General features: G+C 43.9%; 1 protein-coding gene across 4 annotated transcripts; it reads right to left on the bottom strand.

The window, feature by feature from the left end:
- Positions 1–36046: 36046 nt before the first annotated feature.
- SFPQ (splicing factor proline and glutamine rich) lies at positions 36047–65537 on the bottom strand. Of its 4 annotated transcripts, none has more exons than XM_073666007.1 (11): positions 64501–65536; positions 64024–64212; positions 61318–61619; positions 61112–61207; positions 60805–61001; positions 60421–60505; positions 59764–59878; positions 59012–59057; positions 58805–58920; positions 38512–38556; positions 36047–36111 (listed from the first exon to the last, which is right to left on the bottom strand). In XM_073666007.1, exons 1-10 carry the CDS (start codon positions 65449–65451, stop codon positions 38533–38535), a joined length of 2121 nt encoding a protein of 706 aa, XP_073522108.1. In that variant the 5' UTR covers positions 65452–65536; the 3' UTR covers positions 36047–36111; positions 38512–38532. The 4 variants fall into 4 exon arrangements, with proteins under 4 accessions (XP_073522108.1, XP_073522105.1, XP_073522106.1 ...); XM_073666006.1 differs by lacking the exons at positions 36047–36111; positions 38512–38556 and adding exons at positions 53623–53814; positions 57965–58033; XM_073666004.1 differs by lacking the exons at positions 36047–36111; positions 38512–38556 and adding an exon at positions 53002–53814 and having other exon boundaries at positions 64501–65537.
- Positions 65538–72089: the final 6552 nt, after the last annotated feature.

Here is a 72089-nt window from a genome sequence, read left to right as displayed (position 1 = left end):
ATGTGCACAAACCATCCCTATTTCCAAAAGGACAATAAGTCCAAAATACGGTTAATTACCAAATCGGGTTTTAGGCAAGTTTGTTCATACAACAAAGTGACAAACACAGATCTTGTGTGCAGAAGGTGACGTATAAATATAAATAGTGTGAGGTCCATACTTAAATGATTCAATGAAAGATAATAATTGTTCATAAGTAAAGGGTGTATTAGATGTATGTGGGTGAGTATGAATGACAAGGGGAGAAATATTTTCAATAGATGAAGAGGGGGGCCGCCTAAATCATTGTCTATATATTATAATATAAGATGTTTTCTATAGATAAGAAGGGATGCACAATCTAAAGCAAGGTGTATATGTTATCTTATGGGGTAGGTATCCTAAGGAGGCCCTATTAAGACACTATCTATTTTGCTGACCCTGCCTAACCGTGGAGGTTGGCACCCTAGAGACCTATGCCAGTGGCACCCACACTCATCGTTGTCTCATCCTAAATACAGTGGGTACGGAAAGTATTCAGACCCCTTTAAATTTTTCACTCTTTGTTTCATTGCAGCCATTTGGTAAATTCTAAAAAGTTCATTTTTTTTCTCATTAAAGTAAACTCTGCACCCCATCTTGACTGAAAAAAAAACAGAAATGTAGACATTTTTGCAAATTTATTAAAAAAGAAAAACTTTTTAGAATTTACCAAATGGCTGCAATGAAACAAAGAGTGAAAAATTTAAAGGGGTCTGAATACTTTCCGTACCCACTGTAGATTACCCTATTAATCCCTACTTAGATAAAACTACTAAAAATGAGCTGTTCATTCAGACCCCAAAGAGACACTGTCTTCAGCTGGTAGATCCTTCTAGTTTCATACTGTAAAATGGATCTGTCCCAATCGCCCCCCTGGGTGACTGCTTCATTTTATCAATACCCATACATTTGAGCACTGAAATTTCTCCAGAATGTTTGAGGTTGACATGCCTTGAAATGGGGGTGTCTTTCTTCTTCATGATATCTTGGAGATGTTTTCCCACCCTTCTCCTAAACTCCCTTTTAGTTTTGCCTATATACTCCCGTCAACATACACATGTAGTATTGTATATTATACCCTCACGCTGGCAATTTATAAATGATCTAATCTTGTAGTGTTTTCCTGTTGTGTTTCTACAAAACACATTGCCAACTTCAATAGCCTTACATGCTATGCACCCACTACATTTAAAACAGCCTACTACATTCTCTGCTAACCATGTAGTCCGTTTTTGTGTGTTGTAATGGATGTGTACCAATCCGTATTTTAGAGATCTTCCTTTCTTGTATGTAATCACGGGGTTAGGTGTAATCAGATCTCCTATGTCATTTTCTAGTTTTAACACTCCTCAGTGTTTTTGTAAAATAGATCTCACTTTTTGGGCACCATTGTCAAAAGTTGTTATAAATCTCATCTCTTTTGAATAATTTTTCTTAATAGGAATGGAGGTAAGTAGTTTTCATCTGTCCCTTTTTAGGGCCTCTCTATATGTTTCAACCAAAATCTTTTTGGGGTAGCCCCTTTCTAGGATCCTCCCCCTGGGATCATGAGCTTGTTGTTTGAATGTGTTCAATCCAGAACAATTTCTCCGGATCCTCAAAAGTTGACCTTTCAAAATGCCTTTCTTTTGAGCAAATGGATAATTACTTTCTATTGATGAGCGAGTATGCTCTGTTAACCCTTTCGGCGAGCATGCTCGGGTGCACGCCGAGTATTTTCAGCATTCCTCACGTGTATTAAAGCTGTCAAACAGTCGCAAATCATGCACACAGCGCGACTAAAACATAACACCCGAGCACGCTGAAGATACTCGGGAAACACCTTAGCATGCTCGTAAATCTCGAATAATAAGCATGCTCACTCATCACTACTACTTTCTCATTTGAGAAGGGAATTTTTTGATATAGGTTTTCTATATGTACTCGTGATAATGAGAACTTCTGGTGTCTTATTGATAAGTATGACCAAAAAGGGTAATGTTTTATCGTTGGTTTAAAATGTGAATGACAATCCCACCTTATTTACATTAAGACCATGGACAAACTCAGAAAAACTTGTGTGGTCACCTCTCCAAACCACAAAAACATCATCGATATATTTTTGCCAAAGATTACATTTTCACTTCCCAAAGCCGGACTCTCCCCGAAAACTACAGTTTCCTCCAACCAGCCCAGGAGCAAATTTTCATAGGAGGGGCCACCGGGTTCTCCATCGCAGTGCCCCTGAACTGGTGGAAGTACTTTGCGTCAAAAGTGAACACATTCTTTGTCAAACAAAATTCCTGGGCCTCAAACACAAATTGATTATAAGAATAGTACTGTGCCCCTCTACTCCTGAGAAAGATATTCACCACCTTCAAACAAATCCAGTGTGGTATGGATGAAAAAAGTGCTTCTACATCTATACTCGCGAGGATCATACCCGATTCAAGAGTCAGACAGTCTATCTTGCGGAGAAGGTCTGTGGTTTCTCTGGTAAATGAGATAAGTGCTACAACAAATGCTTTAAGAATCCTATCCATATATATATATACCCAGATTTTGGGTTAAACTGTTCACACCTGATACAACTGGTCTGTCGTTCAAAGGCACCAGGCCCTTGTGGCGACAGTAAAAGGTGGACATTACTGGGTATTTTGGTAAAAGAAAATTAAACTTTTTTTTTTATATAAATAACCAATGAGCTAATGCCTTTTCTGAGAAGAGTCTCAAGCTCTCCCAGAAAACCTTTTAAGGGATTCTCAGACAATACATGATAGCTTTCCTTTTCTTTTAGTAAATTCAGACACATTTGTTGGTAGTCATCAGTATTTAATATTACCACATTTCCCCTTTTTTCTGAGGGTTTTATAGTTATTTCATGGTCATTCTCAAGATTTTGTAGACTGGTCTTTTCCGATTTAAATTATATAGAGTTTTTATGGTTGTGGTATCAAGATCCTCCAAATCTTTTGTCACTAAATGGACAAAAATATCAATGGGTGATGGATCACCGTGGGCTGGTGGCAGGGTGATGCCCTTCTTTTTTAAGTCAGTAAAGAGTTCTTCATCCATGATGTTGGGGTTGATGTCAGATAAATTGTACAGAAGTCTAATGTCTTGTAACATTGAATCTGGGACTCTCAAATCAGTGCTAATTTTCTTGTCCTCCCGAATATAATGTTTTTGCCATTTTAATTTCCAAGCAAAGAGATGGATGTCCTTAATGCTTTCAAATCTATCAAAGTCTGTAGTAGGGACTAATGACAGACCTTTACTCAGGACACACATCTCTTCGTTGCTTAAGGCCCGGGATGAAAAGTTTACGACCTGTGGGCTTCTGTTTGATTGTAAGTGGGATTGAGAAGGTTCCTTAATGGATACGGATCTAAAAAATGTCCACTCGTTTTTGGTTGTCTATCAAATGTCCTTTGATAGCCTCTCCCTCATCCTCTCTGTCTCACCTTATGGGGTCTCCTCGGATTTTCTATATATTCTGTATCCGTAGAAGAAAAATCAGTTTCTGTATGTTTAGGGGTCCTGCCGACTGGGTAGATATACGCTTTATTTTCTTTAAAATCGTGTAGGTCCCGAATAAACTGCTTATGTTTTTTATCTTTTAAATGAAATTGATATCTTTCTAGTTCCCTAGATGCAAAATCGACTTCCATTGAGAATTTTTTTTGTTATATCTACCGTATTTTTCGGACTATAAGACGCACCGGACCATAAGACGCACCTAGGTTTTAGAGGAGGAAAAAAATAAATAAATTTAAGCAAAAAATGTGTTCATGATGCACTTTTAAGGGGGAGGGGGTCTTCTGCTGACACTGGTATAGGGGTAATGTCCCCCAATTCTGACAATATCCCCCATCCTGGTATACAGTACAGACCAAAAGTTTGGACACACCTTCTCATTTAAAGATTTTTCTGTATTTTCATGACTATGAAAATTGTACATTCACACTGAAGGCATCAAAACTATGAATTAACACATGTGGAATTATATACTTAACAAAAAAGTGTGAAACAACTGAAAATATGTCTTATATTCTAGGTTCTTCAAAGTAGCCACTTTTTGCTTTGATGACTGCTTTGCACACTCTTGGTATTCTCTTGATGAGCTTCAAGAGGTAGTCACCCGAAATGGTCTTCCAACAATCGTGAAGGAGTTCCCAGAGATGCTTAGCACTTGTTGGCCCTTTTGCCTTCACTCAGCTGTCCAGCTCACCCCAAACCATCTCGATTGGGTTCAAGTCTGGTGACTGTGGAGGCCAGGTCATCTGGCGTAGCACCCCATCAATCTCCTTCTTGGTCAAATAGCCCTTACACAGCCTGAGGTGTGTTTGGGGTCATTGTCCTGTTGAAAAATAAATGATGGTCCAACTAAACGCAAACCGGATGGAATAGCATGCCGCTGCAAGATGCTGTGGTAGCCATGCTGGTTCAGTATGCCTTTCAATTTTGAATAAATCCCCAACAGTGTCACCAGCAAAGCACCCCCACACCATCACACCTCCTCCTCCATGCTTCACGGTGGGAGCCAGGCATGTAGAGTCCATCCGTTCACCTTTTCTGCGTCGCACAAAGACAAGGTGGTTGGAACCAAAGAACTCAAATTTGGACTCATCAGACCAAAGCACAGATTTCCACTGGTCTAATGTCCATTCCTTGTGTTCTTTAGCCCAAACAAGTCTCTTCTGCTTGTTGCCTGTCCTTAGCAGTGGTTTCCTAGCAGCTATTTTACCATGAAGGCCTGCTGCACAAAGTCTCCTCTTAACAGTTGTTGTAGAGATGTTTCTGCTGCTAGAACTCTGTGTGGCATTGACCTGGTCTCTAATCTGAGTTGCTGTTAACCTGCGATTTCTGAGGCTGGTGACTCGGATAAACTTATCCTCAGAAGCAGAGGTGACTCTTGGTCTTCCTTTCCTGGGGCGGTCCTCATTTGAGCCAGTTTCTTTGTAGCGATTGATGGGGTTTTTTTTAACTGCGGGCACAGGCGATTTCAGCAAAAGCAGGAGCCGCGCTGCTGATACACTGTGTGCCGCTATTAAGGAGCATGAATATTTAGTGCTCCCCACGCCCATGGGCGTGGGGAGCAGTGAATATTCATTTTCTTTAGCAGCGGGAACAGTGTAGGCTGCAGCTGGTGGCTGCTGCCTCTGGGGCATGCTCCTCCACCGCTACCACTCCCCCCACACCATATATATATATATATATATATACCCCCCCAATATTCACACTATAAGACGCACCCCCCATTTTCCTCCAAAATTTGAGGAAAAAAGTGCGTCTTATAGTTCGAAAAATACGGTATCTGTTTTTTTAATGCGTCATTAAGTTTGGACAGGGTTATGTGATCCTCATCCTTGGCTATGTGCACACGAATTGGATGCAGCGTATTTTCGCTGCGTCCAAAGCGCTGCGTCTGATCATGCAGGTAAATCCACATGTGTTAATTTAAGTTACCGCACCTTATACATTCTATTGTGGAAATTTATTTTGCTGAGACTAGCGCAGCGCAGGTGAGCTGCGTCCAAAACGCTGCTATTATGGTTCGTGGGCACATAGCCTAACAGTATTTTCATTAATTTCAATGAAGTATTAGGTACTTCCCTCTCCCACCCAGTAAGGAGATCAGGATTCTTAGTTTCATATTGTTTTATTTGAAAAGGAACAATAAATTTGGTGACAATTACCCCACGCAGGGGTAGTATAATACTATTCATGTCCATTTGTCCCTTCGCTTTTTACATTTTTACAGTAACACATCAAACAAATACAAATAAGACTCCAGACTCAACATGGGAAGGGGAGGGAATGGATATCCAGAGGTTACCATGTCAATCACATTTCCTAAATCTCATTGTCCACCTTTAATTTGTTACAGATGGATAGGCAAACTCAAAGTGACCCTAATGACACATAATATGATGTCCTTTAATTAGGCCTACCAAGCTAATATGATCCAATCATGCCCATCTTTATATACAAACTCCATATCAAGGGGAAATACGCAGGGCTGCAGCTAGCTGTGTGTCAGTGTGAAAATCTATCCAGGGGGTCCAGGTGTCGAAGTATGTTATCAGGCTGTCAGTTCTTGTGGCTTCTATTCTTTCGTGTAACATTATTGTATTAATTCTGTTTTTCACTTCCAAAAGGGATAATGTTGTTGTTTTCCATTTGGATGCTATATGGATCCTCGTCGCCATGGTGATATAATTAAGGAGTTTAAAAGAAGTGTTAGAGATTCCAGAAGGTTTATCTCCTAGTAGCAAAACTGTTGAAGATATCTGGACAGATGTCCCAAGCTGTCTCGTGATCAAATCTCCAATATCTTTCCACAAGGCTTGCACCTTGGAACACGTCCACCAGATATGTTTCATGTCTCCCTGGGCATCACATCCTCTGAAGCATTTTTCCGAGACCCCCGGGTAGATTCTGTGCAGTCTAGTTGGGACATAGTATGCTCTGTGTAGTAGTTTTATTGAGATTTCTGTCAATGAAGTTTGATTGCTACCCTTTGAAATTGTGTCACAACAGCATGGCCATCTTTGGGGGGTCATTGTTACATTGAGGTCTGTTTCCCAGTTTAGCATGAATTTTTGTTTTCTATTATGTGTTGGGGTGTTAAATATAGAATATAAGTGTGAGATGATTCCCCTACCGAACGGGTCGTAGATACATTTTTGTTCAAAACTCGTTGGATGTGAGAGAATTTTCTTTGGGACTTGTCTTCCTACAAAATGTAGTACCTGGCTGGTGTGCATTGCTTCTCTATATGGAGGGGTGTGTGTGTCTATGAATTCCTGTCTAGTGATCAGTTTATAGGATGGGCAAAATTCCTTCAAACTTATAAGCCTCTTTAGCTTCCACCATTGGAACGCTTGTGGTTCTAATCCAAGGGGGAACATTGGATTATTAAGTATCCTCAGCAACGGGGAGGGTTGAGATTGTAGATGGAACTTAAATCTTACTTTCCTCCAGATGCTCAGAGAGTGGAATGAAAGTGGGGAAAATATAGTCACATTTTTAGGTCATTTGCCCACTGACCACAGGAGCCCTGGGAGTGAGTATGGCTCCAATAGTGAAGACTCAATTCCTACCCATCTGGGCACATCAGATTGAGCAGACACATTTGACAGCTGTGCCACTTGAGCTGCTTTGTAGTATAAGGAAAAGTTTGGCAGCGACACTCCTCCCAGGCTCCTGTGTAAAAACAGTTTTCTGAGCGATTCTGGACCGCTTGTTGTTCCATATGAATTTATCTATCAGCGAATGTATCATGGAAAAGGTCCTATGAGGTATATTTATATGGATGGTTCTAAAGAGGTAAAGAAATTTCGGGAGTGTGACCATTTTGATTGCGTGTACTCTACCTAACCAAGAAAGTGACGGGGTGGACCATCAATTTAGGTCAGCTTTAAAACTTTGTATAAAAGTGGCGTAGTTCCATTTATAAAGTGTACCCTTTTCTTTCGTGAGGTTAATTCCCAAATATGTAATGTAGTGTTCTTTTTTAGTAAAGCCAAAGTTTGAGGTAATTTGTTCTTGCTGTGTTTGGGTCATATTGATGAATAGTGCTTCGGATTTCTCTATATTGATTTTGAGTCCTGAGATTTTTTCAAACAATTTGAGGAGGGAAAATAAATTGGGCAGGGATATTAAAGGCTGGGTAATGGATAGGAGAAGGTCATCTGCAAATAGACTCACCTTGTATTCATCGTTGGAGAGCTTAAAACCACTTATGTCAGGGTGGCCTCAGATTGCTTCAGCCAGGGGTTCCATCGCCAGTGCAAATAGCGCAGGAGAAAGTGGACAGCCTTGGCGTGTACCTCTGCATATATTTATAGGGGTCGGTTTGGTTGTTGGGAGTTTAAGATAAGCGGAGGGTTTATCATAAAGCAATGCAATGGAGTCGATGAACGAGTGGGGGAATCTATACTTACTCAAAATGTTGAAAAGATAGGGCCAGGATATCGAATCAAACGCTTTTTCAATATCTAAAGCAAGCATCATTAGTGGTGTCTTGTTCGTTGTTGCGGCATGTATAATATTTAGGTTACGCCTAATATTGTCTGGCGCTTGCCTAGTGGGGATAAAACCTACCTTATCTCTATGGATTAGAGATGGCAAAAGTTTGTTTAATCGTCTGGTGATGATAGATGTATAAATCTTAAGGTCAATGTTAAGTAGGGATATTGGTCTATAATTTTTGATCATGAGGGGGTCACGTTTGGGTATTACCGTAACTTGAGCAGTATAAAATTCTGTTGACATTTGTTCACCTAAAAGTAAGGCATTAGAGTATTTTTTGATGTGTGGGAGAAGGGTGTCAATATATTTTATATAGTACATGGCTGTCAGCCCATCGAGTCCTGGAGCCTTCCCTTTCTTAAGCTGTTTTATCACCATAGTGATTTCCTCTTCCGTTATCTCAGATTGCAAAACTTTACTTGTATTATTGTCAATTTTGGGGAAGTGTATTGTTTGTAGGAAGGACTCTATCTGGTTTTGAGGCAAGGGTTGGGGCTTTGAATATAGTTGTTGATAGAAAGACTGAAATGTGGCATAAATTTTGTCAGGGTGTGATGTTACGCTACCTGAGGTATCTTTTATGGAGAATACTGTGTTTAGTAGTTCTTTTTTACAGAGTTGTCTAGCTAATAGCTTACTGGGTTTGTTCGCTTGTTTATAGAAGTATGTTTTTGTCCATTTCATAGCCTTCTCCGTTTTTGTAGTTAAAAGGGCATTTAATTGTAGTTTCGTGTCTAGGATGCGTTTTATTAGATATTTCGATGTTTGCGATTGGTTCGCTATTTCATATCTAGCTAGTTGGGTTTCTAGATTCCTTTGTATTTGGGATCTTTCTTTTTTTCTATGAGCCGCCAATTTAATTAGTGTTCCTGTTATGTATTTTTTGTGAGCCAGCCAAATGGTTCCAGGGCTAATGTCTTCCGTACAATTTGTAGAAAAATAAGTATCCAGGTCTTCCTTAATTTGAGCTGCTATTATTGGGTCTGTAAGGATAGCCTCATTTAGTCTCCAAGAGAAAAGCCGTGTTGTTGGAGTATTAAGTTTGAAAACCGTTAAAACCGCATCATGATCTGACCAGGAGGAAGGGATATGTCTAGAGTATAACATTGTTGGTAACGTACATGAGTTTGTTAGGATCAGGTCAATCCTAGAGTAGGTTTTAAGCACTGGGGAGAAGAACATATACCCTCTGTTAGAGCTATTGGATTCTCTCCAGGTATCAGTTAGTTGGTTGGATTTAATAAGGTAATTGGTCTTTTTACGTTCTATTTTGGATAAATCCGCTCTGCCAATGGCGGAGCTGTCCAGGCTAGGGTTTAAGGTCAGATTAAAATCCCCACACCATATTAAATGTTTGAAGGTGAAGTTATTGAGCTTGGTAAGAATCATTCGGAATAATGAAAGCTGTTGACCAGCTGGGGTGTAGCTATTAATTAGACATAGGTCTAAACCCTGCAATGTTCCCATTAGGATAACAAAACGGCCCTCTGGGTCACCTAGGGTATCGCTCAGTTGGAAAGGTAAGCTATTTTTAAGGAATATTGCCACTCCTCTATTTTTTTGTCATTAGTTGCCAAATAAACCCTATTGTATGCAGAATTAAAATATGAAGGGAATGACGTGTTTGAGAAATGGGTTTCTTGGAGGCGGATAATATTAGGATTATGCTTAGCATAGTCAATGAATGCCTTTCTTCGTTTTCACGGGGAATTAAATCCCCGGACATTATGTGATAAGACCCTACACATTGTTATGGTGTGTGGGGGTGTAGAGTGGATTACCTATTACATATCGCCTTATATTCAATGTTCGTGTCGGTGGTTCTAAATTGGCATGGTATATCAGGAAAGGATCTGTGGACATGGTCGGAGAATCTGGATCATAGGAATAAAAATACATATATAGGGTGAATAAGACAAAAAATAACATAAATACAAGTTGGGAGATTAACCCAAACAGGTTGGTAACATAGAGGTTCCTAACACACTTGGAATTCCTCCTCATTACCATGGTGGGCAACCTACAGTATCCCGGGTCACCCAACACAGCTAAATATATGGAAATTCACTGTAAACAGGTGAAAAAAAAAGAAACAATCTAATATGCGCCTTATGATGTATCCGTCCTCCCAAATCATATACATGTGTTTTCACATGTATAAACCACATATGAACCTTTTTTCTTTTCTAACAATTTTTATTAATAAAGGTTTATGTGGTATAATTACTAGGGTCAGAGGGATATCATAAGAGTAAAACTGTGCCATTTCTGGGTTGTAGGTACACGTTACCGTTTAATCTCAATAAACAAAAAGAGCATAGGCAAACACCTTAAAAAGAGACCTATGTAACTTCTCAGGTTCCAAAACCCATCTCAAACTCGAGGGCATAAGAAACCATAGAAGGTCTCTGTAATTTAAGTTCAGGTCGTTGATACTATGGTCTGTTGTCTCCTTCTTATGTTGGCTTCGGTCCATTCTTTCACTGGACGGGATGAACGTTGGTTTGGAACGGAGTCATCTGGGAGCTGGATACCTGCTTTTCTGAGAGCGGCTCTCCCCTCTTCCAGGGACTGTATAACATAAGATGCACCTTTATAGAAAAATGATAGAGCAAATGGAAAGCCCCATCTGTATCTTATATTTGCATCCTGTAGGGCCAAGGTGATGGGTCGGACAGACCTTCTCCTGAAATGAGTGGCTGGGGAGATGTCAGCAAAAAGGTGGACGCTATCTGGGACTCCTGGAAGATCCGGGTATTCTCGTGCTGCAGTCAAGATGAGATCTCTTATATCCTCGTGATGTAATTTGAGAACTACGTCTCTTGGGATATCTTCTGACCTTGGTTTCCCTAGGGCTCTGTGTATCCTTGTTATACGTAGCAGAGCTGGGTCTGTGTCAGGCAGTAGTGCAGTAAATAGGTCCATAACAGTTTCTTTCAAGGAAGTAAATCTTTCTGGCAATCCTTTTATTCTTAGGTTTCCTCTCCTGGACCTATTCTCCAGATCCTCATATTTAAGATCTAATAAAGCAAGGTGATCTGCATGGCTTTTAATGTGAGCCTGATCTTCCTCTAGAGCCCCAGCTGTATCCTCCATTTTTTTTTCCAAGTCACATGTCCTCTGCTCTATCTCTTGTAATTGAGCAGAAAAGTTATCTACAGCAGTTTTTAATTCAGTTCTGAGGGTCTCTTGCAGCTGCTTCAGTAAATACTCAGTTGATATCACTGAGCCTGCTGGGACTTGCTGGGAGGAAGGGTGTCAGAGTCCTGCTGTGAGGCTGAGGACACCTCGGCCATTGTTGGTTTCCTGCGCGTCTGCTGTGCTGATAAGAGATCAGTGATAGAACGGGACCTTGCTGGTGTGCTGACTCCTTTCTTAAGGCCCCGTCACACTGAGCGACGCTGCAACGATCCCGACAATAATACGACCTGTCAGGGATCGTTGCTGTGTCGATATGTGTTCGCTGGTGAGCTGTCAAACAGGCAGGCTCACCAACGATCAGGGGAGCAGCGACATCGTGGAAAGAATCTTTCCACGATGTCCTGCTCCTGGTTACGAGCCTGCTGAAGCAGGAGCAGGCTGGTAACTATGGTAAACATCGGGTTACTAGGGGCACACGCGCACCTAGTAACCCGCTGTTTATCATGGTTACCACTCTGCTACAGTGAGCGGGAGGTTACCGCTCACTTTAGCAGGCTCGTAACCATGATAAACAACGGGTTACTAGGTGCGCGTTCTCGCTATGTGAGACGGGGGCTTTAGGCATTCTGCCCTCCCCACAATTAGCTGTTATCTTTCAAGGCTTTGGTAACTTGAATACCTGCTGAGACCCTGTAAAGTGCTGTGTTCAACGATGCCAGGACAGGAGCTCAGGCAGACATGTCCTCTCACTCCGAGGTCCACGCATGCGCCCCCGGAGATCAGGATTCTTGTATCTGAAACCAGGTGTCAAATAAATTCTCAAGTGGCAGGGAATGATACCAGCCTTGATATAATTTTCCAACTCTTGTACCTCCCCCACCATGAGGTTATTAGAATCTTATAAATTGTCATAAGTTCTTTAAAGGAGGAGTTGAAAGACAGTGTATATTTTTTCTGTGTAAACTCAGTCTGAAAAAATGTCCTTTACCTTCGTAATCCAGTGATTTGTGTCTATGCCGTGTCAAGAAACCAGCCATACCCTGTATATATATCAATGTCAGCACGAAAACCCTATGTAGGGAATGATTAGGTTATCCCAATCTAATATATATAATCGTCTTATCCCGTTGGTCTGTCTGTCTGTCCAGGAAATCCCGCGTCGCTGACTGGTCCGGCCGCGGCCAATCAGCGACGCAGGATTTCAGAAAAAGATGGCGGCCGTTAGCGGCTCATCTGCCGGACGGAGGTCAGCGGCGATGCAGCCAGGAGATAAGCGGCGCCAGACGCTCATCTCCCAGCTGCTGGCTGCACAAGTACCCAAACGGGCGGCACCGCTGGCCTCCATGCGGCTACCGTCGGGAGATCAGCGGCTTGGCCCGCTGATCTCCCGACTGCAAGTGTGAAGAGAGGACCGGGGAGCGGCGCCGCCGGTCGGGATACTTCTGCTGCGAGTAGCCGCTCATCTCCCAGCTGCTCGCAGCAGAAGTACCGGCAGAGGCAGCGCCGCTCCCCGGTCCTCACTAATAAGATTCGCTGATTGGTCGCGGTTGCCGGCCGCGACCAATCAGCAGTATTGGCGCCAAATTTAAACCTTGCTCTGCTGATTGGTCGCGGCCGGCGTTCACGACTAATCAGCAGAGCAAGGTTTAAATTTGGCGCCAATAGTGCTGATTGGTCGCGGCCGGCGTTCGCGACTAATCAGCGATTTTGGTGCCAAATTTAAACACCGCTCTGCTGATTGGTCGCCAATGCCGGCCGCGACCAATCAGCGATTTTGGTGCCAAATTTAAACACCGCTCTGCTGATTGGTCGCGAATGCCGGCCGCGACCAATCAGCGATTTTGGTGCCAAATTTAAACACCGCTCTGCTGATTGGTCGCGAACGCCGGCCGTGACCAATCAGCAGTATTGGCGCCAAATTTAAACACCGCTCTGCTGATTGGTTGCGGCCGGCGTTCGCGACCAATCAGCGATTTTGGCGCCAAATTTAAACACCGCTCTGCTGATTAGTCACCGGCCAATCAGCAGTATTAGCGCCAAATTTAAACGTCGCTCTGCCCAGCTGCGACCAATCAGCGATATTGCCGCCAAATTTAAACACCGCTTTGCCGATTGGTCGCCGGTCGGGCAAAGCGGTGTTTAAATTTGGCGCCAAAATCACTGATTGGTCGCGACCGCCGGCCGCGACCAATCAGCAGAGCAAGGTTTAAATTTGGCGCCAATAGTGCTGGTTGGTCGCGGCCGTAGTTCGCGACCAATCAGCAGAGCGGTGTTTAAATTTGGCACCAAAATCGCTGATTGGTCGCGAACGCCGGCCGCGACCAATCAGCACTATTGGCGCCAAATTTAAACACCGCTTTGCCCGGCCGGCGACCAATCGGCAAAGCGGTGTTTAAATTTGGCGGCAATATCGCTGATTGGTCGCGGCTGGGCAGAGCGACGTTTAAATTTGGCGCTAATACTGCTGATTGGCCGGTGACTAATCAGCAGAGCGGTGTTTAAATTTGGCGCCAAAATCGCTGATTGGTTGCGGCCGGCGTTCGCGACCAATCAGCGATTTTGGCGCCAAATTTAAACACCGCTCTGCTGATTAGTCACCGGCCAATCAGCAGTATTAGCGCCAAATTTAAACGTCGCTCTGCCCAGCCGCGACCAATCAGCGATATTGCCGCCAAATTTAAACACCGCTTTGCCGATTGGTCGCCGGCCGGGCAAAGCGGTGTTTAAATTTGGCGCCAATAGTGCTGATTGGTCGCGGCCGGCGTTCGCGACCAATCAGCGATTTTGGTGCCAAATTTAAACACCGCTCTGCTGATTGGTCGCGAACTACGGCCGCGACCAACCAGCACTATTGGCGCCAAATTTAAACCTTGCTCTGCTGATTGAACGCGACCGCCGGCCGCGACCAATCAGCGATTTTGGCGCCAAATTTAAACACCGCTCTGCCCGGCCGCGACCAATCAGCGATATTGGCGCCAAATTTAAACACTGCTCTGCTGATTGTTCGCAGCCGGCGGTCGCAACCAATCAGGACCAATCAGCAATATTGGCGCCAAATTTAAACCCCGCTCTGCTGATTGGTCGCGACCGCCGGCCGTGACCAATCAACGATATTGTCGCCAAATTTAAACACCACTTTGCTGATTGGTCGCGGTTGCGACTAATCAGCGATTTTGGCACCAAATTTAAACACGCTCTCCAGTCCTCACTAACACGGTACGCTGATTGGTCGCAGCCACTGCCCACGAACAATCACCGATATTGCCGCCAAATTTAAACACCGCTCTGCTAATTGCGCCCGGTCGGCCGCATACATATTCTAGAATACCCATCAAAAACACATAAAATAACAACAAAAACACCCTCTGCGGGTGCTGCCATGTACTATTTGTCATACACAAATCTTGATACAAGTCTATAAGTGAATATTTTGTGGAAAGTACTTGGTTTACACTTTGTGTTATAACACCCTATTATCCTACCCACTTATCATATATCACTTTTTTGTACGATAATAAATAAGAAATAACGTGGTTACTCTGGCAAGTAAACAGTAGAGTGAAGCTTTCAGAAAACATGTGCGAAGATGCTGTCTGCAAGGTGTTCTCCCAGTGCTTTCCTCCTATAACGGGATTCATCAGGGGAGTTTCCAATACATTCCTCAGTGGTACATCACACAAATCATAGAGGGTCCCGCCGCTGCTCACGATACATCAGGACCAAAAAGCATCACTTCTGGCTTTGGCAGCAGTGGCTCAGCTATCACGTAAGCCCAGCTTCTGGTGGCGATTGCGCATGCACAGCTCCTCTGCCATGCACAATCACCATGACGTAACTGTATGTCATGGATCGGGAACCCCTTCCAGGTCGTGAAGGGGTTAAATAACACACCAAATTTCATGTCATGCTGTAATAGACCCCAATACTTCGTAATGGAATTTCTTAACAATTAAGAATGTTCAAAGGCAGAAATAAATGCACATCTGTTGTCCTGACTTTTCATCTTTTTTCTTCTTACTACCTCCCTGGATTTCATCACAATTTTATTACTAATTTCCACAATACTCTTTTTATCATACTCCTTTATTGTAAATTTCTTTATCATAATATCTTTTTTTCTGGATATTGTCGTTATCTGAAAAATCCTTGTAAATTGTCAATTTGGACAATTAATAGGTGCCACCCACTTATCACATTTACACAGGATAAACATGAATACAAACTTATTTTTTTGGATACAGATAGAAGGGGTAATCCTTAAAACAACTGCAAACTACAAAAAAGACAGAACCAACTTGCTAGATAGATGAAGCCGTCATGCCCCACAGGTATTCTCAAGATACCAAAATGACAATTTACAAGGATTAGTTCAGATGATAATGATGATAACCAGAAAAAAAAAGAAATTATAACATGAGAAGGTGTATTGGATATTTTCCCTAGATACAATAAGCCCAAAAGGGATGAATGAAAAATGCAATTTTCTAGATGCGTTTTTTTTTTTTATACTGCAACATACAGTCATGGCTGAAAGTGTTGACACCCTTGAAATTGTTCCAGAAAATATTTTTCCAGAAGTATTTCTCACAGAAAATTATTGCAGTTACACATGTTTTGTCTGGCCCATTTTGGGGTTTTGTTTAAAATTATGTTCAATTTGCCTTTTTTTCTTTTTTCTGTGTTGTTCCAATACACAAAAAGGAAATAAACATGTGTATAACAAATCATGTGTAATTGCAATAATTTTGTCTGAGACATACTTCATTTTCTGGAACAATTTCAAGGGTGCCAACTCTTTCGGCCTTGACTATATGTATATACACTGCTCATAAAAATAAAGGGAACACTCAAATAACAAATCCTAGATCTGAATGAATGAAATATTCTCATTGAATACTTTGTTCTGTACAAAGTTGAATGTGATGACAACAAAATCACACAAAAATCATCAATGGAAATCAAATTTATTAACCAATGGAGGCCTGGATTTGGAGTCACCCCCAAAATTAAAGTGGAAAAACACGCAACAGGCTGATCCAACTTTGATGTAATGTCCCTAAAACAAGTCAAAATGAGGCTCAGTATTGTGTGTGGCCTCCACGTGCCTGTATGACCTCCCTACAACGCCTGGGCATGCTCCTGATGAGGTTGCGGATGGTCTCCTGTGGGATCTCCTCCCAGACCTGGACTAAAGCATCCGCCAACTACTGGACAGTCTGTGGTGCAACGTGACGTTGGTGGATGGAGCGAGACATGATGTCCCAGATCAGCTCATTTTGATTCCGGTCCGGGGCACGGGCAGGCCAGTCCATAGCTTCAATGCCTTCATCTTGCAGGAACTGCTGACACACTCCAGCCACATGAGGTCTGGCATTATCCTGCATTAGGAGGAACCCAGGGCCAACCGCACCAGCATATGGTCTCACAAGGGGTCTGAGAATCTCATCTCGGTACCTAATGGCAGTCAGGCTACCTATGGCGAGCACATGGAGGGCTGTGCGGCCTCCAAAGAAATGCCACCCCACACCATTACTGACCCACTGCTAAACCTGTCATGCTGAAGAATGTTGCAGGCAGCAGATCGCTCTCCACGGCATCTCCAGACTCTGTCACATGTGCTCAGTGTGAACCTACTTTCATCTGTGAAGAGCACAGGGCGCCAATGGCGACTTTGCCAATCCTGGTGTTCTGTGGCAAATGCCAATAGCGTCCTGCACGGTGTTGCGCTGTGAGCACAACCCCCATCTGTGGACGTCGGGCCCTCATACCACCCTCATGGAGTCGGTTTCTAACCGTTTGTGCAAACATATGCACATTTGTGGCCTGCTGGAGGTCATTTTGCAGGGCTCTGACAGTGCTCCTCCTGTTCCTCCTTGCACAAAGGCGGAGGTAGTGGTCCTGCTGGGTTGTTGCCCTCCTACGGCTCCCTCCACGTCTCCTGGTGTACTGGCCTGTCTCCTGGTAGCGCCTCCAGCCTCTGGACACTACGCTGACAGATACAGCAAACCTTCTTGCCACAGCTCGCATTGATGTGCCATCCTGGATGAGCTGCACTACCTGAGCAACTTCTGTGGGTTGTAGAGTCCGTCTCATGCTACCACGAGTGTGAAAGCACAATCAACCTTCAAAAGTGACCAAAACATCAGCCAGAAAGCATTGGTACCGAGATGTGGTCTGTGGTCCCTACCTGCAGAACCACTCCTTTATTGAGTGGGTTTTGATAATTGCCAATAATTTCCATCTATTGTCTACTCCATTTGCACAACAGCATGTGAAATTGATTGTCAATCAGTGTTGCTTCCTAAGTGGACAGTTTGATTTAATAGAAGTTTGATTTACTTGGATTTATATTCTGTTGTTTAAGTGTTCCCTTTATTTTTTTGAGCTGTGTATATTATATTTTTTTTTTTAAAGTGTGATTACTACTGTCTGGTTGTTATGATGCCATTTTCCTGGTGATTTTAGTAAACCGGAAGCAAATGGTTGTCAGCTGAAAGGATGAAAATTGTGTTTGACATTGTTTTATCCCTTTATGTGTTAGGTTTCAGCATTTACTGGGCCAAATGTTTTGCATATTTTGTCATGAGAAGTCGAATTTTTCCTAAAATTTTGTTTTGTGTTTTTAGGTTAAACATGCAAAAGACAAATACAAATTTATCACCAGATGTCAGGAAGGTTATTATTCTGAGAGAGAAGTCAGGTAAAATCCAAAAAGAGGTAGCTATGGAATTCAACTGTTCTCAGAGTCAAGTGTCACGTATATTAAAGAAAGAAAAAGAAGGTTATGGAACAGCGGACAAACCTAGAAGTGGACGACCATGGAAAACTTCCTCCAGAGCTGATCACATAAAAAAAAGTCAGTTTCTGATGTGCATAAAAGTGCTGTATAGATTTCGCACGTATTGAACAAAGAATATGAGGTCAAAGCCAGTCGGTAAACTGTGGTGCGACGGCCAAGAGCAGAAGGGTAATGTCATGATGTAAGGTAAAAACACCTACAGTGAAACATGGTGGTGGCAATGTCATGGTTTGAGGCTGCTTTTCTGTATCTGCCATTGGCCCTCTGCATAGAATTGATGGGAATATGAATGCTACCATGTACAAGGATATACTGCAGAATATAATGCTGCCACATGGTAAAACCAAAGTAGGCAGGGGATGGAAATTCCAGCAAGACAATGATCCAAAGAACACATCCAATTTAGTCAAAAATTTGTTAGCAAAGAAAAATGTTCGGCTGTTGCAAAGGCCAAGCCAATCACCTGATTTAAACCCTATAGAGCACCTTTGGGATGAGTTAGGGCGACGAGTTGGAACCTGTACCCACAGCAATAAAGATGAATTGTTAGCAGATTTGCAAATGGAATGGAGCAAGATTACTCAAGAATCTTGAATACTCTAGTGGCTTCAATGCCCCGTCAGTGTGGTGCAGTAATTAAAACAAGGGGTTAAGCTACAAAATACTAAGTTATGGCATTGTAAACAATGAATTACTCTCTATGTTGTGATCAATAAATAGAATATGCAAAACTTTTGGCAGTCAGTTTTCTTTAATTAAATGACCATACCTATATTCAAAAGCATTTTGGTTAAAATTAAGGTCTTGCATGATGACAACTTCATGCACTTTCAATTCAACACCAGGGAAATGACATCACAAAAAAAGCAAAACTTTTGGTTGGCACTGTATATATGTATATTGTAACAGGGTCACTGGTACTATACTGGACAGGAGATATGTTTCACTGAAGTTATTAGCTTCAGTGATATGAACCTGGAAGTTTTCTCCAGCATGTTATGTGCTGAGAGGGGTTAATCGGTCATGACAGGGCCAAGTTTTTGTGAACAGCTAAAGAGCTGTTTGCCATATCTCCACCCTAGGGTGTGGTCCAGGAGGTAAAAGCTTAGCCTCTGGACTCATTCAGAGGTCTGTGTGCTCTGAAGGTGAGCTGACCCCCAGAGCTGTGCTCTTGCTAAAAAGAGCTGAACCCTGTGTTCTGAGCAGGCGGACCTCGCAGTTATATGGAGTTATAATGAGTGCTGGTTGATTATGCCAACAAGACTGAATATGTCTATTTTGTTTTGGACTGGTTTATGAAGCATGTACCAGTATTAGCCAATTAAAGATTTAAACTAAAAGCATTTTTATGACTACCTGGTTAAGCAGCCAAGTGAGTCAATATGCCACAATTTTTGCTAGAAATGCGGGCAAGATCCACAAGGAGGCAGCTATAAGGATAGAAGAGCGGTCGGAAAAAATGGAGGAGCTTACCAGGCACCTGGTCGTATTACGCTTATCTGGCCTGCAGTGTGGAGTGTCAACCCTGGAAGGGGCCGCAGACATGTCTGTGATGGAAAATTGTGTACTGGTGTTTAGACTTTTGTACACAGGGTGTTTGGTGACCCTGGTAAGGGCCACACTACCCCACCAGTTTATACCCGGAAGAATTGTGGGCATCCGCTGTATTCACAGGGATGTTAAGGACTACCCTGTTGCCAGAGTGACCATAGAAGCAAACTGTGGCACTGAGTCCCATGAGGTCAGAGTGGTTAAGGACCTGATACACCCGGTTATAATAGAGCGGGACTTTACCTTATTCTGGGACTTATGGTGAAAAGGAGTTCCAAGTTACTCAAATAGGAGCATATTCACCCAAAAAACATCACAGTCAGAGGTGGGTGAGTTCCCCTTGTGTATGTTGCGGGCTATGGGGAAGGACCTTACGCTAAAAGGGGCGCTTGAAAATGTCACTGTTTTAAATGGGGTTGCTTAAGAGCCGGGGGCCAACACCAGGTTTCCATACTTTGCAGTAAATGGGGATTTGCTATATCGGGTGGGGGGTGTATTGGAACAACTGGTGGTACTAGGGCCTTAAAGGCGTAGGGTGTTAGACATAGCCCATTCTCATGTCTTGGGCGGACATCTGGGTGTAGACAAGACCCAAGAGCAAATCCTTTAAAGGTTCTACTGGCCCAGATATCACCTAGAGATTTCTAACTATTGTAGGTCCTGTCCCACTTGCCAGCTAACCGCTCCAGTCAATCACTTCCGGAGTCCCCTAGTGCCGTTACCCATTATAGAGCTCCCATTTGACCGAATTGCTATGGATCTAGTCGGTCACTTGGTAAAGTGCGCCCGGATTACATGACACGGTACCCCTAAGAAACTCCTCTGCCAGAAGTATAGCCCAAGAACCTGTCTATATTTATTCCCAGACCGGACTGCCAAAGGAGATCCTGATGGACCAAGGAACTCCATTCATTTCGAAAGTGATGAGAGAGTTGTGTAGGGCCCTCCAGATTACGCAACTCAGGACATCTGTGTACCATCCGCAAATCGACGGCCTGATGGAGAGGTTTAATAAAACCCTGGAAGCCATGCTAAAGAAAGTCATGGAGAAGGATGGCCGAGACTGGAACTGCCTACTCCTGTATCTGCTGTTCTCCATCAGGAAAGTTCCACAGGCCTTTATTGGATTCTCTCAATTTGAGCTGTTGTATGGCCGGTAGCCTCAGGGTCTCCTGAATGTTGCAAAGGAGACCTGGGAAGAAGTTACACCCCACTGGAGCATCATCGAGCATGTGGTCCGGATGCAGGAGAGAATTGCAGAGGTAATACTGATTGTGAGAGACCCTCCTCCAGTCACAAGAGGCCCAATCAAGTGTCTACAATTGGTCAGCAATGCTGAGACAGAGCGGCTTTCCAGGAATGGAAACTAGCCCTGTGTAAACAGCCGATCTTGGTCACACCGCACTTCCAGAAGGAGTTCATGGTCCAGATGTCGGGTTGGGAGCCATGTAAATGGGGCGGAACATCCAATCCTAGGCTTATGTAGGAAACTCTCCTCGTGTGAAAAGAAATATGCCATAGTGGAAAAAGAATGTTTGGCCATCAAATGGGTGATTGATACTTTGAAGTACTACCTGCTAGATTGAAAGTTCAGGTTAGTGTTAGACCATGTGTAAAGTGCTCGAGCTGCTGGTCAGTTGCGCTCTGGCACTTTACAGACAATGGGTGTCCCAGTCCCAGTGTGCTGTAGGGTGTGGGGTGCAACACACTAACTTGTAGGCCGCAGACCTTCACTGTCTCCAGGCTTCCATCCTTAAAAACCGCCGCACACTATGCATGGGATACCATGGTCATTGAAGCAGTCAAGCTTTTACTAAATAATCCAAGTTCATCAAGTGGATACAGGTGGGATAGGCAACAGCAATTATGACTTCCTTCCTCCTTAGTATAACTCCTCTTCTGTTCTGCCACATGTTCATTCTGGACTACCCCAAGCCCACTGACCCCATCAGCCACCTGCCTCCCATGTAACTCCATGTCCATCGACCTCATAATGTCAGAACAGGCCCGCTCCATGGTACCTGGCCCGAGCCCTAGGCTCCAGACATTGTTGGAATGTCCATCAGGGATCTCTATTTGGCCACCCACTGCCCTGAACATTTGGCTCATATGGCCTCTAGCAACCCACCCCACCTGAACCTGAACTCTCCTCCACACTTCACCAGTTGACACTGAATGCCCTCTATCCAGGAAGTGCCTCCCTTCTTATCAACAATAGTGCCAACCCACTGGGCTAATCCTAACCTTGACCATTTACTATCTTGCATGCTAACCTATTATCCTTATTCTATGCTGTCCTAAGCTTATTTGTATGCCATATCCACATTATGTATTAACACCTTATATTGTATATCAGCATACTACATTATATTACATTAGACTCACATTACATTTACATATAAAACCGCACAATGGTATTCATATAGTGCATCTGTTGTCTTCAGGGACTGGAACAGGGTAAGACAGTCCACATCCCTACATTCCTCCCCTCTTTAAATATGGTCATCCTTGACCATTCTGGGACCTGGAAGACAACACACAGCATGCAACAATCACATAAAAACATTCAAACTGTTAGTCTTCTCTCTTCTGGGGTATAGAGTGTTTATTGCTGGTGAGTGCACTATCCCCAAAATAAAGGAGCACAAGTTCTGGGGCTCGTAGGTCAACTTAACAACAGCCCAACAGTCCTTGGGCGGATACCATGTCCCTCTCCTGAATGAAACCTTAAGTGGACGATTCTCTCAGTCAGAACTGCAAATCAATGTTCATCCAAGTCCATGTTGCAGAAAACAATGGCTCATAGGCCCACACATTAAGAGTTTCCCGACCGTCCATGGGCATAGTCCAGTTCCTTTATGGGTCCGCATGACCCTGGTCTCACCAACTTGGAGACCCTGATGGAGCGTGTCTAAGTTTTTTGTACTCACAAGCCTGTTGGCCAACACATTAATAGCTCCAGTAGCTCTGGAGCACAGTCCATATAGTCCCTCATCAGTCTTTTAAGACAAGGGTGTAATTAAACAGTCCTGACCCGGCTCGATCCTCGGACCATTCGTTTTCATTTTTCCCCTCCCCATTTTGTGAACAACGGTCTCTTTAAGTTACACGGTCCATGGGAATAGAAAAGGGTTCCTGGCCCTTTAAGAGTTCACAGTCCCGCAATCCAGCAGGGATGTTCGCAACATGGGTAAAACAAACTCGTAGAGGGGGGAAAAGCACAAAACTCTTCTGCCGTCCTGGCCAACTTCCTGGGCTCCCGTACACTTTAGGGCCTCCTTCCCTCTCGAACGTGGAACAGTTACTTTTGGTATCTCTTCTCCTGTGCAACGGGCGCATCTAAGCCGTCAGGGCCGCCATTTTACTTATGGCCACCCCTCTGTACTTTGCGGCTAGTGGGCCCACTAGCATGTCTCCGGTCCTCGCCCCGGCTCGCCTCCTCCACTCTTACCAGCCCAGGCCCCGCAGATTACTCACTAGTTGCTAGATCCTGGCTCTTGTCCGCAGTTTTCAGGAATACCAGTGGTGAAGGCAGTTCCCTCGCCGATTCACTATCCATGAATAGCGTCATCTCTTCTGGCTTCTGGGGCCTGTCATGGTTCTGCCATCTCCTGGGTGGAGCCACTTCCGGATCCCCTGCCCGTTTCCCATCAGTCTCCACTTGATCTCCATTGGCTGGCTGCAACGGGCGTAATTTTTTTTCTTTTGTCGTGTCCATTGGGGGCGGGTCCACCTAGCTATTTCACGCCACTCACCGTCATGTTATCGCCGGTGTTCAGCGCCATCTTTTTTTTTTAGCTGGATCCTTCCCCGCATCTGTCAAGTTTTCTTGATGTATGGATCAATCCTGCCAACTATGCCAAATATAAAGTACTCGAGAGCGGTAGTCACAACAGAGTTGCTGGCCGGTTGCGCTTGGGCACTTTACAGACAAGGGGTGTCCCAGTGTGCTGTAGGGTGTGGGGTGCATCACACTCACTTGTCTCCAGGCCTCCATCCTCGGGATTGCAGCACACAATGCATGGGACACCAGGTTCTTTGCAACAGTCAAACTTTTACTAAACAGTCCAACAGGTTTTACTAAACAGTTCATCAGGTGGATACAGGTGGGATAGGGCACAGCAATTCAGACTTCCTTCCTCCTTAGTATAACTCCTCTTCTGTTCTGAATCCATCAGCCTCAGGGATTCATTGTCCACTCCAGCACTGCACCTGGGACCAGCCACCTGCACCCCATGTAGCTCCATGTCCACCGACCTTGTGATGTCGGAAGAGCAGGCCCTCTCCATGGTACCTGGACCGAGGCCTAGGCTCCAGTCATTGATGGAATGTCCATCAGGGATCTCCATTTGGCCGCCCACTGCCCTGAACAATTGGCCCTTGCTGACCCTAGCAACACATCCCACCTGAACCTGAACTCTCCTCCACATTTCACTGGTTGACACTGAACGCCTTCTAACCAGGAAGTGCTCCCCTTCTTAACCATTTCCTATCTTGCATGCTAACCTATTATCATTATACTATATTCTATGCGGTCCTAAGCTTATCTTTATGCTATATTCACTTTATGCATTAACACCTTATATTTTACATCACCATAATACAATATAATACATTAGACACACATTACTTTCACATATAAAACCGCACAACGGTAGGCACAGGTAAGACAGTCCACATCCCTACATATGCACCCCTGAGATGGATGAAGGAAAGGAATGGGAAGAATGCCCGAGTGACTAGGTGGTTTCTGGCGCACCAGAACTTCAACTTCCATGTGGAGCATAGGCCAGGAAAACTACACGCTGCCCTGTCAAGGCTTCCCTGTCTAGTGACTGAGAGTGCCAAACCCCCTGGCTTTGGATAGAGGGGGGAATATGGAACAGGGTCACTTAATATATTGGAGGGGATATATGTTTCACTGATGTTATTAGCTTCAGTGATATGAACCTGGAAGTTTGCTCCAGCATGTTCTTTGCTGAGAGGGGTTAATCGGCCATGACAGGGCCAGGTGTTTGTGAACAGCTAAAGAGCAGGGTGAAACAGTTGTTCACCATATCTTCACCTTAAGTTTAGGTCCAGGAGGTAAAAGCTTATTCTCTAGACTCATTCATAGATCTGTGGGCTCTGAGGGTGAGCTGACCTCCAGAGCTGTGCTCTTGCTAAAAAGAGCAGAACCCTGTTTCCTGAACGGGCCACAGTGAGACAGACTGTAATGAGTGCTGTTTGTTTATGCCAACAAGACTGAATACCGTATTTTTCAGACTATAAGACACACTTTTTTTCCCCCCCAGAAATTCTTGCAGCTTCTTTAATGTTGCCATAGGCATCTTGGCAGCCTCTCCAATTTCCTTCTAGTCTTTTCATCAATTCTAGTTCTAAGTAGTGTCATTGTCATGCTAAACTTAAGCCACTTTTTAATGATCATCTTCACAGTGTTCCACAGTAAGTCTAATGCCTTGGAAGTTTTTTTTTATACCCATCTCCTAACTTTCCACAATGAGATCAGTAGTCAGGAGCAGAAAAAACAACAAAAACAGCTAGTCAGTGGGTGCGCTGTGTGTCAAACCCATTATCCTGCTTTAGATTACCTATCCTGTAAATAGATCATCAAATATCAATGCCTTTACAATCCTAACTTTTTTTTTAGTAATATATATCTAAAATATAAAATTTATAAGTTTAAATTTCTACTAGTATCATACATAATCAAACTAAACACTAATTTGAGCTCCATGGCCCTATAAAAGGACATCTAGCTCTCCTATCATGTATTTATTTGTAAGTTGCACGAACGACAGAAGTTTGTGTAACTGTTAGGACTAAGGGTCCATTTATACTGGAAGATAATAGTGAATAAGCGTTCCTAGGAATGCTCATTCACGATAATCTTGCAGTCTAAACAGGCTGCCAATCACCCAACAAAACACTCATTCATCAGGTGAAAAGATTTTTTGTGCTGCACAAAAGATTGTTCTCTGCAACGCATTGCCTTGTGTAAACAGGACTTCCGTAACTGTGAACAATGGCAACTTATGTACAGCTGATCAGCGGTCATTTAGTGCCCCAGTTTGGCCTGTCAAACAGCCTGTCAATGAAAAATTATTATTAGGTTTCAAGGAGTTTGACACTGATGGCATATGCTTAAAGGCGGTGTCCAGTCTAAAGCTACCTTCCCATGATGAGCTTTTACACTGCATTTTTGATGCTGCGTGTATTCCCTGGGTCAAAAAAGCAACATCTTACAGTTCCAACAAAGTGGATGGGATTTCTAGTTATCTCATGCCCCTGTGCTTCTTGTTTATGGACTATAAACTGACCTGTGGTGCGTTTTTCAAATCCAAAGCATGTCAATTTCTCTTGTGGGTGCACTGAATTTTCTGAGCAGATTTTCCCCATAGACTTAAATTAGATGTGGAAATCCATAGGTAAAAAAACTCGACGGAAACGCATCAAAAACGTATGTTGTCCGCACCTAGGTATGTCAATAACATTCAGTGAAATCAAAATACCAGGAAGTTTTAAAAACAAGGCAGCTTTATTAATCCCCTCACAACCTTGGGTGTATTGATACCAACCTGGACGTAAGTACTTACCGACCTAGCACATATGGATTTTGCACGCAAAACAGCTGTGTGCCCGATAGCCGCTGGGTGTTCAGCTGACATGACAGTTGACACCTGCCACTCACTGCCAGGAGAGGTGCCAGCAGCGCATTTAGAAGGCAGGCAGAGGGAGGAAGCTCCCTCTGCTCTCCGATCGGAGCCCGATGTCAATATGACGACATCCACGTCACCAGAGCGAGCAAGCTTGTTACAACATTTTACATTAGTAAAAAAAAAAAAAAGTAAAAAACTATGCTTTATCCCGCAAGAAACAAGCCGCCATCAGCTGAAAAATAAAAAAAAAGTTATAGCCCTCAGAGTAAAGTGTTACAAAAATAATTATTTTTTCTATAAAATAGTTTTTATTGCGTAAAATCGCCAAAACATATAAAAACTACATAAATGTGGTATAGCTGTAATTTTACTGACCCTAAAAATAAAGCTGCCTTATCAATTTTACCACACAGGGAACGGCATAAAAAAAAAAACGAAAACAAAAAGTCATGAAGTGCTGTTTTTTTGTCTATTCTGACTCACAAAAATTGGAGTAGAAAGCGATCAAAATGTAATTTGACTGAAAATAGTACTAATAAAAATGTCAACTCGTCCCGCAAACAAACCCTCACATGACTGTCAGCCAAAATATGGAAAACTTATACCTATCGAAATATGGGGATGCGCAATAAAAAGCATCTTTTAGTGACAGCAGTCAAACAGAAAAACACGATATAAATCTGATATTGCTGTAATCACATCGGTCCGAAGAATAAAGTCATCTATTCATTTATACTGCACCCATGGTCCTGTGTCCCCCAATGAGGCAACAGAGTAATGGATGTTTTACCCCCTTTTCCTGTACTTATTTCAGACTTGTCCCCCATAATACTCTCCTCCCTTTTCTTCTCCAAACATCAAAAATTGGCCTCTCTCAAATTAGTTTGGAAGGGTTGTAGACATTGAATTAGCTTTAGCACCTTACATAGAAAAATATTTGGCAGGGGCTGGCCTCCCTAATTTTAGACCATCACAGAGAAGTCCTTTTGACATGTGTTTGACTGGCAGTATCATAGATCTTCTAAACAATGGCTTAGCTTGGAACAAGTTAGCTCTAGCACACCACTTTATAACCTCCCATGGATCAGTCCAAAGAACAGAGGTCAAATTAGCCTTGATGCCGAATCATTAAAGGCAGTATTGAGGTCTTGGGATCATGCAACTAATAGGAGGTTCTCTGGACAGTGGACCACTCACACCCCTTTTCTTCAATCCAGAGTTTCCTCCAGTAGTGATTGCAGAACATTTTCTCTACTGGAAGGCAACTGAGGATACTCAACATTACAAACTTTGAATTTTTATTCTGCTAAACCAGAGAGTTATGCGACACAAAATAGTTAATAAATAACATTTCCCACATGTCTACTTTACATCAGCACAATTTTGGAAAAAAAAAATTTGGGGGGTAGGAAGTTTGAAGGGTTCAAAGTTCATCAGCAACTTCTTTTTTCCAGCAAAATTTACAAAACCATTTTTTTTAGTGACCACATCACATTTGAAGTCCCTTTGAGGGGTGTACATGACAGAAAACACCCAAAAGTGACACCATTCCAAAAACTGTACCCCTCAAGCTACTCAAAACTACATTCAAGAAGATTATTAACCTTTCAGGTGCATCACAGCAACTAAAGCAACGTGGAAAGAAAAATTAAAATGTTCATTTTTCAACAAAAATTTTCTTTTAACCTCAATTCTTTCATTTTCACATGGGCAACAGGATAAAATGGATCCTAAAATTTGTTGGGCAATTTCTCCTGAGTACATCGATACCTCATATGTGGTCATAAACCACTGTTTGGGCGCATGGCAGGGTTCAGAAGGGAAGGAGCACAATTTGACTTTTGGATCTAATTTTCCATTCAAAAAGTGAAATGGCGCTCCTTCCCTTCTGAGCCCTGCCGTGCGCCCAAACAGTGGTTTATGACCACATATGAGGTATCTGTGTACTCAGCAGAAATTGCCCAACAAATTTTAGGATGCATTTTATCCTGTTACCCATGTGAAAATTAAAAAAATTTAGGCTAAAAGAAAGTTTGTGTGAAAAAAATAAATTATTTTCCGTTTTCACAGATCAATTTGTGAAGCACCTGGGGGTTTAAAGTGCTGACTATGCATCTAGATAAGTTCCCTGGGGGGTCTAGTTTCCAAAATGGTGTCACTTATGGGGGAGCTCCACTGTTTAGGCACACGGGGCTCTCCAAACTCGATATGGTGTCCACTAACAAATTGGAACCATGTCGCGTTTGGAGAGCCCCTGTGAACATTGGAGCTCTCCCACAAGTGACCCCATTTTGGAAACAAGACCCCCCAGGTATCTAGATGCATAGTGAGCACCCCCAGGTGCTTCAAAAATTGTGTAGTGTATGTCAGGTTGGTGTGCGGCATGATATAGTGTAGTGCATACACCACACACACACACACAACCTCACATACACTACAATACACCAACCTGACATAGGTAGGTGTGTGTGTTCTGTAGGGAAGGTCAGGATGTGTTTAGTCCAGGGACGTGTGATGAATTTTGAAGCATTCATTCAAACAGTCCCGGTTTGTCAGGACACGTTTCACATTGGAAACGGGTGACCTTTCTTGTCCCCCTTGAATGGCAGACCCAGCACCTTTTTCTTAGTGACCTCACCGGGAAAATGTTGCCCTGGTACCACACGGGAGACTCGAGCTCCAGGGGTGCTGGGGCCCGCTTCTTCTTCACCTCTAAAAATCAAGGCATTTATCACTGCCTCCTGGAAGTGGAGGAAGGTGTTGGTGGTCTTGCCTGCACATCGTGATAGCACGTATGCGTTATACAGTGCCATTTGAACAATGTGCACGGCCAGTTTTTTGTACCAAACCTTCGCCTTCCGCATGGCACTGTAGGGCTGGAGGACTTGATCATAAAGATCAACTCCCCCCATGTGCTTGTAGTACCCCAGGGCACAGTCCGGTTTGTGGACCAGTGCTGGGGTACCTCTAACGGTGGTGGCCATGGTGCCGGGACCATGGATTGTGGTCAAGAAAAAGACGTCCCTTTTGTCTTTGAACTTCACCACAACCATGTTGCCGCTACATTGAGCTCGGCTCTCACCCTTTGGGAGAGGCTGCTCAATTAGCATCAAAGGGAGACCCCTCTGGGTTCTGCGCACAGTACCACAAGCGGCAGTAGTTCTGGCAGAGAGGGACTGAAATAGTGGAATGTGTAACATACCTGGCGGCGTCCTTGCATGGTGGTCCATCTCCCACTGTGCAAGAGCGCGCACTTGATCTCCAGTCCAGAATGTCTCTCTGGCTTCCCTCCATGCTGTTTGTGTCTGTTTCTGCTGCTTAAGGGCGGCACCCGATCACTTCCTGCTTTTTGTACCTGCTGTGGGTCACACCCCTTGTGCATCCTCAGCCTATTGCTGTCTGTCACCTGGTATATAGCTCAGCTGCTCCCATCTATCCCTGCCTGAGCATAGTGTTTCATTCAGTGTGTGCTTGCATTCTGAAGGTGCCAGGTCCCGTTCTTTGTCTCCTGTCTTGTGGTATCAGTTCCCGTGTCTGAACTGAGTCCTGTCTATGTCTCCTGCCTTGTGGTATCAGTTCCCATGTCTGAGCTGAGTTCTGTCTTTGTCTCCTGCCTTGCGGTATCAGTTCCCGTGTCTGAACTGAGTCCTGTCTGTGTACTCTTGCCTGCTGCCTTTCCTGGAGGCTGTATTTCCAGGCCTGTCTGAACACGCTCCTTGCCTGTTCCTCCCGCCTTCTAGGGGCCGATTACCTAGATCCGTTCCTGTATCTTGTCTATCCTCTCTGAACACGCTCCTTGCCTGTTCGTCCCGCCTCTCTGGGGGCCGATTACCCAGACCTGCTCCTGTATCTTGTCTGTCCTGTCTGAACACGCTCCTTGCCTGTTCGTCCCGCCTCTCTGGGGGCCGTATTCCCAGACCCGCTCCTGTGTCCCGCTGCAGTGTTGGTCTCGTCCGTACACTCAGTTCCAGTCTGTACTCTCTCCTATCTTTCATCTGTCTTTTCTCTATGTCCGTTCCTTTCCTTTTTCTGCAGAGTCTGAACTCGTACCTAATTCCTGCCTGTTGTCTCTGTACTCCCGTTTGTGAGTTTGTGGTCCACTCGCTACTTCACTGCAAGTACCCTGTGGGTGTCTGGCTCTGCCTTTCCCTTCCTGTCTGTTCCGTGTGAACAGAGCCCTGTCCCCCCTACTCAGCCTTGCCTGCTCTGACTCCTTTGCTCACCGCTCCGGCGGTTCTAGCCTGCTCTGACTCCTTTGCCCACCGCTCCGGCGGTTCTAGTCTGCTCTGACTCCTTTGCTCACCGCTCTGGCGGTTCTAGTCTGCTCTGACTCCTTTGCTTACCGCTCCGGCGGTTCTAGCCTGCTCTGACTCCTTTGCTCGCTGCTCCGGCAGCCTTGCTCCGCTCTGACCCTTTTGCTCGCTGCTCCAGAAGTCTCGCTCCACTCTTGCTCACCGCTCCAGGCGGCCTCGTCCTGCTTTACTCTTGCTTACTGCTCCGGCAGTCTCGCTCAGCTCTGATCCTTTGTTCACCGCTCCTGGCGGCCTTGTCCTGCTCTACTCTTGCTCACCGCTCCAGGCGGTCTTGTCCTGCCCTGTTCTCGCTCACCTCTCTGGGCGGCCTCACTCTGCTGTGTTTGTCTGCCACATCTGTGGTTCTGTTCCTGAGTCCCAGTGTGTACTGGGTCCTATCCCGCCTGTGTTCCTACCTGCTAGTGCCTCCCTTTCTGCACTCTAGCTGTGCTTGCCTGTACCCCCCTGCCTGCATACCAGTCGTGCCTGCCTATACCCACCAGTCTGTGTGCCAGCCTACCAGTCTGTTCCTGTATTCCCCTGTGTGGGTCAACAGCTGTGTCCGGGGTCTGTCCTGGAGTAGCACCTGGTCCCTCTGCTCTGTTCCTCCTTGGTGCACTGGCGTCGTATGCCGTCGTGCGACCCTGGTCGGATCGGGTGAATACCTAGTTAAGCCCCTCCAGGCATTCACTCTCCGGCACGGTCCAGTGGAATCACTACAATCAAACGCACACGCCACTCAGCCCGGGCGTGTGCATTACAGAATGCTTGTGTAAAAGTTATCAACGTATAGATGGTAACCTTTATCAAGCAGTGGATGGATCAAATCCCACACTATTGTCCCACTCACCTTCAGAGCAGGTGGACATTCTGGGGGCTAGATCCTCGAATCCTTTTCTTCATACACTCTAAAGCTGTGAGTGTACCCTGAGGCACTCTCGCACAGCTTGTAGTTTTATTCCGTACCTGGCCCTCTTACTGGGCAGGTAGTTGAAATTGAAGCCTCCCTTTGAAGTGGATGAGGGATTCATCCACAGAAATTTCCCTTTGGGGAACGTACACTTCAGCAAACTTGTTGCTGAAGTGTTTCGATGACCGGACGAATTTTGAACAGTGTCAAAATTCAGGTCAGCGCGGGGAAGGCTGTCTGCGTTATTCCAGAAATGTAGGAACTTGTGAATGACCTCAAATCTTTTGGGGGTCATCACCATTCCGAACACTGGAGTTTGATATAAAATATCGGTACTCCAGTATTGGCGGATTTCTGGTTTCTTCACAATCCCCATGTGACGTTCCAGTCCCCAATATTTCAACATTTCTACTGAGTCAACGGGACTCCAAGTAGAAAACATTGAACTTGGGTTTGCAGCCAAAAACTGTTGTGCGTAGATGTTGGTCTGCTCCACCATGAGACTCACAATGGCCTCAGAGAACTAGACTTTGAAAAAGTCTATTTCCCTGAGGTTTGCGGTCTCGAACTGGATTCCTGATTGGGGAAGGAAATCAGGAATCCGTGGAGTGTAATTTTCAGGGATGGGGGGTCCACACGGGGGCCCTGGTGCTAGGTTGGGCGTGACTAGCACAAAGTTGAGGGTTACTCACAGATGGCTGTGGGTCTTCTTCCACGGCCTCCGGACGATTTCTTGACCTGCTATATAGTCTTGGGGCCGAGTCTGTCACTGGAGGAAGAATGGGAGGAATAGAGGAACGTGGGGTCCTCTCCCTCACTATCAGCTTCGGAGGCAATAATGGAATACGTCTCCTCAGCTGAATACGCCCTAGATTGGGATGAGCGGGACATTTTGTGTGCTGTGTGTATGTATTGCTAATAAAAAAATATGGATATCTTATAGCCTACATATTGTAACATTGTTTATATGCTTTGATAAAGTGTGGTCATTAGACCAAGTGTGGAATGTATTGCAAATATGGTTATCTGAATCCTAGCACTATAATATTGCAATATACTGCAGTGTAACACTGATATACTCTGATACTGAGAAACTAGTTCTTTCACATGAACTGTCCTTGATGCATGCTATCCACAAAGTGTTTGCTATTTGTCAATTCAGTAAGACAATGTTAATTGTTCTATGGTCCATGAAGTTGTGTGTTTCAAAGATTCATTATCCTGATTTGTACACAAGTGACCACTGATATTTGCTTTGACAAATAGTGTTATTGTAACCAAAATACTGATTCAAATAATGTGTTACACTTACCATTATGTTCCATGAGAAATACACCGATCTATTGTCTAAAACAATGTTTATAGGTAAATTTCTCGAGATTACAGAACCTGGCCAATTCTGTATTATCGAAGAATCATACTTCTAAACATTAACCAGTTTTATGCTTCCATTGTCTAAAACTTATAAAAATCCGCTGGAATCATGATACAGACAGAAGCTTTCTTGTGTAGACTTCTCAGGGGTTCTCTGTCAATTAGACAGATGATGCTCAAACTCCTAGATAAAGAAGCCATAAGTTGTACCTGCACTGATGTGTAGTGTTGTATGTACCTGCCCATGCAGTGTTGTGAAGACTTCCAGGGGTTTCTCTGTCTTGGTGAAATTGCTTCTCTGATCTTCCAGACAGATGATGTTTAAAACCATACACCACCTTTGTATTATAACATATACAAAAATGCTCGCAATATCATATACTATTCCTTTAATTATGTATTTTACATTTTAAATCAACTATTATAAATAAAATTGCGTTCTATCGCAAAGGGTTGCCTTCTTTAAAGTCATATCCGAACCTTAGTGTTAAAAACTTGCAAAACAGTGTATATATAAAAAAAAAAAAAATATCGAAACTTTATTATAGTGTGAGTGCACATGTGTGTATGTGTGAGTGCTTGGTGTAACCTTCTGCAGTGCGTAGTGGGCACGCTCAGGCACACGGGGCGCAGGAGGGGGCGGTCAGGCGTAGGAGGCGGCTGAGGAGATGGAGGAGTCAGCAGCAGCAAGGGGGGTGATCACTGGGGCAGAAAGAGGGGCAGGAGCCAGCAGTAACAGCAGCAGGGGGGTGGGGTGATCACTGGGGCAGATGCCGGCAGCAGCAAGGTGGGTAGGAGCCGGCAGTAGCAGGGGGAGTGATCGCAGGCAGAAAGGGAGCAGGAGCCAGCAGTAGAAGCAAGGGGGGGGGGGGGGGGGTGATCATTGGAAGGGATGGTGGGTGATCACAGGCGCAGGGGATTTACAGTGAGCCTGTTGCCTGTGATCATCGTACACCGGCTGGCAGGAGAGCACCAGCCGGTGGATGCAGAGCGGAGGTCAGGGTGGAGGTATGAAATTGGACTGGGGTGGAGGGGGGGGGTCGGGGGCTGGAATCAGACAAAGGGGGAATTATTACAGGCGGTGGATCGGTAGCAGCAGATCAGCAGGGTGACCAAGCTCCTCAGCTTCCACGGACAGGACGGAGCTAGGGAGCTTGGTTAGCCATTGTAAATAACTCCCTCCACATCTGATTGGGGCTAGTGTCCATGTGACGCTAGCCCTCCAATCAGATCGGGGGGGGTGGACAGAGCTGACACTCCCCCCAGCCAATGGCTGATTCTATATGCATCAGGCCATGCCCAGATCGCAAATATTTCATCAATTTCCATTGACAGTTTCTTTAAAGTGAAACTGCCAATCGTAGGGCTCCTAGGCCCAGGGGGTTAATTCACCCCCCCGTGGGGTTAACTACAGGTTGTCCAGTTGCAGCAGCAACTGACACCCGAGTGACCCCGCTCGCACACGCTGCGATCCCGCCATGTCAGACGCTGTGACATGGGTCAGGAAGGGGTTAAGCAAAGTACAAGATCTTGCACCAACACCTGCTTTCACCGAGTGGGAAGATGCAGAGGGTTGAGAGATTTCCAAACCCCAACTTTGCTAGAAAGTTTGTTTCATTAACCAGCCACTAAAGCACTTCGTAAAATCAGTCTTGAAAATGTATTCATATACCGTGAACTTTTTCATGAGAGAGAGATATATAGATATATCTTTAAATTGGATAAATTTAAGTCTGAAAATTGTGAGGTGCATTAGTACTCTGCTCCAGTAAGTTAATGCTTTCTTGGACCACCGTTAGCTGCAAATACTGTTACATTCTTTGCAAACTGGCTATAGCTCAGTAAGATTGGATGGAGTGTGTCTGAACAGCAATTTAAGTCTTGCAACAGATTCTCAATGGTATTTAGGTTTGGACAGTTCACATACATGAAAATGCTTTGATCTAAAACATTCCATTGTAGCTCTGGCAGTATGTTTAGGAGTTCCTTGTCCTGCTGGAAGGTGAACCTACACCCCAGTCTCAAGTCTTTAGCAGCCTCTAACAGATGTTCCTCCAGGATTGCCCTGTATTTAGCTTAATGCATCTTCCTGTCAACTGACAGCTTTCCTATCCTTGCTTAAGAAAAGCATTCCCACAGTATGATGCTGAAACCACTTACTGTGGGGATGGTGTTTTCAGACAGATGTGCAGTTAATTTTCTGCACCACAGTGTTTTGCATTTAGCCCAAGAAAGTTCTACATTGGTATCATCTGACCATAGCACCTTCTTCCAAATACTAGCAGAGTCTACCTACATGGCTTTTTGAAAATGGGCCTTCTTATGGCTTGCTTTCAAAAAAGGTCTTCTTACCACTCTTCCATAAAGGCCAGATTTATGAAGTATATGACTAGTTGTCCTGTGGACAGACTCACACCTGAGCTGTGGATCACTGCAGCTCCTCCAGAGTGACCATAGGTCTCTGTTTCTGCTTTAAACAGAGCTTTCCTTTGATTAGGATGTTAGTTTAGGTGGATGGCCATGTCTTCGTAGGTTTGCCATACTTTTATTTTGGATGATGGCTTGAACAGTGTTCTTTGAGATGTTGAGAATGTGGGCCATTTTTACCCATTCCTGCTTTACTTTTCTCCACAACTTTATCCCTGACCAGTCTGGAGTGTAATTAGAGTTTGACTTAATTTACTAATTATGTGACTTCTTGAGGCAATTGGTATTTTATTTAGGGATAATTGGACTACATGGGGAAGCTGAATACAAATTGTCACTTCTGATTTTTAAAAATGTTACTGTCTTTCAACCGCACTATACTGGGTTTCATATCAAAATCTCCAAGATTGATGCATATTTTTGACAGAGGACCTATTGCTGGATTTTTTCCTCTTCCATCACTGCTCTTATCCACTTTGAAGGCCCCTGGCTCCTAGTACGTTGTCACTTTAGCTTTCCCCTGGACAATATCCTGGATCTTGACCAGATGAACACCTTCTGCATTTCCCCAGAACCATGTAGACCTAACTATACTATTCTAAAAATGAATTCACTTTTTTGGCTAATCAAAGTTAAATATCCATTTATGTTACATCTGATCCACCATTTTAGATTTGTAATTTGAAAGAAAAGTCATTAGCGATTAAGATAAATTACTTTTTTTTATTAAAAAGAAAATCCATTTGAAAGTCAATAGCAGTCCTGCAAATGAAAAACAAGACATTAAAATACAGCATTGCAAGTGGTGGTTAAACATATCAAGTTGTGATAATTTGCAATATGGACTGAAGTCTACCTTTCTCCCCTTTAAGTCAACTTCATGGATACCATGCAGACTGGGTGATGACACTTTCATATTGCCTGTAAAATACAAGTGCAGAAATTACATTTGCAATAAAAGTAAATAAAATGCAGGGACTGAATTAGTGTTCTAATAGTCTTGGATAACAAGTTAGTTATAATCCACAGTTTAATTGTTTGATAAGGTTTTAAAACATAGTTGCAGCAAAACATGCAACACTGAATCGATTAGGATTTGCAAACTGTCAAAACTGACAATTTTTACTATAAAGTATCTAGAAACTTATAGGCTTATTCATCAAAAACACAATTGTTGACACTACCAACAAATCAAATGCCCTTTGAGCTATTTAAAAAAAGAAGAGTCTTCATTTCTAGCATGTTAAAATTGAGCGGCTGCAGAGCTGATTAATACTCATTTTATTTGCACCAAAATCTCTGTAACAGATATGAGAAATTAAGATGTACGTCAAGACTATTAGCATTATCAGAAATTCTTTCCTGGGTGGCGGGGGGGCAGATCTATTTCCTTTGTGTGATGCTGACCTGACCAACCATATGCACAATGCAAGAAGGGGGTGGGGGAGACAGTCCTAGCTTTCTAAAGTGCATAACATTTAATGACACATTAGCTCTGTTCTTCACTGATCTCACTGCTCACAACTACTGAGATACCAGTGGGGGGAGGAGAGTAGATCAGATCGCAAAATTCTTGCAGATCCCCTCATGGCACCATCAACTCTGCTCTATTCCCCTTCACTAGTAATCAAAGTAGATGCCAAAAGTGAGGTCAGTGAAAAGAAAAGGGCTGCATGTCCTTACATGTGTCTTACACAGCCCAATCTAAAGCTGTGTGCTCAAGTTTTGTTGCATTTTTCTGCAGTCACAAAACCTGAAGGGTTTCCAGATGGCAGCAGTTAATGAGAATCCTGAAGCCTCATGCACATGTTGCTTGAGACTTGCAGATTTAAAGGGGTTCTCCCACAAATAAGTTTTTTTTTTTAAATCAATAGATCTTTGAATGATAACTTACACAATTGGATGCGTTTATATAGAATGTTCCTGTGCTGAGATAATCTTATAAATGTGCCGCTGCTGTGTACTGTGTAATGGCTGTGTCTGACCGTGCAGGGACATGGCATGATCATACCACATCTCCTGAGCAGGGAAGGAAGCAACAGAGGTTACAGACTGGGCAGCACTGGATCACAGCCGATTCTTTGAAGTAAAACATTGTTTAAAAACAGGTAGTGAAATGTTTTACCCAATAAAAAGAATCAGCTGCGATCCCCTGCTGTAAGGTCTGTATACACTTTTGCTTCCCCTGCCCCAGAGATGTGGTATGACCAGACCATGTTCCTGCACAGTCAGACACAGCCATTACACAGTACACAGCAGGGGCACATTTATAAGATTATCTCAGCACAGGAACATTTTATTTAAACATCCAGTTGTGGAACTTATTCTTATTCCAAGATCTATTGATTAAAATTAACTTTCGTTTGTGGGAAGACCCCTTTAAAGCTGCAGCATGTTGATTATTCCAGCATTGCTGCAGATTTAACCCCAAACTAATGAGTGGGTAAAAATCTGCACCAAAATTGCATGTAAAATATCCACATCTTTTACGTGGAGTTTTTTTCCTTCCAAGAGATGCAGAAATATCTGCATCAAAATACTTCACGTGTGCACATATCCCAAGCTTCTCTGGGAGATTTTAGCAATCCATTCACCCAATGACAACTCCTGTTTATAATCATCAAACAACCACCACCACAAAAATGAAACACTAATAATTCCCCCCCACTGGTCTCAACATGTGTTACCTGTCAGTTTCAGCATGTTAGACAAGTAGTTATGATTAGCTATGGACAACCAGGCCAGTGTAAAGGGGAATCTGTCAGCAGATTTTTGCTACCTCATCTGAGAGAAGCATGATATAGGGAAATAGAAGTTGAATCAACGATTTATGACAGCTTTTAGATTTAGAATGAAGCAGAGCTGAGAAGGCCAACTCTGCCCCCACCAGGCTCTCCATGTACTAAGTCCATAGACCAGGAGGTGCTCATCACAGGAGGGGGTTGCCAACTAGTCCAGCAATGTTAATCTTAAGTGATAAATCCTTCAGTTAGTAAACACTGACAATTGACATCCCTGAATTGTGTTTCAGACTCTATTTTCTGCTATATTCAGATTACATAGCAAAAACCTGCTGACAGATTCCCTTTAAAAAAGATAGTCAAATCTCTTTGGGATGGCACAGAACAGTTGGCCCTGGAAATGTTTAATACACAAAATTGACAACAGTCTTTAAAGTGTGCACTTAGTTTAGGACTCCAATATCCTTGAAAGGTTTGTATACACAAAACAAAGTGGTACAAGTTTTATGAATTTGCATTCTACCATCAACACAATTTTACATGGGCCATCAGCTGTGGTCTCCCAGAGTACCCAACATACCTTCAACAAGACAGTAGTTTGTCAGCCAGTGTCTAGATTCCATACCTACAGATAAGAGTAAGCATTGAATAAGTAACACTTTAAAGTAAAAGAAAAACCTGAAAAAGTAATTTGAAGTGTCAAGTGAATCTTGGGGGGGCAATAACTGGAAAATCTACCAGATGACTTTGGATTTAAACAGGCAGCTGAACTAAATACTGAATTTGTGAGTGCAAAGGACTGATTGAAAGTGTTTACTCAGAAAGAAATGTGTATTTTTTTTTTTATAAAAGTCAGTTATATATTAGCAGTATAGACTGAGCTGGTGCTGCAATTTAAGCCTGTTATATTGTGTACAGTATTATATAGGGCCGCCCTGGGCAAAGTGCAGCCTGCGGGCCACATCTGGACCTCTGGCTGTTCCAGTCCAGCCAACGAGCTGAAAAGGGGCCCACGTTTCACACAATGCTGCTTCCATACCGCTCAGCGTCCCAAATTCACAGCTACCTGCAAGGATGCAGGTAGTGGTGAATATAATGAGGGAGCCACAGGCTCCTTCCATGATTCAGTGTATGCTTCAGAGACAGCAGATGCAATGAAGTCACTACATCACATCTGCTGTGCGGAGTGTCAGTGCACATAGCAAAGACAGTATCAGCGCGTCAGGTGAACAGGAATAAGGAGAGCGAATGCGTGGTGCCCCATGCTACTGTATATGGGCAGAAGGGGGGCCCCATGCCGCTGTATATGGGCAGGGAAGAGCTGTGTGGGGCCCCATGCCGCTGTATATAGGCAGGGAAGAGCTGTGTGGGGCCCCATGCCACTGTATATGGGCAGGGAAGAGCTGTGTGGGGCCCCATGCCACTGTATATGGGCAGGGAAGAGCTGTGTGGGGCCCCATGCCACTGTATATGGGCAGGGAAGAGCTGTGTGGGGCCCCATGCCACTGTACATAGGCAGGGAAGAGCTGTGTGGGGCCCCATGCCACTGTATATAGGCAGGGAAGAGCTGTGTGGGGCCCCATGCCGCTGTATATAGGCAGGGAAGAGCTGTGTGGGGCCCCATGCCACTGTATATAGGCAGGGAAGAGCTGTGTGGGGCCCCATGCCGCTGTATATAGGCAGGGAAGAGCTGTGTGGGGCCCCATGCCGCTGTATATAGGCAGGGAAGAGCTGTGTGGGGCCCCATGCCGCTGTATATAGGCAGGGAAGAGCTGTGTGGGGCCCCATGCTACTGTATATGGGCAGGGAAGAGCTGTGTGGGGCCCCATGCTACTGTATATGGGCAGGGAAGAGCTGTGTGGGGCCCCATGCTACTGTATATCGGCAGGGAAGAGCTGTGTGGGGTCCCATGCCGCTGTACATAGGCAGGGAAGAGCTGTGTGGGGCCCCATGCTACTGTATATGGGCAGGGAAGAGCTGTGTGGGGCCCCATGCTACTGTATATGGGCAGGGAAGAGCTGTGTGGGGCCCCATGCCGCTGTATATAGGCAGGGAAGAGCTGTGTGGGGCCCCATGCCGCTGTATATAGGCAGGGAAGAGCTGTGTGGGGCCCCATGCCGCTGTATATGGGGGTTGGGTCTGTGTGGTGCCCCATGCTGCAGTATATGGGCAGGGGTCTGTGCTGCTGTATATGGGCAGGGGGGCTGTGCGGGGCCCCATGCTGCTGTATATGGGCAGGGGAGGGCTATGCACATACTTAAGTCTGCTCAATATTAATTATAACTATCATTTATTAATTATAACTATCATTTATTGTTAATATTGTAATATTAAGCAGAATTAATTTCAGCCTATTGTTTCAAACTTATTGCCCACCCCTGATGTTAGGCAACAAATGCATCTTGTATTTGAATGGTAGATTATGGGCTACAGAAGCTAATAAGTGAAAAACAACTATTCCCATTAGTGCACAAGACTTCCTGCCTTAGTTTACTTTGACACACAAACACCCAAAAACCCCATTACATTCCCAGTTTTTTGCAGTTTAAAGGTACAGTTTACTTAGCAAATATTTACTGAATTTTAATTCCAGTCAGCATCTCTGCACCTTTAAGCAGCATCTGGATTCTGACATAACACTTCTGATTTGTTTTCAAATGTGACATTACTAATGCTTAAAAACACAGTGCAGCACTTCATCAAGATATTGATCCCACTGCCGAATTTATCACTGCATATAAAGTGAAGCTTCACACCCATACAATTATGTACCAGGAAATACAGGAGCAGCCTTACAGACACTGCTGAAGTCTAAGCATAATCTCAAATAAGACTTCTATATGCACCAATTAAAAAAAATACTCAATACAAGATCATAGCATTTAACAAGACTACAGTCTGATGACGAACTAAAAAAGTTGTATACACCGGTAGTTCATCACAAAATAAGGTCAACATATCCAAGTGCATCAAGTCTGTCACAGGTTGAGAACACTGGCCATTGCCAATCACAAAAAAGACCTTTAATAAATCGAGGTTTACTACACGCAAGGTTTAACCTTTGAAAATTCTGTCCAAATTCAGTCCAAGCCTTAATCTGCAAGACTGGCTAGAGCCATTGATTTTTATAAACACGGTATTGTTCATATGGAACACGTCTGATCTGCAGATATGCATATCTTGTCAGTTCCATCAGGAAAACCATTGTATGCTTTAAATGGTGTCCAGCCCTAAAGCGGCCCATCAGCAGGATTTTGCCAAGTGAACTACAGGCAGTGTCAGGTTGGGGTTGCTGCACTGATTAAAATGATACATGGAGGTGAAGAAATCAATCTTGTGTAATCAGTGTTTGCAGTTTTGAGTTAATGAAATGCCCGTGCTCTGGGGCGTGGCTGTAGGCGGGGTCTTATCCTGGTGCTCTAGGCCAGATCAGCAAGAAAAGACCTGCCCACAGGCCGCCCCGAAGCACAACCATGTTCCCCATCATAAGATGGGGAAGGTCTTGCTGATCTGGCATATAGCACCAAGGAAAGACCCAGCCTACAGTCCTGCCCTGGAGCACAGGCATATCTAACTCAAAACTGCAAACACTGATTACACAAGATTTCTTCACCTCAGGTATCACATCAATCAGTGCAGAAACCTCAACATGACACCACCTGTAGTTTACTTAACAAAATCCTGTTGACAGGTTCACTTTAAATAAGAACATTTCTGATCTCTGGAATAACATTGGATTGCAGATGTCAAGGTATTTTAGTCAACTTTCAATGACCTGCATGCCCATGTAGACTTAAATTGAATCTGTCTGTAGAAACAACCCCCCTAAGCCATTGCATTTGGATTTGTTGTAGATTTTAATTTTACAGACCAATTTTAAAGTATCTCTGGAGAATATTGTAAACCCCCCCCCTCACCCTCCCCAAAAAAAGAATCAATGCAAAATTTTTGTAAACAATGGTTTAAAAAACAACATTTAAAGCAGTGTTATGAAGTCAGTCTGTATCAAATGGATAGACTTCTAAAATATAAATTGGGTACAGTAGTTCAATGCAGTTATTTGCTGAAAATTTTTCAGAAGAATTTGGGAATGTTACAAAATGTCCTATAAATGTCTGCTCTGTTCCTGATCCAAGGATCTCAACTTTTAGTTGGGATGAATCTGTGCTGCACTTTATGTAGTGAGGCAGTGCTGTGGAGTCAGAAAAATTGAGGAGTTTGAGGTTTGGCTTACAGACTCCACAGCCCTGCTTTAAAGAGTGTCCAGCACCTCATGCATCAGGAGACAGAAGCCTGCACAGCCAGCATGGATCATGGGAGAAAACAGTTTAAAAAAAACTCTTGCCAGAAGTGAAGTGCCAAGAAGCAGTTTAAAGTTTTAGCTGCAATTTGCCTTTAGAGTACAGCATTTGTTGGAAAGCTTGATACATTAATATCAAAATCCATCATTGACATACTGAAGTCAGTCCACAGCCCCTCTGAATAGACAGCCATTAACAAGGAATTTAAGGGAGTCATTAAAATCCACCTTTTGAATAGCCTGCCTAGTGTTACCTGCTTTGAAACGCTCAAAATCAATGTTTTAGAAGAACTTTGGACAAGGATTCTCCTTGACTAGGATTATTGACATTTTGAACTCTAACATACAAAATTAAGCTTGTACACAACCGTCATTGTCTTTGGCAAGGCCACCAATTCTCATCTGTCACTTGTCTCAGAAACAAGCTTATTTATCCGAACGTTAACGTAGCAATCAGCTGACTGCTATAAATCAGGGAGTTGGGATTAGATCCACAACCGATTTGAGTCTGCAGCACATTATTCATGAATAGCACAAGTCCAGAAGCTGTGTGCTCATAAAAGGTGTCATGGTTGAAGCCATAAAGTGTACTTATGATTGTAGATGCAAGCCTGGCAGGCCACACTTTTTACACAGAAAAACATGCATTGCTAGTGTGACATTAACCCTTTCACAACCTTACAATTTTCAGTTAGTTTCTTCCTCCTTGTTCCAAGAGTCATAACATTTTTCTGTCAATATGGCCATGTGAGGCTTGGATTATGAGGGACGAGTTGTAATTTTGAACGACAATTGATTTTACCATATAGTGTACTGGAAAATGGGGAAATAAATTCCAAGTGTGGTGAAACTGCAACAAAAACGTGCAATTCCACGATTAGTTTTTTCTATGTACCATGTTTACTAAACGCTAAAACTGACTTGCTGTTTTGAGTTCGCAGTTACCAAACATGGATAGTTTTTTTATTTAAGTGGTGAGAAAAAAAAAAAGTTTATAAGAGAAAAAAAGCTGCCATTTTCAGAGACCCAGGAGCTGAGATCATTGGACATGAATGAGCTCACCTCATGCACGTCACTGACAGCGTGGGAAAATTCTCCTGCACTCAGCGCTTCAGCGTGAGAATTTTCCCACGCTGTCAGTGACGTGCATGAGGTGAGCTCATTCATGTCCAATGAACTCGGCTGACCTCATGTACGTCACTGACAGCGTGGGAGAATTTTCACGCTGAAGTGCTGAGTGCAGGAGAATTCTCCCACGCTGTCAGTGACGTGCATGAGGTGCGCAGAGTTCATTGGACATGAGCTTGTCTCATCTTTATGCCGTCACAGCGAGACACTGAGGAGCGCAAGCATGCCTGCGCTTCTCAGTGTCTGCGGGATGACAGGCTGGATGGCAGCGTTCTGCTGCAGTCCAGCCTGTCATCTCGATGTAGCAGAGCTGAAGCTGTCGTGGGAACCATGGAAAGGTAAGGATGAGGTTGCTTAATTATTTTACTTTTAATGCAGAAGACATTGGCTTCAGCTGGAATGGGCGTGACGGTAAGTATGGTTTAATTTAGAACAATAAATTGTGTTTATTTCAATTAAAGGACTTTATTCTGGGTGTTGTGTTTTTTTAAATACTTTACTAGAAATTCATGGTGGTCATGTCTAATATTGGCGTGACCCCATGAATTTCGGGCTTAGGGCCAGCTGATAATGCCAAGCTGGCCTTAACCCCTTTATTACCCAGTGAGCCACCGCACCAGGGCCCTGGATGAGTTGGGTACAGCGCCAGAAGATGGCGCTTCTATGAACGCGCCATTTTCTGGGGCGGCTGCGGACTGCAATTTGCAGCGGGTGGGGCCCAGAAAGCTTGGGCCTCCCTGCGCTGCGGATTCCAGCTCCCAGCTGCCTAGTTGTACCTGGCTGGGCACAAAAATAGGGCGAAGCCCAACGCATTTTTTTTTTAAATTATTTCATGAAATTCATGGAATAATTAAGAAAAACAGGGCTTCCCTATATTGTTGTGTCCAACCAGGTACAAATAGGCAGCTGGTGGTTGGGGGCAGTCCGTCCCTGCCTGCTGTACCTGGCTGGACACAAATATAGTGCGAAGCCCCACATCAATTTTTTTTTAATTATTTCAGGAAATTCATGAAATAATGAAAAAAAAATTGATGTGGGGCTTCGCCCTATATTTGTGTCCAGTCAGGTACAGCAGGCAGGAACGGGCTGCTCCCAACCACCAGCTGCCTATTTGTACCTGGTTGGACACAACAATATAGGGAAGCCCTGTTTTTCTTAATTATTCCATGAAATTCATGAATTTAAAAAAAAAATACGTGGAGCTTTGCCCTATTTTTGTGTCCAGCCAGGTACAACTAGGCAGCTGGGGGCTGGAATCTGCAGCGCAGGGAGGCCCAAGCTTTCTGGGCCCCACCCGCTGCAAATTGCAGTCCGCAGCCGCCCCGGAAAATGGCGCGTTCATAGAAGCGCCATCTTCTGGCGCTGTACCCAACTCATCCAGGGCCCTGGTGCGGTGGCTCACTGGGTAATAAAGGGGTTAAGGCCAGCTTGGCATTATCAGCTGGCCCTAAGCCCGAAATTCATGGGGTCACGCCAATATTAGACATGACCACCATGAATTTCTAGTAAAGTATTTAAAAAAAACACAAACACCCAGAAAAAAGTCCTTTAATTGAAATAAACACACAATTCTTTATTGTTCTAAATTAAACCATACTTACCGCCACGCCCATTCCAGCTGAAGCCAATGATCTCCTGCAATAAAAGTAAAATAATAAAGCAACATCATCCTTACCTTTCCATGGCTCCCACGACAGCTTCAGCTCTGCTACATCGAGATGACAGGCTGGACCACAGCAGAACGCTGCCATCCAGCCTGTCATCCCGCAGACACTGAGAAGCGCAGGCTTGCTTGCGCTACTCAGTGTCTGGCTGTGACGGCATCCAGATGAGCCGAGGTCATGTCCAATGAACTCGGCTCACCTCATGCACGTCACTGACAGCGTGGGAAAATTCTCACGCTGAAGCGCTGAGTGCAGGAGAATTTTCCCACGATGTCAGTGACGTACATGAGGTGAGCCGAGTTCATTGTCGGCTCATCTGGATGCCGTCACAGTCAGACACTGAGGAGCGCAAGCATGCCTGCGCTTCTCAGTGTCTGCGGGATGACAGGCTGGATGGCAGCGTTCTGCTGCGGTCCAGCCTGTCATCTCGATGTAGCAGAGCTGAAGTTGTCCTGGGAACCATGGAAAGTTAAGGATGATGTTGCTTTATTATTTTTCTTTTATTGCAGGAGATCGTTGGCTTCAGCTGGAATGGGCGTGATGGTAAGTATGGTTTAATTTAGAACAATAAAGAATTGTGTCTTTATTTCAATTAAAGGACTTTATTCTGGGTGTTTGTGTTTTCTTTTAACTTTGACTATGGGGTTAGTAATGGGGGTGTCTTATAGACGCCTCTCCATTACTAACCTGGGCTTGATGTCAGCTGGCATTATAAGCTGACATCAACCCCAACCCTATTACCGCCTGCCACCGCACCAGGGCAGCGTGGAAGAGCGAGGCTAAGTGCCAGAATTGGCGCATCCTATGGATGCGCCATTTCTGGGGCGGCTGACGGCTGGTGTTTCTAGCCTGGGAGGGGGCCAATATTCATGGCTCCCTTCCTGGGCTATTAATATCAGCCCCCAGCTGTCTGCCTAGCCTTTGCTAGCTATTAAATTAGGGGGGACCCCACGTCATTTTTTTTGGGGGGGGGTCCTCCATTTTAATAGCTAGTAAAGGCTATGTATTCAGCTGGGGGCTGATATTAGTAGCCTGGGAAGCTCCGTGGGTATTACCCCCTTCCCAGGCTTCAAACATCTGCCCCAGCTGTCTGCTTAACCTCCGCTAGAGACTAAAATTACGGGGAACCCCACGCCAATTTTTTTTAATAATAAATCCTTTATTTTAATACTAAATGACAAGTACAGTAACCAACACTGTCACTGTACTTATTATATATGTGACTGACATGTTTCTATCTATCTAATCTATGTGTGAAGCTCTATTCTGTCTGTTATAAATTGTCGGGTACAGATGCTGAATTGCCGGCCGGCTTTTTTAAAGAGACGGTGCACGAAAACACTATTATATTTTTTAATAAATCCTTTACACTAAATGACAAGTACAGTAAGCAACACTGTCACTGTACTTCATATATATGTGACTGACATGTTTCTATCTATCTAATCTATGTGTGATGCTCTATTCCTTCATGTCTAAATTGTCGGGAACCGGTGTATGTCGCTGCTGAATTGCCGGCCGGCTTTTTTAAAGAAAGCGTCTTCTGAGCAGTTTGTCAGCTTTTTGACACCTTTGAAGGTGTTTTCTATGTGTTCCTATGTGTTTTTGTTTGCCTGCCATTGGTTTTAACGGTGTTCGACGAACAGTTCCTCGAACATCCCGGTGTTCAACGAACCGAACCCGAACACTACGGGGGTGGCTCAACACTACCCAGGAGTCTCCATTTTTTGGGATCAGAGTCTGGGTGAGTGCTTTTTTGTGCGCCGAGTTGACGTTTTTAGGGATCCCATTTTGGGGTAGATGCAATGTTTTCATCATTTGTTATTGCATCTTATTGCAATGTTGCAGTGACCAAGAAAATAAATTCTGGTGTTTTGATCTCTCGTTAGTCTGTTTACCGATCAGATTAAATTTTCTTTATAATTTGATAAATTGGACACTTCTGAATGCAGCAAAACCACACTTTTTTAATGTTTTATTTTGAATGGGGCAAAAGGGGGTGATTTGATATTTTTTTTCCACTTTCTTGCTTCAATAGTCTTATTAAAAGACTTGAAGTTGCCATCATTTGTGGAATGCTGCAGAATATGTTGGCGCTATATTCATAAAAAATATTTTCATTGTTTTCATACAATTGCCTGTGCTACACACAAGGGTTTCAGCCCTGCTAATGTTTAGCAGAAATCATCTATTGCTGACATTCATAGGATATCTGCAATGACAAGCACAGGTCTTCTGCAGACCCATGCCAACCCATTGGCACCCTGCAATCATGTGACAGGGGTGCAGCTAGGCAGGTGTTATTACTCACACCCAGTTTGTGCATGTTAAATGCCCCAGTCAAATTGACAGCAGCATTTAAAATGTTCCATGGGTGGATCACGATTTCATGCAGGGCTGTTAGAGGCACATGACAGCTGATCAAATCAGCTGTCATATGCCAGGAAAGATGCAGACTTAGTGCCTGAGCCCCCATCAAATACAGCGACATGAACTGTGATTTAATCAAAATGTCAGGTTGTGAAGGGGTTCATTTAATATGGTCTATTTATCCAATGAACATCCTGAGGTGAGGACCCTGCTAAACAGTCAAAAGCATGTTTTTACTATGAAAAAAAAACACATGTAGTTTTTCACTGCAATGTACCATGGTATGATTGAAGCCACAATCATAATGCAAAGCCTTCGCATGGACCCCATCCTAAAATCCTATGCTTGTATAGCATCCCATCAGGACAACCACTGCCTGTGCTTAAGTGGTCAAGCAGATAACAGGAAAAAAAAGCCACACACAACACCCCTAACATTTAAGTTTTCTAAAGCATTGCAATTTCCAATTAAATGTATTCATAATTTGCTCCAGGAAATTAGAATACAGTACTACACAATTTAAGACATATCGAAATGAACCAATCGATTTCAGTACATCTGTTGAGAACGGAGGGGGCTGTATATCATACTTTTCAGTTAAAAAAACACACAACTCTGCACTGCGACGCAAGTCTGAGTCACGAGAACATTGTTCTTATTTTTTTTTACTACGCCTTGCCCATTTTAGTCTATGAATATGTTGCGGTAAAGGCATACATGTTCAGCTTAAGGCAGATAAATGAACCTAGACTTACAATGACTCCCAGTTCTCAGCACTGCTGTGTTTAGCAACACAGGCTTCTACTGTGGCTTAATAAATGGCAACATTGATCTATCAATTTGAATGAACCTTTAGAAGTAAAATATATTCTATAATACATCTAGGCAGAATTTAGTTTTGCTTGGAATGACCCCTTACATTCTGTTGGCTAGCAGCTTTTAGGTGATTCAGCTCAAAAATATAGCAAGCAAAAATGGGGTCGTCATTTAAGGACCAAACTGAGGGGTTTATTCATGCCAAGAATAAACACACATGGACCCAAAAAGGATTGAGTAACATATGGATAGTAAAACATGTCTTTAAATTAAAAGTAACCATATTCCAGACAAGTAGTCAGTGTCAAGTTTCAGCACATTAGAAAGCCTAAAGTAACTTCAGCTAAAGCTAGGTGACAAAATACATCCCCGGAACATGGGTCAACTGACCAATAAAAATCACATCCTTTTAAAGGCAAGGTATCAGCTCATCACCGAAGAAGACGGCTTTACAAATTTACACCAAACTGCAAGCAAGTATGTGGTCTTCCAAAGTAGACCTTTCCAAAAGCAGGGTGAAGATTTCAAGTACTAAACAGAAACCTAGTCTACTGTTACAGGAACACAATGCCCACCCCAACAGTGACTCCTGCTAGGTACAGTACAATAGCCATGAAATCCTGTGGGCAGGTAAATGCCCACTGAAATTTAGCATAACATGGTTGTGCCTTGAGATTCATTCATGTAAAAAAAACATTAAGTGCTGCACTGTATTTCATTAAACAGAAGAGTTATGTCAGAATAGCATTTCTACACAGTATTTTACCAAGGTAGAGGATTTCTTATGTACCTACCTGATCACGGCCAGCATTGAGCATCTTGAAGAGGCACTACTACATCCGGGATCCTACAGTCCTTTGGTAGCACTATGTTCCTCAAAGTTATGCACTGCAGAACTGCTTGCTACAGACGGCCACAAAGATTGAAGTGGCTAAATCGCCAGTAAAAACATGTAAATGCATTCCCATGCCTCTGGCTGCCATGATCACAACAGATGTACACATCTTTGCCAGGAATAAGTGAAGACTTTAACAGGAACGGTTAGTCCACAGGAATATTTTACGCCGCTTCTGAAACTTGCATTTGTAGCAAGTACAGTACATACAACTCCAATAGGACATTCATTTTGCCAGCTAGCAGGTTTGCCAATGGCATCTGCTTCAAATGCTGTCACCATACCTTAGAAATGACAATTAAAAAGCTTTGATTGCATCCATCTTTGATGAGCACTAAAAGTTCTTAAAGGGAACATGTCATCTGAGTCAGATGGTTCGAACCACTGAAAGCACAAATCAGCAGCAGGATTATAGCATAGTAGGTTTAAGCTTTTGTTGCAGCATTTCAGAAATAACGGAGAAGCTGGCCCATATACCTGTCTCCGTTGTCAAGCCTTAGGGCAGTCTGCAATAGCTTCTCCCTGGCCAGCTTGACTGACTGGGAAAGGTCAGTAAGGGGGATTTGGGTTGGAAGCAAAAGTTACGCCTTTTTAGTACCATGACTGAGTACCATTTTTCAGCAAGGCACATGCCAGTGATAAGATGTGCCCAATTCAAGAAGTGGCTGGCATCTGTAATGGAGATTGAGTGAGTGTGTGTTGCTCTACCACACCCCTTCATTATAGGGGTCTGTCCAGACTTGGGCTACAAGTCTGCCATCACTATGACTGCAGACTTGAGAATCCTCACATGTGGACTGGGGATTCTCTTGTGCTGGGAAAGCTTTAGTGTAAGTAAGCCAGTTACATATTTCTGGCCACATTCCAACTAGACTGTCCAGCCTCACTCAATACACTTGCATTGAGCGAGACTGCGCACATTTAGTCAACACATAACCACATGTAAGTCAGTCATATTTGGAGTCATGCATCTGCAGTTCCTGGAACCAGAGAACCCTCAAAGTACATGCAGAGTCACTGCAGACTTGTAGCCCAAGGCAGACAATGCAAGTCAATGAATCAGGCCCCAAGTCTAAGCAGAATAGTCTTAAGTTGTTAAGCCTAAGAAATGCTACAGCGTTTCAGAGCAGAAACATACACTGCTATGATAATGCAGCCAGATTAAGGCAGCATGACACAGATTCCCTCTAAGTAATACTTGGCCATTTAAAGGTCAACTGTACTTTCAAGTAACTTCAGAATATGCTGTCCTTTGTGTACATATATATGACCATTTATAACTTATATCCTGCATATTCACCCGTTTTCCCCTTTGCAAATTAAGAGGAAGTGTTTGCAGTCAACTGAGCTGATGGAAGATTAGCTGCTATGGCTTATGCCATACATCTCACAGGGAGAGGGAATCCTGCTCTTCATTCCTAACGTTAGTACACAGAAGCAGCATGTAGGATATTATATGGCTGTACTGGGAATGTACAAGCCATGATGCAAGTTAGAAGACTGTTTTCTCAAAGATTATTCAGAACTTTCAGCCACTTTGCACTTTAATTCTCCATAGATGGAAACTGGCTTAGGCACCAGGGAACCTGGAGTCAGAAGTTGGATGTTTCTCTAGAGCAGATCACATGGTATTACACTTAGTCCTGTATTTTATCAGAGAAATCCACTTCATTCCCTGAAGTAGGTCGTTTTAGACTTGCTCTGGTAGGATAGCACCACTGCACTAGAAGCCTGCCACAAACTTATTTAACTTCTAGTGAAGTCACCACAATGCAGGCTCAGTTCTGTGTAAGATCAGATACCCAAGAGTAGGGCATATGGAAAGGAACAGTCTTCATGAAATTTTCTATAACATGCCATCTACCTCTTGATACATTCCTACTGGAATCTGGTGGATTCTAATTGTGGCACACAACTAAAGTGAGGACATATTTACTATGGGGTACTGCATTATAAATAGTGAAGTTAGAACCTAAAGTACACCGAATGCCACCATTTAGCTTTTTTCAGATCCCTTTAGTTTCATAAAGTTGGAGAATCTGACACAAAAACAGTGAGTTGCCAACTTACGACTTTACAGAATGACAACTAAACCTCAACTGTTTTGAAATTAAAACGTAGCACCTGTTTTTGTACATTTTCTTGTTAGGCACGCAAAAAGATCTTTACCTCAAATACAAGATATTTGAGCATGGTCCTGCCTTAAAGTCGCCCATATTTCTCCCCCCAAGCATGGCTTTGCCTTTGAAGTTTATATTTGCAGCTCTAAACTGCATATTCTACAAATCAAACTAGTTAACAGTTTTTAAACAGACGACCCGAGACTGGTAACTTCATTCCACGCTGCAATTAATAAGGCTATGAGAAACGGCCTACTTCTGAGATTGTTGAAGCTTTACATTTTTTCCCAAGACACTGTAATTTAAAGAGACAGAATTAACTTTAAAGAAAACCAGTCATTGTGGTCTTGTCCTATGTTCTACAAATCAAAGACAAGATGAACCTAACTTTGATCATCTGCATTAAAGGAAAACAGTCAGCAGGATTTCAACACTCTCCTGACCCACCTGAAGAAAAAAAAAAAACTATGCACATTTAAACTTTTAAAGCCAATCTTTCAATACCTTTGCATGGCCAGTCCATTCCTGAAATCAGCATTTGAAGCCATATGCAAATCAGGCTTCAGATCTGCAATGGTCGGTATCTCTCTAGCTCCATCTCCTCCTGGTTGACTTTCAGCCACTAAGGTGTATGACTTCAGGCAAAGGAGCCTTAAATCAAGCAGGAGGCAGTACTGAGTGGAAAATAGAGCTGGAGTAACAGGATTCAAAGCTACAAAGAGAAATTTTAATTAAGTTACAAATGAGATTGAAAAACAGGAACAGACTAGTCATGTAAAAGGTACTGCCAACGTGTACTTTAATACATGTGCATAAAGCTTGCATTGTAAAATCTTGTTGACAGATTCTCTTTAAAAGGTCACTGTAAAGTTTTACAGCCAGAAGAAGCATGTCATGATTTATAAGTGATAGAAATATAAAATGTATCTAAAATCCACATGGCAACTTTCTACAGTGATCTTAAGCACATCAAGTTACAAGCTTAAAAAGGAGTTTTCCAGCTTTGGAAACCCATGTTTCCCCAGTGTGCTGTGGGGGGGGTTTCTTTAACAAGACTTCTTAACCCACCCTCTCTGGGTCTAGTGCAGAGTCTCTGCCCCTGCTCCCAGCATTATTGTCTGCAGCACTGCTCACTGGCTCATGCTGTCAACTCCAGCAAAGCCACTTAGCTCCGTTATTGGCTGCAATGCCAAAGTGACATCAGTGATGCAGGCAAGACAATGGGAGCAGGGGCAGACAGCACTTGACCCAGGAAAAATTAGTAAGGGAAAATTTTAGAATTGCTTGAATAAAGTGATTCATAACAGTTTACACTCAATTTACTAAATATTTCAATTGAACCCATTAATAAGGGCTTTCAAATACTTAATTTTTTTGTGAAAAGAAAAAGCTTATATGATTTACCATAAAGATACAGACCATGTGTAGGATATCTGGAAAACAGTTTCTGCTAGAGAATTAACAAGTCAAAGGAAAAAATGCTTTATACAAACTGGCCTTCAATGTAGAAGGGAAAAAAAAAAAAAAATTGCAAAAATTGCCAATAGCACATCTTCCCAGCCAAGAAGGCTGCTTTATATGGATGGAATTCTCAAGGCATGCCAAAATCTTGCAAGGCATGGGATGCTGACCCAGCAACAGTCAAGTGTTCCTTCAGTGGAGACCCCTATATGCAAGTCTAAAGTTCTGAATTCTAATTCCATCACTTTAGACAGTTCCCTGCCTTGGGACTGGTTAGTCCCATTTTAGTAATTATACTATGTTACCCAACACAAAAAGCATTCCACATTTTTATTTACAAGTTTGTTTTTTTAATACAACGAATTACAAGGACAAATTCCATGGAGCTTCTACTCAAGTCACAATACTCAAATACATAAAAAGGAGGGATTTTCTAGATTTTACCCAATTTGTTGGGCAGATAAACCACACTAAGTGAACCATCATCTTGACAATACCAAGCTAGAGGCATTTGTGCTGCACACAATGGTTAATGCAGGTGTGTGGCTGCCTAGTTGGCCTTACAGCCTGTTCCTGGATGGGGTGGAGGGCTTTAGAGACAAGCCAAGTCATGCAGTGGTCTTACCAGGCCACAATCAAGGAGGTCTTTGTAGCTGATGACATGTTATTTCAGTGAACAGATGAAAAGGTTATAAATGGCAAATGTCTAAGCATTGTTCAGCATCCAGTATATCTCAAGCAGTTTTAAAAAATATAAAATAAAGAAGGGAGAGTAGGGGGTTAGGGAATTCACAAACTGTCATAAAACAAATGAGACCATGTCACAAATCAAATCTGAATATATTGACTGGCTTTACAAATACTGGGTCAAGCAAAGGCATCCATAAAATGTTACCTTCTCGCTAAAATGCAAGTTTTTTTTTTTAAAAAAAAAATATATAAAACAAAAAATTACATTAGATTTAAGGGAATCTGTTTAGAACCTAGGTTTTTTGTTTGGTCCTTCATAATCCTCTCTCCCCCTGCTGCCATAACCTCCAGCAGTTGCTGCAGGAGTTACAGCTCCAATTCCTCTGGAAGCCTGTGCATTGGGAGTCCCTGCATTGCCTTGGCCAAATCGATCGTTACGCTATTGAAAAAACAAGTAGAGTTCGTTACAGAAGAAGTCCATGTGTATAATATGTTTTGGTTTTTTGTTTTGTTTTTTTTTAAGAAGAGTCCCGTAGTCAAGGTTCGTCGATACAATCACCAGTGAGCCGATCCACAGGTACGAGGAACATAGAAAGGAAAAAAGGGTAATTTGCAAATTAGTTAAGTATCACACATACCATGAGATACGCTCCCACAATTGATAAACGTCAGCCGTTTCAAATAGACTTGTAGCTGTGCTTGAAAAAGCACATATAAGCAACTGGAAAGTTATGATGCTACAGTCAAGCTACAGAGGCACGCACGTACCTTGTCAACGGAACAAAAGTGAGACCCCATCATTGTATGACCTTATATGCTTACTGGTAAAAACAGCACTAAAGCAAATACATGGCCCTAACAGAATCACACCATTAATCTTGATTGTACTATTTCATAATATATAGTATTTCATACTATTGTTCATAATACCAATGTGAGAACACCACTTCCTCAATCAAAAGCAACCAAGATTGCTTACCACACATGTTCCTAAAGATGCATCTAGAACAGTGCTTCTCAAGCAGAGACGACCCTAGTTGTTAAGGCAGTTATATCACAGGAGCGGTCATCTGCTGATCACTCCTGCCACAATAATGGGAAGAGAAGCAGCAAAGCTGGATCATGCAGTGCTTGCTGCCGCAAAACAAAAATTTGGCACCATGTGGTTGAAGCTTTGTAGTACAGATCACATTAGACATGGTCACAAAGACTGGATACTGGTTTTGTTAGTTTTGCCCATTAGCACAAAGGAAAAATATAAAAATTGCTGTGTTGACAAACTTTATGTTTAAAAAATAGACATTAACAATATTTTCCTATGTCACAAAGGAACTGGAATAGGCAATCTATTGATAAATAGTGCAGTGTACAATCTAGTGTATCTCCACCTGCAAGTTATACAGGCAGCCTAACAGATCATGCTATCAGGCCTAATTGTGTGACAGAGGGAGAACTCTCCCTCTATCAACTCCTTACATATCAGTCATTGAGAAATTGACTGACCCAATCCAGAGTGTGGACTGGACTCTTTACTGGTGTGCAAGCAGTGGATATTCAGCACTATTAGCTAGTGTCTCAGGATCATGAGCCCATGGGGAGGATGAACAGCCTTTTCACATCCTTTACACAAACTTGCATTCTTAGGATGTGGAAGCGATGGAACTGGTTAAAGGCTTTAAGATCTTCAGTTGCATTTAAGGGAGTTCACCAGGAATTGAGAAATAAAAGTTTATAGGAATTGTAAGGCAATTGCTATAAAATTAAAATGGCCATCTTTACACTGACAAACTGTTCCTAGAATGTTAATAGGGCAGGTGCAGTAGGAAGCCCCCAACCCCCTCATCTTTAGGCATAGATGCAACATGGATGTTTGGATACAATATTAGATACCAGGGCAAGAGGCCACTCAAGGCCCTCCACACCATTTCTAAACAATACATGGTGTAGAATGGTGGCTCAGTGGTTAGCACTCTAGCTTCACAGCACTGGGGTTTTGGTTTTAAATCCCAGTTAGGACATCTGCAAGGGGATTGCATGGATTTCCTTTGGGAACTCTGGTTTCCTCTCACTCCAAAGACTTAGTGATGGGAAATTTAGATTATGAACCCAAATGGGACAAGGTCTCAAGCATTGTGTAAATTAATGGTGCTACATAAGGACAGTCAGACAGACACACAAATAGGTCAGACTGGAATGCAGTGCACTGACTGGCTGCTCTCCTGACCAGAGCGTGACAACTGCATAAAAATACATGCTGTTACACAGGTCGGGAGAGCCACCAGCCAGTCTGAGCACTACGTTCTGATATCAGCCCGCCTTGCATGATCATGATCGTGGGATACCGATGGGTTGCTATGACAGCTGAGGCCCGCTAAGTACCTCCGAGCTTGTCATAGCTATTCTGTGAAAGTCAGCATTTAGCTGGCATTCATAGGATATTGTGATATTAGCTATACACTGATGCACTGCCAATAGTATAGTATAAGCGATCAGACGATCGCAGCTTTAAGTCCTTTAAAGGGGACTATTAAATATAGCTTAAAAAAATAAAAATAAAAAAAAAGTTCAAATCACTTGCTTGCACAATTAAAAATGAAATAAAAGCCATTTGGTATTGTTGTGTTAGTAGAACTCCGATTAAATTAACTTAATATTTTGATTGGTAAACTGGGCAACGAGAAAAATCTATAAGAGTCAGGCTATGTTCAGTGTTTTTGCAGTTATGCAAATTTTCAGCACCAGCTAAGTCTGAGATTACAGAACTATCAAGCATACACCTTGCTTTTTTTCCTGACCGTTATGCTGCATTATGCAAAAATTTAGCTCTTTGACATGTCACTACCATTGAAAGCAATAGGTAGTGCAAAGAAAAAAAACACGCTACAAAAAAATGCAGGTATCAGGTTTTGCTGCGTTTTTGGTGCCAAAAACAGATGAATTTGAATCAAATTTTTTATTCACTAAACTTTATCAGCATGCACAAGAGACCAGTGTAGCCTGACAAAAAAAAACAGTAAAAAGTGCATAAAAAAACACAGCAAAAACTAAGCAAAACCTGTTTTTTTTTACATTGCTTCTTTGCTGCCAAGAGAGGAGGTTTTGCTTGAGTGAAAAACACAATGTGAACATAGCCTAAAAAGGATAGCATTAAGTTTTTTGGGCTGCCACATTACAATAAAATGCTGTAAGGTGATCAAAAGGTCTCCCTAAAATTGTAATCAGTAAAAACGTCCGTGATGGCATGAAAAAAAAACAAAAAAAAAAAAAAAAAAAAAAAAAAAAACACTAAACCATCACAGCCCCACATCCCAAAAATTGAAAAGTTATGGATATCGGAAAATTTCAACATGCAAAAACTTAAAAACTTCTGAAAAACAAAGAAAAAAAACATTTAGTATCTACATAATCATACTGACCTGGAGAATCATGTTGCTGTATAGTGCACAAAAAAAGGGGCATTGCCCTTTTGCAATGTCAACATTTGGAATTGTTTAACCACTTTCCAGTGCATTACATGAGAAAATGAAGTGTCATTCAAAAGTACAACTCATCGTACAAAAAAACATGACCTCATACAGCTGGACATGTAAAAAGATAAAAGTTATGGCTCTTGGAAAGGGGATGGACGTAGTTATGAAGGGGTTAAAGTGTTGTCCAGTAGTGGACAAGCCATTTAAGTGATACTTTTATTGTAATCCTGCCTGTAATGAAATATCTGGAAGATGATCTTTACAGAACAGGAATTATCAGCCAATGAAGGTCAATGGCTGGTGCCAAAATACAGCTGGTGCCAAAATTAAACAAAAAAAAATATATAAAATAGTGAAACAGTGAAAAGCAGTACTTTTGCATTGCCTTTGACAACTAGCGAGGCCCAGTAGAAAGTTTGAGAAGCCCTGATCTAGAGTTTAGCCATGTGAATCTAATTACATCCAACAAACCAAGGCCGAATGCATGAGCAATGCATTCTCTGGTGTCAGTGACATTTCATAGGCTCTTTTAGGACTGTTGTGGTCAAAAAATCAATGCATTAAATATAAACTATAGTATTTTAAGACAAATCCTCCCTTGAGTTTAAGATATGGCATTCCCCTGCGGTCGCAAGTGTACAATCAGCCATCTGATCACCCGGTTTACTCTACTGATTGCAGTAGCTCTCAACAAGTGTTTTATAGAACAGTAATAAATACTAAGTCATTGGACAGAACAGCCCCCAATCCCTCATCTAAACCAAGTCTGCAGAAATGAAGCAGACCATCTAACATGGCTATGATATAGCACAGCTGGGAGTGGACCACCTGCATTTTACAGCCCCTGATTTAAGATTCGGATAATGAGTGCAGGGATAATTACTGAAAGGGATATTAAGCAAATACACCTAGTTACATTTATTACAAAAATTGAGGGAAAATCCAGGGACGAAAGTCACACCATGTCTCATGAAGGTATGAGGTCTATATCTGGTTTAACAATTATCTACACTTAGTCAATCAAAAATAACATTCTGCTGTGGTGGTAAGAGATTTAAAAAACACATTTTATATACTAGATGTATAATAGTCACTATGTTAAGTGGCAGCTTTTCTTACCGAATCAGGCTTTACATTTGGAAACATCTAATATTGCCCATATATGATTGAAGCTGCATAACTGGCTTCCTGTAAGTATATAGGAAACATAACTAAACCACTGTTATGCAAAGTTTTTCCTTACAAAAATAATAAAAAAAAAAAAAAAGTTGTGTTGTGGGTTGCATGCAGGCTGCACCACACAAGACTAGGCACCCATAACTTCAGCAGAAAAATGCCATTCCCATTGATATGCCCTCATGAGCAGTGTTCAAAATTGTTAACAAAAAAGTCAATGTTCAGTCATAATAGTTAACCTATGCAAAGGGTGCATTGAATATTAGTAAGTGAAAAGCATGGGCTAAGAACAGAAGGAATGCAGCAAATTAAACTGAACTTCTAGAGTCAAGAGTGGTCACAAAAGAAACCTTGCTCATTACTCCCTGTATACTGAAGGTCTGTTCTTTTCAAGCAGACTTGGCATAGATGTACATTACAGTATAGTGACCGTCAATAACCTGCCTAAAATAACCTAGTACTCCAGACAAATACTGTACAATGCAAGACTGATTTCACAAAAAGGGTAAATCAAAGGTTTAATATGGAGTAGAAAACTGCAAGATGCAAACCACCTGCACTCATTGTGACAAATGCTTACCTATTGTCAAAACACCATGACTAAAATGGGTGCTTTTGGATTTGACAAATTAAAAAAAAAAAAACTCCCAGAGTTTTGTTTTTAATATTTAGACTAGTGCAACTATAATTGCAATGTCAATTGAGGAGCATTAACCTTTACTAGCTGGTCATTAAAGTTACAGTCTGCTATCATCACTATTAGAACACAGTTGGATACATTACCATTTCGCCTGCCATAAGTGATGAAGCAATTGCAGCCTGGGTAACACCTGGGCTGCCATCATAGCTCATGCTAGGTGCTATAGGTGGGTACTTCTGTGCTGCAGCACCATATGGATCTTTGAAATAAATAAATCAGTGAATGGCAAATGCAAAGCAGTTAACTTTTTTTGACTGTGCTTTGTACAAGGCAAATGAGTGATCTCTCACCTCCCATGGACATAGAGTTTGCTCCCATGCGCATATCTCGCTCCCTCTGTGAAGGAAGTTAAATTAATTAAAAAAGCACAGTGTAATTTATTTTGGCTACACCTGTGAAAATGTGTATGTAGTTTATGTTAATATACTCAATCGTCCACCTTCCACTTTCCAGCACATCTGGTCACATGACAGCCATTTCAGCTTGCCAGATCACACTAGGCTCTATGCACGAGCTGGAAGTCGCTTTTACAATGTAAGCTTGGCACCTCATTCTAATGCTCCATAGATTTACACTGTAAAACCACTTCCAGGTCACACAGAACCCAATGTACCAGCAAGTCAGAATAGATATCATGTGACCCAGAGGGAGTCAACAATCAGTCCCCCTTCCTCCTCCATCTCTCTTCTTGTCAAGATCCTTGAAAGATGAGACAATCTGTACCTTTATTTATTAAATCTACTGCTCCATAACTGAAAAATGCACATGCAACAAGCTTAAAAAGGGGTATTCCAATCTCCAAGATCCTATCCCAATATGTAGGTGGAATATTAGCAAATACCTCCAATTAGAAATGTAGTATAGTTTTTGATTCGCTATCTCTTTCCTCATGTGCAGCCATCGCAGGACCTTAGGTATCCATGGTTATGACCACTAGCAACTAGCTGTCACTATACCAGTGGCTGTAACCATGGATACCTAAGGTCCTGCACATGAGGAAAGACAAGCGTCTTAGAAATTTCACCGAAACACTAACACTTACTGGGTCCATGTATCCCATACGATAGCCCTCTTCTCGCTGGCGTCTCATCTGCTCTTCCATTTCACGCTGACGAATAATCATCTCTTCCTCACGTCTGCGTCGTTCCTCCTCTTGTCTGTGTAAAAGAACATTTCTTGAGCTTAATACAAGCTTATTACTGTACATGGGACCAAAAGTGCCAAGCCTAAAAACGTTAAAGATTTGTATACATGTGTTTCATTAGTACTCATTTTATGAGGACTGCAATTCTGGATTACATTTTGACAGAACTCTGCTTTGCCTAGGATTTTATGAATAAATTGACAAAAGAGCTGTCCTGCTTGACACGTGCCTACAAAGTGGCAGTCAGTGACTGGACCATGTCAGACTATAAAAACAAGCCCCTAAGGCAGCATGGTGTGCACCTTGCCACAAGTCTTATGTTAGTCAGTGAATAGAAAGCATAAAATCAGACAAGTTATGGCATTCCTTACGAATTTGATGAGTAAGGATCACCACAACCCTGTGCCACCAAGTCATAGCCAGGCAAAAATTGCATGAAAAACTACCAAAAGTCAGAAGAATTAGCACAGCCTGGTGTTTTAAAAAGCTTTGAAAAGTTGCAAAATTGTGTGCAACAGTTCCGGCATTAAACCAGTTTCATCAAATCGTGTTTACCTTAACTGCATCTCCTTGCGCTTTTGCATTTCTTGATTGTGAATTTCTTCCATCCGTCTAAGCTCTTCCTGACGTCTCATAAGATCTGTAAAAAAAAATGATGCATATTTTTAAAAATTAGATAAGTGCATATTTACCACACAAGGCAACAGACTGAAGACTAGCCTCCGGTTTACATGAAAGATCTAGCTGTCTGGCAAAAGATTCAACCTTTGTCAGTGCAGCTATACTTCTAGGACTACAGGCATCAGGAAAATTTTAATAGAAAACAAAATTGCCAATCTCATTGTCACTTAGGTGAACAGCACAAACTGCATTGTTTTGACAAGCACTTTCTTAGAAGGTGCCTAATGTACTATTACTACCAGCATGTCTAAAACCAACCTTGTCGAAGGAGGTTGGCTTGGTGCTCATGGAAAGCATCTTCCATTTCACTTTCAAGCTTCTCTTTAGCTTCTTTCATGTTTTTTTCCACTTGTTGCCTTTGCTGTTTCTCCATGTCATCCAAGGACTTCCACCTTTGGGAATATTCAAACTCAAAGGAGCCATGTTGGGCAAATCGAGGTGGTACCTCCCTCTCCCTGTTGAAAAGATTGTTGGATAAGTTATACTGTTTGGACATTTACTGCCCTGATAGTCTATAATCTTGTGGACTACACTTGCAAGAGCATGGTCGAGATTTCAGACTCACTTTTGATACAAGTGATTCTTCTGAGCGAGTTTCTCAGGAAGCCCATCTTCATCATCAAATTGCTCCAGGGGCTCCACAATAACAGGCATGGGTGTCCTTTAAGGCGTGTATAAGAAACAAAACAAAGTTACGTCAGCAGGTTTACAAACTGATGTACCAAAATACTGAACACAGACCAGTAGACTGCTCACAAGCAAAAGACTTACGTGGTCAAAAGGAACACTCCATCTGAACACCTGTCAAAGGCCTTTCTGGCAGCTGGTTTGGCAGCAAATTCAACTATTCCCTTTCCAGTGGATCGCCCTCGATCATCCACTATAACTACTGCCCTTTCAACTGGTCCAAATTGACTGAAGGCCTCTTCTAAAAGCTCGTTTGATACATAGGGAGACAAGTTTCGCACAGAAAGGGCAGCAGAATGGGTGGCAAACCGTACTCTAAGCTGACGGCCCCTCATTGGGAAATCATCAAGCTCTGCTTTGGCAATCTCAGCCAGTGCTCTAGTTTCCTGAAGAGACAAGCATGGAAGGACACTTTAAACCACACAGTAATTAATCATATAACTACATTTAGTTGGCATATAGCAGTCCAGTTCTAATTCAGCCACACAAGATTGAAAATGGCACAGATAACTATGGTCTTAGCCTTTGTGCCATCATGGGACCAGGTGTCAAGTACTAGTTTCTCTGCACCTTAACTGAAGACTAACAGTTTGGTATTTCCTTTCTATTGACCAGGCCTTAATTAGAGCATGTACAGGGGCCAAGTCAGTATCTTTCCCAGCAGATTTTATTCAGCCTGCCTCCAACACCTACCAGTGGAGCAGAGCTCCACCAGCATCCATTACCCTATTGAATGCTGCCGTCATTCACATTAGTGTGAGGACCAGGGAATGTACTGTTCCAACCTGCCATCAGCTCCCCTGCATCTCATTTGAAGGCGCCAATTGGTTGCCATGACAGCTGTGGGCTTGCTGAAGACCCTGATGCATGTCACGACTGAGATTTAACTGGTTAAAGGGAATCTGTTAACTCCTCGGAGATATCAGACCTCTATTATGGGCATACAGGTTATAGAAGAGTAAATCTATACTTACCTGTATGGCCCATAGTAGAGGTCTGATTGCAGAGAAAAGTAATTTTCTATTTTTGGTTTTCAACAGGCATCTGGGGTACACCAAGCAATGAGCATATATCTGATTATTCCCCTAAATCACCACCTATCAGCCTAGTTCCCATTTCCCCCCCCCCTCCCCCGCACGTCACAGGGCGCTGTTACGTGCACTTTCCTTTCTCACCTCCCGGAGCATGCGCAAAACGCAGCTCTTATAGACCACGCTTTGTTTCCTCCCGGTCGGGTTTCTATGAGCACAGTGCCGCAGAAAACCTTATCGTTATGTGCCGGGAGTTACTGGAGCAGAAGACAAACCCGGCCGGGAGGAAACAAAGCACTGTGCGAAGGTTTGTTTTGTAGACAAAGCCACAAGGGCTTTTTTTATTAAAGGGATAAATTGTAGTTTTGTACAACACCATTCATTTTACCATAATGTAGTGAAAATAAAGTATGGTGAAATTGCACATTAGTTTGTGTTTTGCCTTGAGTGTTCACTGCTGTAAAGCCAGGAAGCACGATTCCTGCAGGTCAGTAAGAGGATGCCAATACCAAGCTTCTAGTTTTGTTTTTTTATTTGAGTGGGAGAACAAATTCTCACTTGTGTTGTCATTTTACAAGACATGTAATCTTTTTCCTTCACAGCAAGCTGACATTTTCATAGATTAGGACATTTTATATATTCATTTTGGGATAGAGATGTTTTAATTGCCAATTTCATTCATTGCAGAGTTGTGGCAACAAAAAAAATCTGGCATATCAATTTTTCATTACACTGTTTAATAATCAGGTCAATTAATTTCATACTTTGACAAACCAAACATGTTTTATTTTAACAGGGGAAAACGCAGGTTAGTTTATTTAAAGAAGCTGTCCACTACTTTTACATTGATGCCCTATCCATGTCTGATCAGCTGGAGTTGACACTTCAGCTGCTATGCTGTTATTTGTATGGGCAGCCAGAAGTACCTACTTGCAGAGTTGCCCCGCCTTGATAGTGGTACAGCACATCCGCCTCCTACTGATTTGAACAGGAGGCAGATGTGCAGTACTAAGCCCCAGCCACTACCAGAAGATGGAGCAGCTCCACAAGAGTACTTCCGGCCAGCTGATCGGCAGGGGTCCTGACCCCTCTTATCAATACACTCAGCGCTGTCTGCATCCTGTTTTCAGCCCCTCCAGACTGGATTGGAACAGCCAGAGGGCCAGTGTGGCCCACACTTTGCCCAATATTAATACTGTAATCTTCAATGCCATAGACTAGCAGTATAAAGTGAAAAATAATGCTCTTGTGAAGCCCTCACAGGATGGCCCTGCCAAGGGCCTACAGTGGGCTGCTCTAGTTGCCATGACAACCCATAGGTTCCCCTTGGCCTCATACTGGTGAACATGCCATTATATGCAGTCATCAGAAACTGACATCTGAATGTTAAATACTGCGATCAGAAAGTAGATGGCAGCTATGTAAAGCGGCTGGTTTCATACAGGCTCCGCAGAGTCTGCGCCACACAGACCCGACATGTCACCGCATATTTACAAGTTACATTAACAGTCACATTGGACTTTGTCATTAGAAGACTCCTTCCAAGTAATATATATGTACAACGGCTCGGGCAAATGTGTACTACCACCAACTCCTGGAGAATGGTTGTAGATTGGTATATGGTTGTATTAGAAAACCCCTCCAATTAGAAATATGGTATAGTTCTTCTGATTCACTGTCGCTTAGCCCATATACTGTGTATTGGGATAGGATCACCCCCCACCTTTGATGATGTACACAGCAAGTAATGAAACCTCACCAGCTTGATGAAGCCGAAGCCTTTGCTCTTGTTAATAAACACTTCTCCCGGCTCTCCATACTTCGCGAAAAGCTTCTTGAACTCGTCATCAGAGATGTCAGTAGGGAGATTCCCGACAAACAGCCGGCAGCGCTGCGTGTACGTCTTCTCCCCAGGCCTCTTCAGGAGGGACAGCGTGGCCCGAACACCCTGCAGGAAGAGGAAAGGTCCAGATGGCGGCAGGCAGGAGCCCGAGCACAGCGGGAGACTGCGCACTGTCCGCTACAGACGCCACACATTCCCCCTGATAACCCCGCCCCTGTATGCCACCCGCCCCTCCCGGGCTACACACGGCGGTGGGCGGGGCTTGCACCCAAAATGGAGGCGACACAAAAGACGACACAGCCCCAGCCGCCATTTTATAGACTTCCTGCAGCACACAAGATGAAGGCCGTCTCGCCGCACAGTGCCTCACGTATAACACTACATGTCACTTACGTCGTTCCAGCCGCCTTCTTCGTCCACGTTCACCTCAGGCTGCGGCGGGTGTGACTGGAATCTGGACTGGTGCGGCCTCTTCTGGCCGGGCTGAGGGTTGGGCCCAGGCCGCTGTCTTTGCTGTTGCTGCTGGAGCGGGGCAGGCCTCTGCTGCTGCTGTTGGGGCGCAGCAGGCCGCTGCTGCTGTTGGGGCGCAGCAGGCCTCTGTTGGGGCGCAGCAGGCCGCTGCTGTTGCTGTTGGGGCGCAGCAGGCCGCTGCTGTTGGGGCGCAGCAGGCTTCTGCTGCTGCTGTTGGGGCGCAGCAGGCTTCTGCTGCTGCTGTTGGGGCGCAGCAGGCTTCTGCTGTTGCTGCTGCTGCTGAGGCAGAGCCGGCCTCTGCTGCGGTTGCTGCTGCTGGGCCTGCGGCTGAGCGGGGCTTTGGTTGGGGGGAGGGGTGGCTTTAGGCGGCGGCGGCTTCTGGGCCTGATTCGGGGTGGCCGGCTTCTGCGCGGCGGAGGACGCTGGCTGCTGCTGCTGGGGTGACGGTGTGGGTTTGGTCTGCGGGGAGGCGGCAGGGGGCTTGGCAGCTGGAGTCTGGGGCGCGGGGGACTTCGCTGCAGGGGGCTTGGCCGCGGGGGTCTGCGCAGTCTGGGGCGTCTTTGGGGGCTCCTGGGCGGCGGGTTTCTGCTCCTGGCTGTTCTGCTGCGGAGGCTGCGCGGGCTTCTGCGCTTGTTGTTGCTGCTGCGGCGGCGGTTTCTGCTGGTTCTGCTGCGGCTTGTTCTGGTTCTGATGAGCCGCCGGGCCGCGGTTGGCGTCCATGTAGCTTTGTCCACGGTAGCTAGACATGCCGCCCATGCCTCCTATACCTCCCATACCTCCTCGGACGCCATTACCCCGACGGTAAATGTTCATCCCCATTCCTCCTCCTCCGCCGCCCATTCCACCACGGCTTCTGAATCTATCACGAGACATCGTTGTCTAAGATTCGTTACAACGTTCGTCACTGCAAAATGGCGTCGCAGGCGAAGAATGCGAGGTGGCTTTGTCCTTTGCTTATGTAGTAAGTCTCTGAGTACGCCCCCTTGAATACTAACCAATAAGGCAGCGCCTGCCAACTGACTCCAGAAGCCTATTGGTTGATGGTTTAGCTAACCGGAAGAGGCAACGTGACTTAGCCTTTACAACTCCAGCAATGATTGGCCGCTGAGATGATTAACAGATCTAACAACCAATAAAGAGTCTGCTATATGCTCTCTACGAATTGTGAATGGACGGAAGTAGTGTCGCATTTTCCTTGCATGTTTATATAGATTAATGGATGGACATTCATTTTCACGCAGAAACAGAAAGCCACAAATCAGATCATTTGTATCAATATGAGTGTAACATTGTGTTGTAGCTGTAATGTTGCTTCAGTGTTTGGATGCCAAAACCAGGAGTGGAACTTGCAGAGAAAAACTGTGCATGGGAGATTGACAGGTGTTCTGTGCTTTGGAGACACTCCTGGGTTTGGCATTCAAATAGTAATGTGTGAATGAGGCCTAGTGAAGAGTCGGGGCACTGCACTATATGCCGGAGGAGCGGATGGCCTCCTGTCTCCCCCCTATCAATACTAATGCACTGCTTCAGATGTGGGATCCTTATGCTGGGTCCCCATCCACCATTTAACCACCATGGATTAGCTACTTGCATGCTAATCAGAAGTACTTTACTGACCTATTTAGTCCAGCTGACCACATGTCTGTGTGCAGAACAATCAGTGATGCGGTCATTCTGTGCACATGGGATAGTATTGTTCTCCAGAGCACATCCTGTTTACACAGGATGATGTGCTGCCAAGAACTATGATTTTTAAGCCAGCTAAAAAAAAAATCCACAAACAAACAAATTTATTAGGTGATTGCTGGCATGTTTAGAGGATAGTCGAGCACTCCCAGGCTTATTGGCCTGTCTAAAAGCAATATCAGCAACAAATTCCTTAGTGCACATTATAGAAATTTTCTCCCAAATTCACTCAGAGCAGAGATCTGAGATCTCCAGCGTGTATGTCATATCCAATCAACCCTGCTAAGCTGTCTATATGGGCATGTAGGTCATAGAAAGTTGAATAAAATGATACCTTGATATCTGCGATCCAATGTCTTATTCCAGAGAAATCCACGTTTTGTTTCTAAGTATGTAAATGAGCTGTTAAGATCTATGGGCCGGACACTGATCTGCATGAGAATCTGCCTCCAAAGCTTAGTTTAATTAAAATTGGCATTACCAATGTGATATGTAATGACTGACATTCTGCTTTCCTGATCAGCATGTCTCACACTGGTAACACCCCCTTTCATTTAAAATAAGCTCTGATAGCAGATATTTGAGGAGATCAGTGTTTGGCCCATAGATCTTAAAGGGAACCTGTCACCAGAAATAACGCTATTAACCTGCAGATATGGGGTTAATCTGCTGGTTATCAGCGCTATTATGCTGCTCAATGCCTGCACACAGCCGAGTGCAGCGGGGAGAAAATGAACTTTATTTGGTTTCAGTCAAACAGGCGGAGGCCAGGGTGGTGCTAGTTCAGTCACCGCTCGGAGAATACAGAGGCCGCTGTATCCGCGCCCCCGGCGCTGACTGACACTCCCTCTGGATTGGGCTTCAGCTATCAGTCAGCGCCGGGGGCGCGGATTCAGCGGCCTCTGTATTCTCCGAGCGGTGACTGAACCAGCGCCGGCTCCATCCCCATGACTGAAACCAAATGCTGGCGGGGAGAATAAAGCTTATTTTCTCCCCGCTGCATTTGGCTGTGTGCAGACATCGGGCAGCATAATAACACTGTTAACCTGCAGAATAACCGCATATCTGCAGGTTAATTGCATTATTTCTGGTGACAGGTTCCCTTGAACCGCTCATGTACCCATTAATAAAAATGTAGATTTGTCAGGAACAATTCATCAGTTCGCATATATCAAGGTATAATTTTTTCAATTCTCTATGATCTACTTGCCTGTAAACAAGTTGATCCTACAGACAGATGTCCTTTCAGGGCATCTGTCTGTTTCATTGGTCTGAGCTCATTTCATAAGCTCCTCAAGCCTTATTGTCTTTCACAGATTATACAAAGATGGGATTCTTAGCTATTGAAAGGAGCTATACAGCATACCAGCTTTCTGCACGTGTATGTTTGGCCTAAAGGGGTATTCCAGTCATAAGTATGTATGAGATGTCTACCAGATATGCCTTAAAGGGGTTTTCCCACAAACAAAAGTTAATTTTAATCAATGGCTGTTTCTGACCGTGTACAGAATACGGTCTGACCATACCACATCTCCTGGGCAGGGAAGGAAGCAAGAGAGTATACAGACATTACAGCGGGGGATCACAGAGGATTCATTTTGTGAGGTAAAATATTGTTTAAAAATAGACATGAAATGTTTTACCTCACAAAATGGATCCTCTGTGATCCCCCGCTGTAATGTCTGTATTGTCTTTTGCTTCCTCCCCTGCGCAGGAGCTGTGATATGTTCTGTACACAGTCAGACACAGCCATTACACAGTACACAGCAGGGGCACATTTATAAGATTATCTCAGCACAGGGACATTTTATTTAAAGAAGTTGTCCAATACTATTTAAAAATTCCCCCAATGTATTTAACCTGTGGAGAGAAGATTTTTTTCTAATTACCTTGCGTTGTCTTTATTGCCTGTGAGCGGCGCTATCACTGATCACTCACAGGCATCACGCGACCCTCGGCTGCAGCCGGCCCTGGCTTCTGCTGATGTCACGTCAAGTGAGGCGTGATGCTGGGCTGTTGGCAGGGTTACCCCGCGGCTCACGTCCCAGCATCCACCACGCGATTTCCCGCTCCTGCATTCATTGGGAAAGCACATGGTGGATGCTGGGTGTGACGCACGGGGCAACCCCACCAACAGCCCAGTATCCATTGCGGGGAGCAAGCCACTGAGTCACGCCTCACTTGACGTGACATCAGCAGAAGCCAGGGCCGGCTGCAGCCGAGGGTCGCATGATGCCTGTGAGCGGCCAGTGATAGCGCCACTCACAGGCAATAAAGACAACGCAAGGTAATTAGAAAAAATCTTTTCTCCACAGGTTAAATACATTGGGGGAATTTTTAACCCCTTTCTGACCCAAGGCGTACTAATACGTATCTGTGCCCTGGGCCAGATACGTATTATTACGCCCTGGCGATTTCTCCCGCACAGAGGCTGTGCTATGTGCCCAGGGTCGGTCTGGGCTGGCGGGATACCGGGAAATTTCCCGGTGGGCCCCGCCCCTGCTGCAGAGTAGAGGGGGGAGAAGAGAACAAAAAAAATCCTGCGGTTTTAAGGGGCACGGGCCCTTTAAAAGCGCAGGCACAGTGTATGCAGGGACGCGCGCACGCAGCGTTCATTACCTGAACCGCCGCGACACACGTCCCAGTGAAGCAGCTGAAGCTGCGCGTCTCCCTTCGCTGGCCGGCGTATGACGTCATCGTCATGCGCCTGCTGTGAAGGAGGCGCGCAACTCAGGAGAAGGAGGACACCGCACGGGATCGCAGGAAGGTAAGAGGTGTGTGTGTGTGTGTGTAATGGTCTGGACACACAAGGCGGGGGCCAGCAGGACACACAAGGGGGGGCCCAGCTCGACAGACCCACAAGGGGGGGGCCCAGCTGGACAGACACACAAGGGGGGGCCCAGCTGGACAGACACACAAGGGGGGGCCAAGTTGGACAGACACACAAGGGGGGGGCCCAGCTGGACAGACACACAAGGGGGGCCCAGCTGGACAGACACAAAAGGGGGGGGCCCAGCTGGACAGACACACAAGGGGGGGCCCAGCTGGACAGACACACAAGGGGGGGCCCAGCTGGACAGACACACAAGGGGGGGCCCAGCTGGACAGACACACAAGGGGGGGCCCAGCTGGACAGACACACAAGGGGGGGCCCAGCTGGACAGACACACAAGGGGGGCCCAGCTGGATGGACACACGAGGGGGGGCCCAGCTGGACGGACACACGAGGGTGGGACCAGCTGGACGGACACACGAGAGGGGGCCCAGCTGGACGGACACACGAGGGGGGGCCCAGCTGGACACACGAGGGGGGGCCCAGCTGGACACACGAGGGGGGACCAAGCTGGACACACGAGGGGGGAACCCTGGCTGGACACGCAAGGGGGGGGGCCCTGGCTGGACACGCAAGGGGGGGAGCCTTGGCTGGACACGCAAGGGGGGAGCCCTGGCTGGACACGCAAGGGAGGGGAGCCCTGGCTGGACACACAAGGGGGAGCCCTGGCAGGACACACAAGGGGGAACCAAGGTGGACCCAGGCAAAGGGGGGTGGGCAGGATGGGTATATGGGGGGCAGGCTGGACACATGGAGGCCAGGATGGATATATGGGGGGCAGGATGGATATATGGGGGGCAGGATGGATATATGGGGGGGGCAGGATGGATATATGGGGGGGCAAGATGGATATATGGAGGCCAGGATGGATATATGGGGGGGGCAAGCTGGACTTATGGAGGCCAGGATGGATATATGGGGGGGGGGAGCAGGCTGAACATATGGAGGCCAGGATGGATATATGGGGGGGCTAGGATGAATATGTGTGGGGGGCGGGCTCGATACACATGGGCTAGCATAAATATATGGAGGGGCACGCTGGATATATGGGGGGTGTCAGGATGGATATATGCAGGGGGTAAGGGCAGTATGGATATATGAGGGGAGAGGCTGGACACATGGAGGCCAGGATGAATATGTAGAGGGCAGGCTGGACACATGGAGGATATATGGGGGGGACATATGGGGGCGCAGGCTCGAAACATGGAGGCAAGGATGGATATGTGGGGGGGCAGACTGGCACATGGGGGGGCTAGGATGGGTATATGGGAGGGGGCAGGCTCGATACACATGTGCTAGGATAAATATATGGAGGGGTCACACTAGACAAATGGTGGCCAGAAGGGACATATGGGGGTGCCTGGCTAGACAAGGGACTTAATTACTGTTTGGGAGCCAGATTGAGAAACATACTTTATTAGTTTATGGTGACCAGTGGGGAACATTATTACTTTAGATTCCAATTATTATTACATTATTACTTCTGTAATATAATTTACTTTTTAGGAAATTGTTTTCCATGGGATGGGACAAAAGAGAGGTCCTGTTACTGTGCAGGACGGCACTATGTTGCTTTTTTTCTTCAACTGGTGTAGTGTAGAGGTCGGGGGGGGAAAGTGGGAATATTCTCTAGAAGAGATCAGTTATTAATAACTGTGTTATTTTCTGCAGAGATGATTCCTGGCTGGAAGAAGTGATGGCTGTCTGTGCCAGATGAAGAAGAAAAGCGAAGATGAAGGACTTCACCTAGAGACATCACTGGTGAGTCAGTGTATTACATGTACACTTACACTACACACGTGGTCAAAATTGTTGGTACTCCTCGTTTAATGAAAGAAAAACCCACAATGGTCACAGAAATAACTTCAGTCTGATAAATTACAAATTTTTGAAAATGAAGAGATGAAGGTCAGACATTGATTTTCTGCTTCCACAGAATTTAAAAAAAAAATTAACCTCATGAAATCGGCCTGGACAGAAATGATGGTTCTTCTTCTTAACTTAATATTTTGTTGAACCTTTTGAGGCAATCACTGCAATCAAACGATTCCTGTAACTGTCAATGAGACTTCTGCGCCTCTCGACAGGTATTTTGGCCGACTCCTCATGAGCAAACTGCTCCAGTTGTCTCGTGTTTGAAGGTTGCCTTTTCCAGAATGTTTCAGCTCTTTCCAAAGATGCTCCATAGGATTTAGGTCAGGGCTCATAGAAGCCACTTCAGAATAGTCCAATGTTTTCCTCTTAGCCATTCTTGGGTGTTTTTAGCTGTGTGTGTTTTGGGTCATTATCCTGTTGCTAGACCTGCGACTGAGACCAAGCTTTCTGACACTGGGCAGCACATTTCTCTCTAGAATCCCTTGATAGTCTTGAGATTTCATTGTACCCTGCACAGATTCAAGACACCCTGTGCCAGGTGCAGCAAAGCAGCCCCAGAACATAACAGAGCCTCCACCATGTTTCACAGTAGGGACAGTGTTCTTTTCTTGATATGCTTCATTTTTCCATCTGTGACCATAGAGCTGATGTGCCTTGCCAAAAACTTCAATTTTTGTCTCATCTGTCCATAGTACATTCTCCCAGAAGCTTTGTGGCTTGTCAACATGTAGTTTGGCAAATTCCAGTCTGGCTTTTTTACTATTTTTTTTTTCAACAATGGTGTTCTCCTTGGTCGTCTTACATGAAGTTCACTTTGGATCAAACAACGGTGGATAGTACGATCTGACACTGATGTTCCTTGAGCTTGAAGTTCACCTTTAATCTCTTTAGAAGTTATTCTGGGCTCTTTTGTTACCATTCATATTATCCGTCTCTTCGATTTGTCATCAATTTTCCTCCTGCACCCACGTCCAGGGAGGTTGGCTACAGTCCCATGGATCTTAAATTTCTGAATAATATGTGCACCTGTAGTCACAGAAACATCAAGCTGCTTGGAGATGGTCTTATAACCTTTACCTTTTAACATGCTTTTCTATAATTTTCTTTCTATTCTCCT

This window comes from Phyllobates terribilis, unplaced genomic scaffold, assembly GCF_046119375.1.
Source record: "Phyllobates terribilis strain yellow unplaced genomic scaffold, ASM4611937v1 Scaffold_2__4_contigs__length_985480577, whole genome shotgun sequence".
Lineage (NCBI taxonomy): Eukaryota > Metazoa > Chordata > Amphibia > Anura > Dendrobatidae > Phyllobates > Phyllobates terribilis.
Note: the sequence above shows the minus strand (reverse complement) of the source record. Positions and strands in the feature narration are given on the sequence as shown.

Bases quoted from the DNA above. Each gene is read 5' to 3' on its own strand.
- SFPQ (XM_073666004.1), bottom strand. From the start codon at position 65,451: ATGTCTCGTGATAGATTCAGAAGCCGTGGTGGAATGGGCGGCGGAGGA. The intron at 61,208-61,317 runs GTAAGTCTTTTG...CACGCCTTAAAG, and splicing joins GGAGTGTTCCTTTTGACCAC to GACACCCATGCCTGTTATTG. The intron at 59,879-60,420 runs GTAAACACGATT...TCTTTTACACAG, and splicing joins CGCAAGGAGATGCAGTTAAG to ACAAGAGGAGGAACGACGCA.